Genomic DNA, 67078 nt, shown 5'->3' on the forward strand with positions numbered 1-67078 from the left:
TCTCCACCACCCTTCCTCCACACACCAACTACTTGCCTCCCAGCCCATCCACAGCAGAGGCAGCGGCCATCCTTCCCGAGGCAGCCAAGACCATTGTGGCCACCTCATTCTCAGTGTCTCAGTTCAGCCAGGCGGCTCCCCCAGCGTGAGGCTCTCCGGGGCCTCTGTACCAGAGCTCAGTGGTGCTGGGAGATGGCACTGGGATGGAGGATTAGGATGTGAGGGCACGGTCCTCCTCCTCTGCCTCCTGCTGGGCTGATGTATAGGAGAGGATGGTAAAGCCCCTCTTCAGCAGGGCGGAGTCTGCAGGGAGCAGTTCTGCACTGTACCCTCCTGATGGACTTTCCAGAACGCTCAGCTTCCACTTGTGCACATCGAATTCGTGGCTCGCTTCCTTGAGCCTCATCAAACACACCTCGGCGGGATCCAGCAGCACAATCCAGGTTGGGCCAGGCATCCTCTGGACACACTTTGGCCTCATCTTCCGGAAGTAGATGGCCTGGTTGTAGGTCACCAGGGTGAAGAACTGCAGGCCCAGCAGCCAGGCCTCGGCCTCGGCGTCGGCGAGAACCGTGGGCTGAGCGGTGCTCAGTTTCAGCAGCATGGGTTCTCCGGGGTGGAGGTCCACCGGGAAGACCCCCAGCCAGGACGGCGGGGAGGCTGGCCAGTGCGGGCAGCTGTGCAGCATCCTGAATCTCCAAGGCAGGCTCTGGGTCCAGTCGGCGTCCTCAGGGCCCAGCTCCAGGGGCCTGGCGTCCTGAGGCTCCAGCTCGGTGGGCACGAAGAAGGGCTCGGCGCCGTCCGGGTCTAGGTCCTCGAGGCCGGGCGCCACGAGGCCCGGGCTCCAGGCCATCGGGGCGCCGGGTGCCGGCTCCGGGCCGGCCGCGGGCTCGGCCTCCTCCCACGGAGAGGCGTCCGAGTCGGCGTCCCAGTCGTGGTCGTCCCAGCCCTCCGACTCCAGCAGGTCCTTGAACTCCAGGAAGGCCGCCTTGAAGCAGGCGAAGCACGCGCGCAGCTGGGCTCCGTGCTGCAGCTGGTACAGCCAGGCCCCGTACAGGTGGGCCATGCCCTCCGCGCCCTGCCGCGCCCGCGCCGGGGGGCACATGGCCGGGCTCTGGGCGCTGTGTTCGTGCTGTGTGGCGGGCCTAGGCGCGAGGGCCCCGGCTGCAGGCTGCGCTCCGGGCTTCTTCTTCGGGTGCCGTCCTGCGAGGGGAGGGCAGTCGGGTGACCGGGGTCCCGCCGGGGCTCGAGGCGGAGGGGGCCGGGACGGCGGGCGGGGAGGCGGGAGGCCCGCTGGGGTTGGCGCGGGCCGGGTGGGCAGGCCGGGGCCACTGGCCGTCGGGGGGCGCCGAGGGGCGGCCGCGGCCTCACGGGCCTCACGGGCCCCCGGAGAAGCTCCTGGAACGCGACGGAACCTGAGCGAACTGACGGGAGGGAACTCACGGAACCCGCGGCCCTCAGCGACCGAACCCGACGGCGGGGAAGCGGAAGCGGCAGCGGCGGAAGTGCCTTCGGCTCGGCCCGGCTCGAGGGTTCCTCAGGCTCCTCAGGCTCCTCAGCGAGGCGAGGCGAGGCGCCGCGCGAGGTCGAGGTCGAGGTCTCTGGTCGAGGCTGCGCCTGGCGCCTCAGCGTTCCCGCCGCCCCGTCGTGCTCTGCGCGCATTTGCATACGCCTGCTCCCAGGGTGCACCGGGACATTTGCATACGCCCCTGCCCTAGCCTCGAGCCGGGAGCCGTGACTAGGGCGCATTTGCATAGGGCGCTTCCGTTGCGGACACGTGCACAGAGCCCTTCCCTTCCCGGCCCTTCCCGTGGTGCTCCGGGCCATGTGAATAGCTCGCCTCCCGTGATGCTGTGCGAGCCTAGCCATGGCCCCTTCCCACGGTGCCCCGGGCCCCGCGCCTGCCCGCCCTGCGGCAGCCCACTCGGGGCTCGAGGCCTCTTCTACCAGGGGTCTTCAAATACGGCCCGCGGGCCACGTATTGTGTTTATTCCCATTTTGTTTCTTACTTCTAAATAAGATATGTGCAGTGTGCATAGAAATGGGTTCCTAATTTTTGTTTTTACTGTAATCTGGCCCTGCAACAGTCTGAAGGACAGTGAACTGGCCCCCTGTTGAAAAAGTCTGAGGACCCCTGCTAGGTCGAGGCTCCTTCGACAGCCAGAACTCGGGGTCCCTGGGCCCGTCTGCTCCGGGTGTGGTGGGGGGACCGCGGGGTGGTGTCTGTCTGAAATTGCTGAGATTTCCCAGAACACGGCCAAAGAACGAAGGGAAAGGCCCGAGCGCTAGGATGGTGGGGAGCGCGCTCGCCTTGCACCCCGCTGGCCCGGGTTCCCTGAGCCCCGCCAGGAGTCAGTTCCAGGCACCGTCTGGCATGGCGCCGAGCAGACGGTACCTTTTTGTTGGTTTGTTTTTGTTTTTTTGGGCCACACCCGGCGGTGCTCAGGGGTTCCTCCTGGCTGTCTGCTCAGAAACAGCTCCTGGCAGGCACGGGGGACCCTATGGGACGCCGGGATTCGAACCGACCACCTTTGGTCCTGGATCGGCTGCTTGCGAGGCAAACACCGCTGTGCTATCTCTCAGGGCCCCCAAACGGTACCTTTAGCTTGTGCGCTGCATCTCAGTTTCTTTGAGATGTAAATCATGATTTGTTATGTTTGTAAGCCGCATCTCCGTTTATTTTGTTTGGGGGTACCCCCACTCCCTGCCCGCTGTGCTGTCTCTCTGGTCCCCTGCATCTCAACAGTTTTGGTTTGTTTTGGGCCGTACTGGCGGTGGCCAGAGGTGGCTCCTGACTGCGCTCAGAAATCCTCCTGGCAGGCTAGAGGCGTCGCATGGGTGCTGGGATGGAATCTGGGCCAAAGGCCCTCCTCACCTGCTGTACTATTAACAGCTCTGCCCTGCACCTCGGTCTTTGAGGAGCCAAGGTTCAGTGGAGCTGCAGCCCTAGAGAGCAGAACAAGTCGTGTTCTCCTGGGCACCCGGCGCAACTCCCAACCACAAGCACCTTCTCAGTAGCAGAACCGCTGCACAGCCTGGCCGTGCTGGGCCCACCTCCTCCCTGCCGCCGCCCTGCTGCAGCCTGTGCGGGACATCTGCCTTCAGCCCTCCTCCTCTCGTCCCCGGGTGACTCGCAGTCATGGCGGATGCCTTGCTCCAAGCGCTCCGTGGCACACGGAGCTGAGGAAACAGGCCTGGGAGATGCAGTGACTCCCTATGGCCGGTGCAAGGGCAAGGGTGGCGGTGGAAAAGCACCGAGCGCTTCTTAGGTCACATCATGTTTTTTTTTTCTTTCCTCTACGAACACTTTGGTTCCCTTTGGCTTTTGAAAAGTAAAAGCCCACCTAGACAGCATTTGCTCCATTTAGGTACTTTGTCAGCTACTGGCCCCTATCCCAGCCTGGTGGTAGATTAAAGGGAAGTAAAGGTTGTGGTTTGGCAGGCAGAGCTCCCCCAACACTCATGTTTCCCCCTCCTCAGCTCAGCTCGGTTGGTTTATGTCCTGTGGCGACCCTGCTCCAGATCCGTTTCCTGGGTTGGATTATGGTGTGTGGAGCGGCACAAGTGCTGGAACTTTCCCTAAGTCTTCCTGCGTTTACCTGCTGTCCTAATGCTCGTCCTGCACTTCGGCATCTCTGGGGAGACCCGGTGGCTGTTTCTGTCAGGTGGGATGCAATTTTTGCACCTCTCTCTCTCTCTGCCTCACACCTGGAGTGTTTGGATCCAGGACCAAGAAGCCCACTGCCCCATGTTTTCTCCCCGCCCTTTTATTTTATAGGGGCACCTGCTAACTGGTTCAGAGCTCAGCAGGCCACAGGCACCAGGGATGGAGCCCCAGCTCCCACAGGAAAAGCCCATCCTGGCACTGACCTCGCTCTGTCTGCCCAAGAAAGGCCACTGGGTTACCCATGGAGTGTGGAGTTCGGAGTCCACCCCTGGGGTGGAGGGGCAGGTCCCCCCACAGTGGGTGACCCCCAGCCAAGCAGTGGGTCGGGCGAGCATTAACTTTACCTCAGGGGCTCACACATGACCGGCCCCTCCTCCCTACACGTTGAGGTCGCTGCACAAAGGGGTTTTGGGCTTCGTGCCACACCCAGCGGAGCTCAGGGGTTACTCTAGGCTCTGCAATCAGAAATCGCTCCTGGCAGGCTCAGGGGACCATATGGGATGCAGGAGATCGAACCCAGGCCCATCCCGGGTCAGCAGCTTGCAAGGCAAATGCCCTAAGCTGTGCTTTCACTCTGGTCCTCTCTATTTATTTATTTTATTGGTTTTGGGGCCACACCCAGTGACACTCAGGAGTTACTCCTGGCTTGTGCTCAGAAATCGCTCCTGGGTTGGGGATCCAATCGTGGTCCGTCCTAGGTTAGTGCCTAGCAAGGCAAACATCCTAACACTTGCACCACTGTTCCAGCCTTATCTCTCTGAGCTCTTTTAAAGGGTCAAGCCTTCATTCAGCTCTGAGCTACGTGGGCCACCCACAGATCAGGCTACAGCTCAGTATCACCCCAGCAGCTCAGGGTAGCCCCGAGGCCCCCACCCAGGTGCCACCACTCAGACCTTTACTCACACAGTTATTGAGCTCAAGGCATGGACTTGTGTCAACTCTGTAAGTGGATTCAGGTGTGTGCAGACTCAGGTGTGTCCAGATTCAGGCATATGGACTGAGGTGTGGACAGACTCAGGTGTGTGCTTGAACTGGGTGGATACAGACTCAGGTATGTGCCAACTTCTTCCGTCACTGGGGTCTACTGCACCAGGTTTACTCCTAGACTGGTTATCGATGGATCCTCAAAGAGCTCCCAGAATAAGAAATTAATTCCCATACCCTATCCCGTAGGATGAGGAAGCGATCTTGGTAATAATTATCCGCAGCAAATAATCCACAGACAGGAGGGTCAAAAGGCAAGAAGGTCGGATGCAGAATCGCAACCTCCCAGCAGCTCCAAAACTCCAGAGCCTGCCAGTTAGCTGCCCCAAAAGACCCAGAGCACCTCGCTCGAAAACTATTTATTAGGCTCTCCACAGCGCCTCCACCTGGGAGGTTGTAGGTGGGACAACAGGCAGAGATAAGGATAGTATAGGGAAATATTATAAAAAGCCTCCATACATAACAGGTTCTATGTGCGTCGCATCCAAGCTGTGATGAGTGACACTGGTTGTCAGGATTAATGTGTCCTTTTTGTTGAAGGACTTGGGGTGCTCCAAGCTCCTGAGAGCACACGTTTTTTGTTTTGTTTTTGGGCCACACCCGGTGATGCTAAAGGGTTACTCCTGGCTATGAGCTCAAAAATCGCTCCTGGCTTGCGGGACCATATGGGACGCTGGGGGATCGAACCGTGGTCCGTCCTAGGCTAGCTAGCGTGCTCAAGGCAGACGCCTTACCATTTGTGTCACTACTTTGGCCCCGAGAATGCACACTCTTGTCTCCAGCAAAGATTTACAGCACTGGGCAGGCTGTTTTCCAGGTGAGAGGTGCCAGGGTGTATTCCCCTGCCCCCAGCTCTGCCCTGATTGCAGCCCCTTTGCATGGTATTTGTGCCAACTACCTCTTGAGGACAGTAAAGCTGAGGATCTTTTTTGTTTCTGGGCCACATGCAGTGATGCTTAGGGGTTACTCCTGGCTCTGTGCTCACTGAGCACATTCCTGTGCAGGTTCAGGAGACCCTATGGGATGCTGGTGATAGAATCCTCATCTGCTTCTTGCAGGGCATGCCCTCCCTGCTGTGTTATCGCTCCACCCCAAGGAAGGAATTTCTCTAGGTTGCTGTGCAGAAGGGCTGCCCTGCAAGAGCAGGAGGGACAGGGAGGCACAGGGCAGGTGGAGATATGGGGCCTAGCTGCTCCTCCAGTCCCTGTCCTGTCCTGTCCCATACTGCATGACATAGACACAAGGCACAAAGGTCGCTGGGAGGACAGCAAACACCCGGCTGCTATTTGGATGGGAACAGCTTCCCCTGTTTCCCAGCATGGCTCCCCCAAGCTCTTATACCCCAGGCAGCTCAGCTCTGAGCACTGCAGGAAGCACAGCTGCTCCCTCCAGCACAGAAATGCTGCTGCTGTCTGGGGGCAGGGGGTGAAACGCAGCCCTGGCCTGACAACCATAGACACAGACCTCATGCCCCCCCCCAGTCTCACCCACCCACAAACACAGCGACTCACGTGGGCCACTGGCCTCTGACTGATTTCAAAAGGGCATAGTGTCTCATGTGTGCCGAAAGGTCTTTATTTTCCTGCCCAGGTGTCTGTGGCGGGGTACATGTGGGGGAAGGCCTCTCACCACCACCTCCCTGTCTCTGCCCTGACAAGTGGTGGGTTGCAGTGTATCTGCGCGACACCATGACTTCTGCCCAGAGGCTCAAGGAGTTGGAATTGCAGAAGCCCTCAGGAGGCTTTTCCTCTGGTGCCCAGAATTGACTGGGTGTGGCTCAGGGGTGCAGTGGGTACCTGGAATCGATACTGCCCTCCAAATGCTGTCCCACCCATCAGGTATGCCCCGAGTCCATTCATCTTTGAACCAAGGGCCAGGAAGACGGCCCAAGCAAGAGAGCAGGACTGAGTGCGGCTGGGGTGGCCCCTGTTGAATCAAGATTAGTGTTTGGCGAGCTGTATTCCGTGGATATATGGAATGGCATAGCCCATTCACACCTGTAGCCTCAGTGCCTGGTGAAATGCCCAGGGCATCTCCTGAACAGGGACCCCTCAGCTCTGAGGCATTGGCCGGAAGGTGCCCAGACTCTGGGCCAGCTGCCATGAGGGTGGCCTGTGGGCCTGCTCAGCTCTGGAGGGACCAGAGTGGCTGAGGTCCCTGTTCTTCCAGCTGCCAGACCTGAGGGGATGGGACAGATGCAGGGGCCTGAGGCCTGAGCAGGGGCCGGAGATCTGCCTCGATCCTGAGCCCCAACCCGGACTGCCCAACTGTGCTAGGCGAGCGCCGGGTCAGAGATGCCGTGGTCCGGGTTGCAGGTGAAGGCGATTGTGATGGCGTAGCGGGTGCCCCAGTGCACTTTCTCCACTCTGTGCAAGTTCTCCGAGCCGGAGGTGAAGAAGGAGACTCGGCCTGGGAGGGAGGGAGCACGTGTCACCCACAACAGAGGCGCAGGAGGGTGTCTAACGGTAGGTGCCCCAATTCCACCCCACCCCTGCCCAGGCAGCCCCTACCGGCTCTGGGCTCCACCGTCCTGTTGGCCCCATCCTCCATGAACACGAAGCGGCCCCCGCCAAAGTCGGTCAGGTAGTCAGAGAGGTACAGCAGCGACGTGTAGTCAAAGGAGCCATAGGTCACCTGCGGATGAGGGTCAGACACGGTCCAGTCTCCACCCCTGGGCATGTGGCCATGCCCACAAGATAGAATGCCCCGCCTCCACTGGTGTGGCCACACCCACAAGGGCTGTGGCTCCACCCACAGGGAAGGCAGCCCATGTTGCCCCACCCACGGGGAGACTGGCCCCTGCCCTGTCCACTCGCCTTGTCCACGTGCGCGTGCCAGTACTCGTCGTGCACCGTGCGGGCCCCGGTGCTGTTGATGCGGGAGAAGAAGGTGGGCTTGGTCAGGTGCAGGGCGGATGCGCTGATGCCGAAGGCCTGGGCGATGGCAAGCTGGACCCTGCGCCGCACGTCTCTGCAGGACAACTGGGGTTTACCGGGGTGGGAGGGCGGCGGACGGTGGCCCAGGGGGCTAACACAGCACAACACACGCCACGCCACGGCCCCAGAAGGGCAGAGCTGGCCCTCAGGAAGACAGGGCTCTAGAGCATGGGCCTGGGCAGCCACCCAGCTGTGGCACTGCCGACTGCTGGCCCGTCTGGCTATGTGTGGTGACTGTCCACAGTCCGGCCGGGCTGTTGCGTGCCCTTGGCTTCTCCCCGCCTGGTGGGAACAAGGGGGTGACCCTGGAGGGTCCGTCACTGTCCTGGGGGTCCAACAAGCACTGGGGCAATGTGCTGAGTGTGGCTACCTAGGAGGGCCGAGTGACCTGAGGGCTCCCTGCAATGCCTCAGTCTCTTAACCTGGAGCCCATGGCAGTTCTGGGTGGCCAGCAGTGCTGCTGAGGGAGCCCCAGGCTGAAGCACCCCAGCACCTTGGGCCAGAGCGGGGAGACGAGGCTCTCTGGGCTTCCACCAGACTACAAGCTATTCAGCTCAGCAGCGCCCCCTGCCCACAGACTCGGGCCAGTGCCACCTGCCTTCTTTGTTTTTGGTTTTGGTTTTTGTGTTTTTTGGGGTCACACCCGGCAGCACTCAGGGGTTACTCTTGGCTCTATGCTCAGAAATCGCTCCTGGCAGGCTCGGGGGACCACATGGGATGCTGGGATTCGAACCAATGACCTTCTGTATGAAAGGCAAATGCCTTACCTTCATGCTATCTCTCCGGCCCTGCCACCTGCCTTCTTAGAGCACAGCTGAGCGTGGACAGGGAGAGCAGAATGTGGGTGGGAGGGGCAGTGTAGAGGGAGGACTGTCTGGAGGGAGAGGAGGACTGTAGACAGATGGGGAAGATGGGACGGGAAGGAAGGCGGCATCAAGTGTGGATGGTGTGTGCACTGTGGACTGTGTGTGCAGTGTGTGCGGTGCGTGTGCTGGAGTCAGTGGTCACTTTCCTGGATCTGGGTGTGGCTGCAGCGCAGGGGCTCCCACTCACCGGTAGAGCTGAAAGTCCTCTTCGGAGAAGACATTCTGGATTTGGTCCCCGAAGTACCTGGATGCAGAAGGACTGTCAGGCACATCCACATCCCTCTGTACCAACCTCTTACCTTGTGTTTCCCGAAGGTATCTGGCCTACTCCACTCCCTGCTCGCGTCCCAGTCTGGCCCTGACCCTGTTTTCCTGGGAGGCCCTCAGCAAGAGATCAGCTTCTGCCTTCACTGGAACCCAACACAGCCTGGGGGGGGGGGGTCTCTCACCTGTACAGGTTCACAAAGTGCTTCCCAACTGACAGGGCACCCGAGTGCAGGTCCAGGATGGAGGCCTGTAAGACAGGTGAGGCTCTCACACCCTCCAGGGCCAGGCTGGCCTCGTGCCTGCCCGAGAGTGAGGCCAACCCCAGGGCCAGTGGCAACGTCACCTCACAGCCCTGTCCCCCCCCTACCATGCCAACCGCCAGCCCGCACACTCACCCCGCCGTCGGATCCTCCCAGGGCCAGCCCCTTCTCAGCAATGCTGCAGGAAAAGGCACAGAGTCAGAGCTGGGTCTAGAACCATCTGGAATAATCCTGGCAGGTGTGGCCAGTACAGCTTGGACAGTGAGAAGGATGGGCGGCGATGGTGGCAAGAACTTTGGCCAGAGCGACAGTGCCACCAGGAACTTCCCCACCTTCTCTGCACAGGGTCCCTGCCTGTCAAGGGTGGGCCTAGTCACCACTTGGAGGGTGCCTCTGAGGCCTGGGACCTGGTGGGGTGGTGCTCCCTTGCAGCAAGGACCCCATCCAGATGCCCTGCAAGGGTCTTTAAGGACAGAGCCTGCAGAGGCAAGAAAGTGGGGTACAAGGCACTCTGGACCTCTCGCAGCACTGAGCAGTACTGTCCTCCAAGGCCAGAATGGCCTCCCAGGAGGTCCCATGTCCAGCTGTGACCTGTGTCCAGCCATGCCCTGTGATCAGCTACAGCTCTACACCCTAGAATGGGCCCTTCGGGCTCTGCTCCTTAGCTCCATGGCCACATACCTGCGAATGCGCTGGGCTTCCTCCCTGGTGATGACAGCGTCTGTGACAGCCCGGCCACACGTCCTGGGGGAGCAGCCTGCCGGGATGAGCTACAGTGAGATGAGTCTCTCCCCAGGGACGATGGGATCTGGGGGAAGCCTTGGGGAGGTGCGGCAGGGAGGCAGGCTGGGGGGATGCCAGTGAGGTGGGACTTCAGGTAACACATCATCCTGGGGGGACTCCCAGAACCCTCAGATGGTCCATAGCTCCAGCATCCTGCACGGCCCCCAAAATCCTCCTGACCACATCAGATTCCTTTTAGGTCCTAGAGCCCTGGTTGGCGGACTCAGAGCAAGGGGAAGAAGGGCATGTGGGGCAGAAGGGCAGGTACGGGGGGGGGGGGGGGACGGGGACGACATAGAACTCAGGGGCAGAGCTGGAGGCAGGGTAGGGGCAGGATGAGGCAAGCGTGGGACGTGAGCTCAGTAGGTGCAGGATAACCTGGTTGGCCCAGGTGCTTTGACTCCAAAAGCAGTTGAGTTTTTTATTTTTTTTTATTTTTATATATATATATTTTTTGTTTTTTTTGGGTCACACCCAGCGGTGCTCAGGGGTTACTCCCAGCTGTCTGCTCAGAAATAGCTCCTGGCAGGCACGGGGGACCATATGGGACACTGGGATTCGAACCAACCACCTTTGGTCCTGGATCAGCTGCTTACAAAGCAAACACCGCTGTGCTATCTCTCTGGGCCCCAGATGAGTTTTTTATAAAAAGCCCCCCTGAACACAGTGACCACAGAAAGGCCAATGAGGGGTTTGAACAGCCAGATCCTGGGAGTCAAGTCCTGATCAAGGGGGATTGAGGGAAGGAGGGCAGACTCATGATGCCAACTAAACCCTTCAATGCTGACCAGGTACTGGTCCTCCCTTGGACACTGATGATCCCCAGGTGCTGACCCTCCCTTGAGTACTGACGTCCCAGGTATGTACTTCCCTTAAATATTGATCCCATAGGTACTGGCCCTCTAGGGACTGATTCCCCAGGTGTTGACTACCCTCCAGGTACTAACCTTACATGCACTAACCTTCCAGGTATTGACCCTTCAGTGCTAAACCTCCCAGATATAACCCTTCTCTGCCCCATGGGCCTAATGTGGCACTGACCCTTCCCTTCATGCCCTTCTCAGGAGGATCCCAGGATGAGGCTTGCAGGGAAGTTTCTGGTAATGAGGTGATCACAGAGCTACTCTCGGGGCCCCTCAGCCTTTTCCCATCTCTCTCCTTCAGAGTGAGGCACTGTATGGTGAGTGCACCTTCCGGGAGGGGAAAGGTCCCACACCTTCCCTTCCCTCTTGGCTTCCTTCCCACTAGTTGGGGCAGCAACACATCAGAGCGTCTTCCTTGAACACCTCGTACCTTCGAATCTACGGTGACTGTCATAGTCTTCGGAACAGGGAACTATGAAGAACTTGCCAGACAGGACTTCACTACGACCAGCCAGGACTTCGGTGATGCCCTCTTCACCACCCTGTTGACCCTGGAGCAGGAATCCGGCAAGTCCCACACAGGTCCCCAGCACCACGGCAACACTCAGCCACTTTTTGCGCAGCTGCCTGGGTGTCCAGCCTCCTTTGTTGCTGAGAACAGAGAGCACAGACAGTGGGGTGTTTGCCTTGCATGTGGCTGATCTGGTTTGGATTCCCAGCGTTCTATGTGGTCCCCTGAGCCTGCCAGGAGCGATATCTGAGCACAGAGCCAGAAATAATCCTGAGGGCCGGCGAGGTGGCGCTAGAGGTAAGGTGTCTGCCTTGCAAGCACTAGCCAAGGAAAGATCGCAACCGCGGTTCGATTCCCAGGTGTCCCATATGGTCCCCCCATGCCAGGGGCAATTTCTGAGCGCTTAGCCAGGAGTAACCCCTGAGCATCAAATGGGTGTGACCCGAAAAACAAAAACAAAAACAAAAACAAAGAAATAATCCTGAGTGTTGCTGGTGTGGTCAAAATAAAAAAAAAAAAACAAGGGGCCAGAGTGGTGGCACAAGTGTTAAGCCTTGCCCGAGCTTGCCTAGGATAGATGGCGGTTCCATCCCCAGGTGTCCCATATGGTCCCCCCAAGCCAGGAGTGACTTCTGAGCACATAGCCAGGAGTAACCCCTGAGCGTCACTGGGTGTGACCCAAAAATCAAAACAAACAAACAGAAAACTTAAATCAAAACAAAAATGTACAAGAGTCAGGGGCCAGAGAGATAGCAGTGTTAGGGCGTTTGCCTTGCAAGCAGCAGACCCAGGACCAACTGTGATTCGAATCCCAGCATCCCATATGGTATTCCGTGTCTGCCAGGAGAGATTTCTTTTTTTTTTTTTTTTTTTCAAGAGTTCAGCATTTTATTGAACTTGTTACAAAAAGGCTTAGTCAAAAAGACCAAAACCCATATCATCATCAAAAAATATGGAACGCTTCACGAATTTGCGTGTCATCCTTGCGCAGGGGCCATGCTAATCTTCTCTGTATCGTTCCAATTTTAGTATATGTGCTGCCAAAGCGAGCACCAGGAGAGATTTCTGAGCACAGAGCCAGGAGTAACCCCTGAGCGCTGCCAAGTGTGGTCCAAAAACAAAAACAAAAAATGTACAAGAGTCAGAAACCACACCTTGCCTGTGGCCAGCCTGCGTCTCCTTCCCCACTGGCTCAAAGCATCTCAGCAGATCCACCAGGGTGAATCACAAGTTCACGAACCTGGGAACTAATGGAATCAAACCAGCTAAAATCACAGGCCGAAAGAGGGACAGCACGTGGAAACAGTGACCAGGTAAGTCGCTTTCTGATGAACCTGAGTGATAGATAGCACAGTGGGAGAGCGCAGGCTCTGCTCGAGGCCAAGCCAGGTTTGATTCCCGGAGTGATTCCTGAGTGCGGACCCAGCAGTAACCTTTGCGCATTACCAGGTGTGACGCCCCCAATAAAGACACTTTCTGAGCTGTGTTCAACTGCCCCCGAAACACACACACACACACACACACACACACACACACACACACACACACACACACACACACACACACACTTTGAGCATTACCAGGTGTGACGCCCCCAATAAAGACACTTTCTGAGCTGAGTTCAACTGCCCCCGAAACACACACACACACACACACACACACACACACACACACACACACACACACTTTGAGCATTACCAGGTGTGACGCCCCCAATAAAGACACTAAGTCCACAGCCTTCCTGGAATTGCAATTTAGGGTCTGCTAGGAAATGGGAGACTCGGCTTCCGAGAGCCTTCTCCCTCTCCTATTTTCCAGACACCTCTGCAGACATGCTCCACACACGGAGACCCACGTCCCCTGAGCCCCTAAAGGGTCAGAACAGCCGGAGGGAAAGAGCAGACGCGAAAGGCAAAGGCTGAGCGCTGTGCAAGTGTCTGAGGGTCTGTCTAGGAGTCCCGCCTCCAGTAGCTGAGGCCACGCCCCGGAGACAGGACACGCCCCCGCGAGCCACGCCCGCCAGGCCCACCTGAGAGGCCACGCCCACCAGCGCCGGCAGAGCCAGCGGAGCTCGGCGGCAGACCACGCCCCCTCGGACCACGCCCACGCCCCCCACCCGGAAGGCCCGGCCGAGGTCCCGCCCGCCCGCCCGCCCGCGGACCCCCGTGGCGGCCGCCTGCCTCCCCTACCCGGCCTGGCTCCGGCCGCGCCGCCTGCGCTCGCCGGCCCCGGCCCCGGCCTCGTGCGCCTTGGGCGCGCTCCTGCGCTGCAGCGCCATCGGGCCGCCGGGTCGCGGAGCCGCCGCCGGGCACGAGCGCGAGGAGCCGCCTGCGGCCGGCCGGCGCGGCGCGGGGACGCCGGCGCATCGATGCGCTCGGCGGCCGACCGCGTGGCTGCGGCCGGGCCCGGCCGGGCCAGGCCGGAGCAGCCGAGCGCCGAGCGGTCGGAGTGGGGCGCGGAGCGGAGCGCGTCCCCGGCCTGCGGCGGAGCGGCGGAGCGGCCTCGCGCCTCTGCCCGGGGCTCCGCGATCGCCTGCCCGGCCGCGTCTCGCCGCCCCTCGTCCCCGCCCCCGCCTCCGGGGAAGGAGCCTGCCCGGGCGGCCCGGGCTCTGCCCTGGCGCGGCGCTGAGCGGTAACCGATGGGCCGGCGGGGGGTCGTGCGGGCAGCGGGCCCCGTGCCCCGGCGCGCTCCAGGCCCTCGCGCTCCCGAGCGAGACCGCTTTAGCGAGGCTTCCTCCGCTTGGAGGCGAAGCGCGGGGCCCGGACAGCTTTGAAGCCTGCGTCCGGCACCTCGATCGGCTTCGCTCATTCGCGCTTTCCCCCGGCCACGCTCCAGGCGTACTCCTGGTCCTGTGCTCAGGGATCCTTTCTGGCGGTGCATGGGGACCCATGTGGGGTGCCGGGATCTCCCCCGAGTCAGCGCTATACAAGCAAACCAGCGCCCTACCCTCTGTGTGTAGGTCTGAGGCTCAGCCCAATAATGACTTTCGTGGCACAGCTGGGAGGGTGTTTGCTTTGCGCCCTTCGACCCAGGTTCGGCCCATCCTAGGTTCGATCCCAGCATCCCAGGTGGTCTTTGCGGGAGTGATTTCTGAATGCGGAGTCAGGAGAATCCCTGAGCACTGCCGGGTTTGGCCCCCCAAATTTGTTTTGTTTGGGGCCACACCCAGTTTTGCTTAGGGGTTACTCCTGGCTCTGCGCTCAGAAATTTCTCTTCGAAGGCTTGGGGACCATTTGGGATGTGGGGCATCGAACCCAGTCAGCCGCATGCAAGGCAAATAAAAGCCTTACCGCTGTACTATTGCCCCAGCCCCCTAAAACTGATTTTTAAGTCAAAACACTCGTTTCCATATGCACCTGTGTGGGTGGATTCTCCAAGTTGATCCTAGGGGGCTCCCTACAAGGGGGACTGCTACTATTGACACGTACATGGCTGAGCCCAAAGATTCCCCTTCCTCTCTGGCAAGCTCCGTGTGTCTAAAGAGGCCAAGGACCACTCTCTTCTGCCAGCTTTCTTCTGATTCCCGTCACTGGTCAGCGCCAATAGACCCTTAGATTTTGACAGACGCTTAGTTTTTCACATTATCCTCATCTGCCTTTTTGGGGGGACGGATGCTTGGGAGGATAACAGGCCCTCTTGACCCTCCACTGTCCTCCAGACCTGGCCATTGTTCTCTCATATTTGCACTTTTACTTATTTTTATTTTATTTTTGTTTGTTTGTTTTTGGGTCACACCCGGCAGCATTCGGGTTCCTCATGGCTCTACGCTCAGAAATAGCTCCTGGCAGGCTCAGGGGACCCTATGGGATGCTGGGATTCGAACCACTGTCCTTCTGCTTGCAAGGCAAACGCCCTACCTCCATGCTATCTCTCGGGCCCCATATTTGCACTTTAAGCCCAAGGCATGGCTGAGGTACCTGAAGTGGGCTTTTGGCTGCACCAGGTCAGCACAGGGGCTGGAGTGGAAGGTGGGGGCCTGGCAATGTGGTCCATCGGGGCATCTGTCTCTCTGCAGGTAGCACCTGGACCCGAGGAGTCGCCCTGTGTGTGCTGTTACCCAGGACGGTGGCGGCATGTCTGGCTTCTCGCCCTTTAAGATGCGCTTCGTTCACTTGGACCTCAAGGGAGCCCCACCGAAGGTCTCCTACCTTTCACAGGTGCTTCCCAGTATGCTCAGACCTGCCACGTGGCCCAGAACATGATTTGCAGCCCCCCCCCCAAAGTGGAGGATTCAAGAAAGCAAAAGGGAAGGAGAAAGGACCAAGGTGTCCTGTCATATGTGCAGGGGCTGGACAGTGCCTCTCGCTGTGCCCCCAGGGCTGGGGCTATCAAGAGTCTGTGAGCTGTCCTTAGGTGGTGGCAAGAATTCTGATCAGGTGCTAGGAGAGCCGCAGGGATCCAGCCCAGCCTTAAGCTCTGAGTGACCCTCTGTTCTGGTGTCACTGGGATTTGGAGCTGCGTCTTGGACAGGAGTCAGCCTTGGTCCTGGCCCTCCCAATTTCCCCGCCATGATTCTCCTCCATTGTCCCGGGCACTGTGCCAGGTGGCCCCCTCATGCCAGCACACCTCTGCACCCCCCATCTGTCTGTACGTCAATCAGTGCTCCCTGCTCTCCCCAGGTCTTCCCACTCTTCCAGGCTCTAGGTGCAAACGGACTCCTGATCGAATATGAGGACATGTTCCCCTACGAGGGCCGCCTGCAGCTGCTCCGAGCCAGGCATGCCTACAGGTACCCAATAGCCTCACTGCCTGCCAGTGTTTGTTCTCTCACAGGTGTCCCTGAACATGAGAGACTTAGTTACCAGTGTGCATATCTAGGGGAGTGTGAAATTAGGTTCTGTGGTGGGGACTTTACTGTCTTTGCTTCTCTCCCTTTGCTGTTCTTTCTGATTGTGTGTATGTGTGTGTGTGTGTGTGTGTGTGTGTGTGTGTGCGCGCTCGCGCACCCCACACCTGGCAATGCTCAGGTGTTACCTCTGGCTCTGCTCTCAGAAATCACTCCTGGCAGGCTGCAGGGGACCATATGGGATGCTGGGCATCGAACCCGGGTTGGGCATATGGAAGGCAAAGCCCTACCCACTGTGCTTTAACTCCGACCATTCTTCCTGATTGTTTTGAGAAGGTGCAAGGACACTTGCTGGAGAAAGCGTGTTTGGTGCTGCAGAGGTGCTGCAAGGTGCTGGCTCTGCAACAGCTGACGTGCCTTTGCTCTCCAGCACTACACATGGTCCCTGAGTAGCCCTAGAGGCCAATCCCAAACACAGAGCTAGAAGCCCCTAAGGCCCCTTGGTTTGGCCCCCAAAACAGGCCAAGCACTTGGCAGAGTTTTGTGTAATCTGTGCGAGAGGGCTGGAGTCCAAAGGGTGAACTGAGTATGATCCCTGCCACATCCGTCCCAAGCACCACGGAGTGCCCTGGTGACCCAGCGTCCTGGGGCCACGCTCTGAACTGTCAAAGTGAGGGGACAGCAGAGGGGCTCCGTGAAGGCTCCTCGGAGACTGTTTCCAGTGTCTATGAATCTTCATTGTTGGGAACAGTCTCCAGGCCCCTGAAGGAGGGGCAGGGGCAGGCATGACCTCTGGATGTCTCTGTCCCCAGCCCCGCAGAAATCAGTGAGATTGTGCATCTGGCTACTTGCCACGGGCTGGAAGTCGTCCCTCTGGTGCAGACATTTGGCCACATGGAGGTGAGTGGGGAATCAGGGCAGGGGCTGGACCTGCGGGCGGGCGGGGTTAATCCCGTGGGAGGGGCCAGCCTTGGGCGGGGCCTGGGCCTTGGGTCTGTTCTGCAGCTCAGCTGCTCCTGCTTCAAGGAGTGAGTCTCAAATCACCTGCGTGGGGGTGGAGGGAGAAGCCAGAGACGGATGCGGGTTCCAGGAAGCCCCGCATCCAACAGTGTTGTGGGAGGGAAATACTTGGGGGTCAGGGTCGGCGGGGTGCAGGTACCATCCATCCCGACGTGGTATGGGACCCTTTCTGGTGCTGGTACCTGAACCAGGGTCTGAGTGTGCAAAGCAGCCCCTGACCCGGCCTCTCTGAGCCAGCAGTCAGCCAGAAAAGGAGATGAGCTCCCTGCGTGCAGGCGCTCTCTACCTTACCCTCAACCCTCTTGCTCCTTCTCTACCTCTTTCCCCACTTTCCCCTCTCTAATCTCCACCCCTACTCTCTTTCTCCATCCCCCTTCCATGCTCCCTATTGCCGTTTTCACACCTGTGTGATGCCGTGAATGCACACAGCACTGGTAGGCAGAGCTGTCCACACTGACCTTGTCCCCACCCCAAGGGCTGTCTCTGTTCTCGAACCAAAGAGCCTCCATGCCTAGCTACTGCCCATGTCCAACCACCTGGGCCATTCAGCCGAGCCACGTCTCTCCAAGATCACTAGGAGCTTCTGGCTTCTCCCTGCCCCCAGTGCAGCCCTGCGTGACTCCTCACTCCCTGTCCTGCTCCTTGTCTCCATCTGTGGAACAAGGTAGAGGAGTCAGATGTGGGAGCTAGCCCACGGCCTTAGCAGCACCGTCGTATGCACGAGCTGCTTCTCTGACCCCCCCCCCCCCCGAAAGGTTCCAGACGTGCTCGGTCTCTTCCTGGGACGCTCTTTCTTTCCTTTGGTGAGGAAGGAGCCGGGTCACGCAGGTGTTGCTTAGGGCTTGCTCCCAGCCCAGCCTTCCCCACTGACCCGTCCCAGTGGTCTGTTAGTACCTGCCAGGACTCTCTGTGGGCTTGTTATCCATCCTGCTGGGCAGTATAGACACAACCATGCCCGCCCTGCACAGCCCTTGCCCTCACTCCTTGGCTCTCTGCTCTCTCCGCAGTTCGTGCTGAAACACCAGGCTCTCGCACACCTCCGGGAGGTGGCACCATTCCCCAACACCCTGAACCCCCACGAGCCTGAGTCCCTGGCGCTGGTGGAAGCAATGTTGCAACAGGTCCTGCGGCTGCACCCAAGTGCCCGCTGGTTCCACCTGGGCTGTGACGAGGTGGGTGTCTGCAGATCCCACCCCGTCTTCTACTTTTTTCTGGTGCTTCCCTTCCCTCCACCTCCCCTGGCCAAGGCTTCCCCCACTAAGGCGATTACCCCTAATTACTTTTGTCCCACTAATATGTGATCTCCCGAATCAGTGACATCCACTAATATGTGCATGTTTGATCGGGCTGGCTGAGCCCCCAGCATGGCCTGTGTTGGTGCAGCAGTAAGAAAGAGCAGATGGTGAAGGGTGTATGCTGGGTTCTGCTGTACAGTGTACCCAGGGGGCCATGATACCTGGGCTCACAGTCCCTGGGCACAACAGGGCCCCTCAACGATCTCTGGTGCTTTCCTGAACATCTCCCCTTTTGTTTGTTTTTTGGGTCACACTGGTGGTGGTCAGGCAGGGGTTACTCCCAGCTTTGTGCTCAGTGGTCATTCCTGGTGGTGCTCAGGGGACTCTATGGGATACCGGGGATCAAACTTGGGTCAGCCACATGCAAAGCTTCTGTGCTGTTGCTCCAGTTCTTCATCTCCCCTTTTCTATTAGGTGGGGTGGATTTAAGACACACTAAGGGGTGCCAGGGATCAAACTCAAACCGGCTCATGTGAAGCCAGCATCCTCCCCACTGTCCCGTTTCTTTGGGTCGTGTACATATGTTTTCAGTCACGATGTACCTAAGATCCTGTCATTCTCCAGGTGCTCCAGGGGTCACAGCTCACCTCCACAGCCCCAGAGCCTTTGCTTCCAGGACAGCTTTCCTCGATCTTGCTATATGTGCCTATGTGTCTCTGTTGTGCAGGCTGTGGGAACAGGCGAGCGTCCCTCTGGGCCATCCCGACCCCTGTGACGGCTCATCCAGTGTAGCACAACTGACTGTGCAGCGCACCCCCTGGGCTTTGCCTGCACCCATTAGGTTGCTCCCTTCGTGTCCTCTCTGCAACTTTGCGGTTCTGGACATTTCTGCACAGGCTCTGTGGGGCTTTTCTCAACTGTGCATTGCCCAAGAGGCCCACTTTGGGCTTCCTGGGTGTGACCTCGTGTGGACACAGCCCTTGCTGTGCTGTGCGCTGGGCCCTGGCTAGCTTGCCCACACCCTCTCCCTGGCCTCAGGTCTACTACCTCGGGGAAGGCGAGGCCTCCAGGCAGTGGCTGCAGCAGGAGCACAACAGCAAGACCAAGCTGTGTCTGTCACACCTGAAGGCGGTGGCCGGCCTCGTGTTGGCCCAGCACCCCACCACAACACCTCTCGTGTGGGACGACATGCTGCGCGACATCCCTGACGACCAGCTCACAGGTGTGCTGGGCGTGTCTTCGCGGGAACTGGCCCTGTCCTCATGGGGAACAGGCCAGTCATCGTGGGGACTGAGCTTGTCCTTCTGGGGGCAACTGGGCGTGTCCTCCTGGCGAATGGGATGTGAAACCAGACAAGTCCTTACAGGCTCGAGGGAACTGGGTGTAGGCCTTTCCGGAGGAAGTAGAGCCCAGGGCCTCCCCTCCAGCCTTAACAAGACAGTGAAACTGCGGGAAACTAACTTCAAACCCCCTTGTACCCCATTCCTAATTTCCTCCCGCAAGAAAGCCTTTTTCTTTTTTTTTTTTTTTTTTTTTTTTTTTTTTTTTTGTGGTTTTTGGGTCACACCCAGCAGTGCTCAGGGGTTATTCCTGGCTCCAGGCTCAGAAATTGCTCCTGGCAGGCACGGGGGACCATATGGGACGCCGGGATTCGAACCGATGACCTCCTGCATGAAAGGCAAACGCCTTACCTCCATGCTATCTCTCCGGCCCCAAGAAAGCCTTTTTCTATGGGGCAGTGTGACAGCCAGACACAGCTTCTGTGTGTGTGTGCGCACGCACTAGCAGTCCTGAGCTCAGTTGGTGGGGAATTAACAGAGCTCTGCAGAGGGTGTTTTGCTGCCTTGTATGCTGCTGACGTGGGTTCTGCTGATCTCTGAGTGTAAAGAGAGGAATGGCCCCTGAGCATCGCTGGTGTCACCCAAACACCCCTCCCCAATAAAAATTTCATTCTGTTCCATTCCCAAGCCAAGTCTCATGGGCACAGGTGCACACAGGTGTAGGAAGGCTTCCTGCCACAGGGGCCGCCTCTCTTTGCGCTTCTCACCACAGACTCCGGGTTGTCACAGCTGGTGGAGCCTGTGCTCTGGGACTATAGAGCAGACCTGGACGTCCACACCAAGGGTCAGTGCATCCTTCCACAATGCCCCAGCCCTAGAATCCCAGGAACCTGCCTGGAAGTTTACAGGCTCCCAAGACCTTGTCCTTGTCCCAAAGGGTCTGTCCTGTGTAAGCCCATCCATATCCACACGTAGAGGTCCACTTCCCAGGGGCCCAAGCAGCTCAGGTCGCCTGGTGAAGCCATGCCCTATCTCTGAATCCTGCCTACACCTCAAGGCCTGCATCTTGGGCCCTGCCCACACCAGGTTCCTGTCCTCCAGGGCCAGTGGGGTGATGAGGTCCTGTTGCTCTCCTGCAGCCCTCCTCATGGAAAAGTACCGCAAGTGTGGTTTTGCCCACCTGTGGGCCGCCAGCGCCTTCAAGGGGGCCACTGGGGCCAGCCAGGCCCTGACGCCCATCGAGCACCACCTCCGGAACCATGTGCAATGGCTGCAGGTGGCTGCTCAGGCACAGGCCAGTGCGCTGCAAGGCATTGTGCTGACCGGTTGGCAGAGGTGGGTCCCCATCCAGGCTCACCTGGTGGGTGGGGTGCCACCCCATGGGGAACAGCTTTGGGCTGTGGGTTCGGAGCACAGGCGTCCCAGGAGGCATGGAGTGTAGTGGCTTGGGTAGTGCTGCTGTGGTCCCTGTATAAGCAGCAACAGCTGGTGCTGGGGTGAGGTGCTCTGGCGGCCCGAGCTGAGTCCTCTCTCCGACGTAGGTATGACCACTTCTCCGTGCTGTGTGAGCTCCTGCCCGTCAGCATCCCATCTCTCGCAGTGTGTCTGCAGGCGCTTCTGCACGGTACGGACAAGGGGAGAAGCGCCGACCTCTGCCTGCTCGGGTCTTTGTGCAGCAGGACCCCCCCCCAAGAAAACCCCAAAGTTTATGAGTGCAACCTGGCAAGGCCTGGCCACCCGTGGGCTCCCCCATGTTCATGATGGGACTGTGGCACAGATCACGCATGTTCCCCAGTTCTTGTCCCTGGGATACAGGCCCATGCCTCACCAAGTCACATCCTGAGCCCTGTTCTCCTGGATTCCCCCCCCACCCCGTTTTTGGACTACACCCACTGGCCCTGGGTTTGAGGAACAGCTGTGGTACCAGGAATCGAATGGGGGTCAGCTGCCTGCAAGCACCTCACCCCCTGGTCCTGTTCTGCACCGCATGGGACCGTGGGTTGGCCTAAGTCAGGCTCCTGCTTTTCCCGAGGCTTCCAGGCATCATCTGGTTCTTTTCAGGTGGCTTTGCCGAAGAAGCCAAAGCAAGAGTAGAGAACTTACTTGGGATTCGGAGCCTGGACCTGATGGACTTTACAGGGTAAAGTCCCCCCCTCCCCTTGCCCCTCTTGGTGGCCCTCTCACACTTTGCCTCTCTGCAGGGAGGGGGCCGGCTCCTTCCCTGGCAGTGACATCCTGGCCCTCGTCACCCAAGTCGGCCTGCACCTGTGCAGCTCTGTGGACGCACTGCTAGAGCGAGACCGGTGAGCAGCTCTGGCCCTCTGGCCTTGCATGGAGCTCTTGGGCGAATGCAGTTTCCTTTCGACCCTGCTCCTGTCTGTGTGCTCGGGGCCCTTGGGGCTGGGATGGAGCTGGCCAAGCAGGGCAGGTACCTTCCCCCCCTCCCTGTACTGACCCTGGCCACCACAGCTTGTCCTGCGGGCTTCTTGGTGGGGCTGACCTCGTGTAGATGATTCCTGGCCCAGCAGTTCCCAGAACACCTGTGCTTGCCGCAGGTATGTGACGGGCTGGTTCAGCCCCTACCACCGTAAGCGGAAGCTCATCCACCCTGTCATGATCCGGCACATTCAGCCTCAGGCTCTCAGGTAAGACCCACCCTCCTCAGTACTCATGGCACCCAGCACCCCCATTCCTCGGAGGGTTCGACCAGCTTCAGTCTCACCCACAGCCTGCTGGCCCGGTGGGGTGCATTGGTACAGGCCCTGGAGGTCGCCCTGCAGCGTGTCTTCTACCCGGACACTGTGGAAGAGTGGCTGGAGGAGAACGTACAGCCCAGCCTGCAGCGTGTGCAGGCGCTTCTGCAGGACCTGGGGGAGGCTGCGACCTCTTGCTGAGGGACTGGGACCAGCACTCAGAAACCAGCACTGCAGTTTGTACTTTATTCTAGAGAAAAGCATCCTCTGGAACCATTTCAAACCTAATGTCGCTCAATTGTCTCTGGGGTAGCCGCTGCGAAGCATGGGGTCTAGTGCTTGGACCCTGTAACATTTGGAGGCTGCCAGGACAGGCCTGGTGGAGTCTGGGGGCCACACGGTGCCAGGGAAACATGCCTCGTCACAGTTCAGCTGTGACATCAATGATCAGGTTCCCCAATCAAGAGAGAGAAATAGAGGGGGAAAGAGCCTGAAAACACACCATTCTCTCCCAGGTCACCACGCCTGTCCAAGGGACAGCAGTGCAGCCAGCTGGGACAGTACTTCTGTGGTGGTGGTGGTGACTGGTGGGCGACAGGCAAACCAGGGTCTCTAGCTCAACCAGCAGGTTTTCCTGAAACTAGAAATCTGACTTCTAACAATGTCTCAGTGAGGCCGAAGACCCAATGACTTCCCCTGTGCCTGGCTGGTTGTGCCTGAGGCAGGTGGTCTGTGTGCTCAGACCTGGGGAACAGCCCCAGGTAACCCCCCCCCCCTACCCCACTGGAGACATCTAGCCTGTGGCCATTCAGAGCTGATGCCAGTGAGAGCTCATCCAGCACGTCCTTTCAGGGACTCAGGCGCCTGCACCAGAACCCTGTGGGGGTTTGTTTCCTGTCAGGCCCCACCTGGCTTGGGGCAGGCAGGCAGTTCCCTGGAGCCTACAGCTCCATCCAGTCTGGTAGAAGGGTCCCAGGTGGCTGTCAGGGACGTCAGGGTGGGGTTGGTGGCTCCACGTGTCAGTGCTGGCTCCCAGGTCCTTCCACCTCACTGTCGCTGCTCTGAGACAGCTCTGTGGGGCTCTCCCGGCGGTGCAGCTCCAGGAAGCTGGTGATGAGCCTGGCGATAGCTTCCACGTCACTGGGGCAACAGTACAGGAGGAGGAAGGGTGACCACTTGGTGTCAGGGCAGCTAGCAGCACCCCCACTTCTGCCCCGCTGCCCACCCCAGTTCTACCTGCGGTGGCCCATGACTGCGCTCTGGGTCAGGGGGTGGGAGAAGCCTGTGGCGAAGCGCAGCACAGCCACGTAGCCCTTGCCGAAGTAGCGCACCTTCTCCTCCTCCACGTTCACATCGCGGATGTCATGGAGCAGGACAACCACTGTGGGCACGACCAGGTCAGGACCAGGACACGCGCCAGCCCAGGGCCCACCCAGTGTAGCCTGCCCACATCCTGGGGCTAATGAGGACAGATGACGGGTAGCCTTGTCTCATGCTCCCCTGCGTGGCACTGCCCTTCCGGTGGGGAAATGCTCCCCACCTCTGGTTCTCATGGCCACATGCGGAGCTGGGGGGCATCAGCCCCCTTCCTTCCCCAGCCTCACCGTGGTCGTGGCCGGCCTGGGAAAGGGTGAGCAGCTTCCGATAGAGGCTGAACGTCTTCAGGATGACCTTCCCAGTGCTCTTGTTGAAGATAGCTTCCTGCAAAGAGCCAGAAGGGGCAGCCAGCCCCGTAAGCACTCTGGGCATCGGCATCGGCACCGACCCTGCTTTCCTGTTCCCGGTAGCAGCCCCCCAAGCGCAGCTCTGTGGCGCCAACCTGCTACTCTGGCACCCGGACACTGGGCTCTGCCCCCTGTGCCAGCCAAGAGTAGGTGGCGTAGATGGAAACGCGGGGGTCACCGGCTCACCTCCCAGTCCTCCAGGTTCTGCACCGCCACGAACAGACAGCCTGTGACGTAGAAGAGCTTCCAGCCCAGACTGTCTGCAGAGAGCAAAGGAGCCAGTGAGGGGGGCCCTGGGAGCCCCGGGGCCAGTTCTGCCTAAAGAGCACAAGCAAGTGCGAACACGCGAACACACACGCGCCCACCCACACACACACAGACAAACACACACACGAGATCCCGGGCCAGGGCTGGGGCAAGGCCGGGCGTGCAGGGAGAGAGCCCGGGGGCCGGGGCCTCCGACGAGGCTCTCTCTCTCGGGGCAGGGCGAGGGTCCTCACCGCCGCTGTAGTAGGCAGCCGCCAGGCCGATGGACAGGATTCCTGCGGAGACAGAGCGGGCTGCAGCCACCGAGGCCGGCTCCCCCCCCCCGCCCCCAGGCAGCCGCCCGAGCGCAGCGGACGAGCCGCGGGGCCGACGCGGGGCCGGCGGGCGCTTACCGACCAGCAGCGACCAGGAGCGGACGCCGGGCGCGCGCGTCAGGTGCAGGCAGGAGCTGGAGCGCGTCTCCACCTGCATGTACATCCCGGCGCGGGAACTCGGAGCGCGCCCCGGGACGGGCCGACCGGCCGGCAGACGGCCGCAGCTGCGGGCGTGGCGGGCGCCGACTGCGGGGCTCGGCGCTCGGCTCTCGGCTTCCGGCCTCCGGGACCACCGACGTCCGCGGTGGGCGGAGCGACGCTTCCGGCGGGCTCGACTTCCGGGTTTCGGAGCTCGCCGAGTTCCGAGGTCCGCGGTGGGCTCCACTTCCGGCCTCCGGGACCACGGACTTCCGCAGTGGGCGGGGCGACGCGCCTGGCGAGCTGACTTCCTTCCCGCCGCTGGATTTCCCACTTGGCCCGAACCTGGCGGCCTCGGCAGCCGCTGCCGCGGAGGGAAGGCAGCCCTGAGCTGGCCTCGGCCCAGAGCCGCTCTTTGGGGGTGGGACGTGCTCCCCTGCGTCTTCCCCGAAGCCCGAGCTGCTCTGCGGGAGGCGCGGGGTCCGCTCGCCCGCCGCCCTCGCCGTTGGGATCCCACTGGGCCCCGCACGCGGGACGCCCCACGGCAGCCTGCGCAGGACCCGGGGCCGCCGCGAGCCGGGCAGACGGCCCAGCCGGGACTGCGCCGGGTGGTCGCTGGCTCCGGGATCCCCCGACGGGCGGGATGAGCCTGGGGCTCCCACATGGGCAAGTGCCCCAATGTCCCCCCAACCTAGGAACCAAGCCTGAGGCTGGAGCAATAGCACAGCAGGGTGTTACGGTGTTTGCCTTGCACAAGACCAACTTGAGTTTGATCTCCAGCCTCCCAGGACTGATTTCTGAGCGCAGAGCCAGGAATAACCCGAGCACCTCTGAGCGTGGCTCAAAAACCCAAACACCTGAATTCCAGGTTCAGAGCAATAGCACAGCTGACGGGAGCTTGCTTTGCATGCAGCCAACTCTGGATTGCTCCTCGGTGCCATTGGATCCCCTGAGCTCCGCCTGGATGATCCTTTGTTGGGTTACACCTTATCTTGCCTAAAACGAAGTTTATCCCTTTCTCTGTATCTGCTTGTTTACAACTTGGTTTCACCCAAAACGAAGACTGCCTTACTTGTAAGCCTGGGTGGGTTTACTGCCCCATCCAGGGGCGATCTCTACACTCAATCAATCTGGCAGGCAGCGAGTGCCATGCTAGGTAGAAGACTGCCAGACTACACGTGTTCCCCCCTCAGCCTGCTCCGGATGATTTCTGTGCGACCCTGATTCCGATTCAGTTCACCTGGGCTTGGAGGTAAGGCGCGTGAGGTGATTGTACAGTGCCTGAGTGCAGAGCCCGGAGTAAGCCCTGAGCATTGCTGGGTGTGGCCCGAAACCAAGATAAACGAGGTTCACAATCAGCCTACATAGGTCCGGCTCCGACACTACGCACCAGAGGCCTTTTTGTTTTGTTTTGCTGAGCGTTTTTGGGTCACGCCCGGCTCTAGGCTCAGAAATCGCTCCTGGCAGGCTCGGGGGACCCTATGGGTTGCCGGGATTCGAGCCACGTCCTTCTGCAGGCGAGGCCAACGGCCTGCCTCCATGCTACTTCTCCGGAACCACTAGAGTTACAGCTTCTGGTGAGCCTCCAACTACTTTAAAAGCATTTTAATCTTACTAAGGTTTAAAAGCGCACAGACCGATCACAATGGCGGTTCATAGGAAAGGTCCGTTTTGTTCACATCTAACAGGACACCTGGCAGGGTGGCGCCGCACGCGGTGTCGGTTCTGCGTGACCCGCTGGGCACGTGCTCTTTAAACTGGCGCCATCAAAGCAGCTGACGCTGAGCCCGGTGCACAGAACTGGAAGCTCTGCGGGACGCGCGCCTGCGGCCTCGCGCTCCCGGCCCACGTGGTCGAGCTCCACGCGCCTGCGCGCTGCGGCCTCGCGCTCCCGGCCCACGTGGTCGACTTCCACGCGCCTGCGCGCTGCAGCCTCGCCGGCGACGTGACGCGCCCGGGAGCGGCCATGGCGGCGAGCCGGGGGCCGGGCCTCCGCCCCTTCCCGGCCGGGCGGCGCCTTCCCCCGCAGCGGTCGGACCGCTCCGATCGCCCCGGGACCCCGACCGCACCCGGCGCCCGCGCAAAGGCCCGCCCGCGCCCCGCGCCCCGCTCCTCCCGTCTCGCGGACCGCGACCCTCCGGAGAGTCCGCCCGCCTCCGCGGCGTCGAGCCCGGCGGTCGCTCCGCCCCCGAGCGCTCCGATGGGCTCCGGCGTCGGGCCCGCCCCGCCCCGCCGCCTCATTGGCTGGCGCGAGCGTCGTGGGCGGGGCCGCCGCGCCCTCCCGCGGCTCCGATTGGCTGCGGCGCGCGGCTCCCCGGCCCCGGCCGCGGGCGCAGGCGACAAAGGGCGGCGGGCGAGCGGGCGGGCGGCCGGCGCGGCGACCGAGGCTCCCGCTGCTGTGCTCGGCCCGCCGGGCCCCTCGCCGCCCGCTCCAGATGAAGTGCGAGCACTGCACGCGGAAGGTGGGGCCCGGCCCGGCCCGTCTGGTCCTGCCCGGGGCGGGCGAGCGGGCGGGCTTCGGGGTCCCGGCCTCGGGACGCCCGGGGCCGGGCTGGGTCTGGACCCAGGCAGGCTCCCAGCCCTTTGCACCCGCGGCCTCCGTGCGGGACTCGCCTCCCGGGCTGGCCAGCGGTGTGTCAGCAAGGGCCAAGGGGTGGGAAGTGCCCCTGAGGGGCCGGGGCCGGGGCCAGAGCCCGGAGCAGCTTCGGTGGCCGCCGACACCAGCCCTGCAAGCGCCAGCCTGGCCTGGACGGTGCTCGGGACTTTCCTCTCGATCTGAATTAGAGCGGCGGCGCTTCCAGGCACCTGGCAGGGCCAGCAGAGCGTCAGCTGAAGCCCGGGGCCCGGACCAGACTCCGAGTTTATGGGAAGGACACTTTTGCCAAACTCACCCGAGTGTCAGTGACCCCGCACTGACACTCCGGTGAGTTTTGCAAAAATGTCCCGCGGGGTCAGCAGGGCGGCCCCTGTGTGCCGCTCTTGCTCTGTGGCCCAGTGACTGTCGTCCATTGGGTCGTTGGGGCTCCTGCACCATTTTCAGGGGAGAAATCTTTTTGAGTCCTTTTCTGTGTGTGTGCCTTTCTCCTCTAGGAATGTAGTAAGAAAACAAAGACCGATGACCCAGAGGATGCGTCCAAGGATCTCCCCAGCCCGGCCCAGGAGAATGGAGAGGCAAGTAGACGCTTGGGGTCTGTGTCAGCTTGGGGGTGTGGGGCTCCTCAGCACCAGGAACCAACCAACCAGCTGCAGAGACTCTGTTCCCAGAGCTGTGCTAGTTTAGTAAACTCCGTGTCTTTCGCCCTGTCCTGTGAGTCTTGTGTATAGGTGGGTGTCGAGAGGAAACACGCCCCCCCCCCCCCCGTCTCTTGGTCTCTAAGCTTATTTCTTGGCGTGTTTTTGGCCTCCTCACAGCTGAGTTACCTGGCAGTGCCCGTGCCCGTGGCTGTGGTATGCCGAGTCTCTGCCCTGAGCTGGCTGGAATTTGGCCTATATGTTACATCACCATCTCGCTGGGCACAGGCCTTGCAGGGAGATCCTGGGAGCCTGAGCTGATCCCGCAGTGGGTGCAGGCACCCAGCTTCTTGGCAGCTCCATGCCCCCCTTGCCAAAGAGCTGGCCAGAGGAAGTGGCACATGACCTCCTCTCCTGCTTGGGGCCTGTCCCTTGACCACACATCCACCCCCAGGAGTTCCTTATCCTACTGTGCAGAGTGAGGTGCCCTCCCCCAGGTGTGGTTGGGCTGATAAGGCAGGGGCTTGGCCTGCACCCCACCAGCCTAGTGGGTGGATGCCCCATAGTGGTAAGGAGGGAGGAGGCACTGGGGCTGTCATTGGGCCAGAGCAGGGTTGTGGGCCTAGAGAGGCCCTGAGGGTGTGGGTCAGAGGTCAGGTCTCTGCAGTACTCCGGGACAGTGGGGTGGTAGGAGGACAAGCGCCTGTCTGGAGCTCAGTGGGGCCTGGGAGGCAACTCGCAGAGGATCCTGGGGTGACTGGCTGAGGAACAGGAGCATCCCCAGGGTGGCTCAGCGGTACCCATTTGGGGCCTGCTATATGCCAGGCCCTGTGGATCATGTGTGTGGGCCCACTAGGGTCTTGGCAGTGTACATTGCCCTGGCATATCTCTGGGCACCATACCATTACATGAGGGTGGGTTTGAGAGCCAGGTGCTGTTCCTGTTTGGGGATGCAGGGAAGGAAGGAAGGACCTGGCTTTGGGAACTGTGGTACCGGGATGGTGCAGTGGGCTGGGAGAGACGGTGTCACCCGTAATACAACATGGGAACCTCGGCAGTGTGGCGCCCTGGGGCCTGGGAGTGCTGGGCCTTGGGAAAGACTATGACTGGCTGCTGCTCTGGGAGGGTCTGTCTACAGGAGTGCACTGGAGAGGCCGAAACTAGAGCATAGCCAGGAGGGCATTTGCCTTGCACACAACCAACCTGAGTTTGATCCCTGGCACCCCGTAGGGTCTCCCAAACATTGCCAGGAATAATTCCTGAGCACTGCCAGGTGGGACCCCCAAAACAGAAGAAAAAGAAACATGATAACTGGTGTGAAGGGGTGAGCCCCAAGTTCAGGGGAGTGGGGGATCCGCTGCCGGCATCCAGAGATCCAGAGCTCCTGGGTGACTGCGGGACAGCAGCAGGAGGGGCAGGGCTGACAGCAACCGGCCCCTCATCTGTGGGCTCTGCTGCCACCAGGCTGAGCTGCCTCGGGTCCCTGTGGTACTCTCACTGGCTGGCCTGTGTGTGGCCCGGGCTTCAGTGTCACTTTTGTTCCATTGCTGAGCTCACGTTACAAGCCTCCAAGGCCATATCAGGTCCTTGTCTCCTGCAGAAGGGAGAGTTCCACAAGCTGGCCGATGCCAAGATACTCCTGAGTGACTGCCTGGCATGTGACAGCTGCGTGACGGCCGAAGAGGGCGCCCGAGTCTCCCAGCAGAACACCCAGAACTTCTTCCACGTTCTTAACCTTAATAAGGTAGGTGCTGTGCCCCCTCACCCCCTGGGGTGTGGGGTTCCCAACCTTAGAGACATTTGCTGCCCCTCCCCTCGGAGCAGACTTCCCACATCCTGCTCCCCTCCTGCCTGCACCCTCAGTGGGCTTCGTGGTGGGGCTGGCATGGTAGAGGCCGGCGGTGCCCGGAGGGCACTGTGGAGACTCTCCCGCCCAGCACCACAGCCCTAGTGGCCCAACCCTGGGCAACCTGAGCAGTGGGCCTTCACAGCAGGGAGGTAGATGGTGAGGGAGCATGTCGCTCACACTGAAGCTCTCAGAACTCCAAGGCCACATGCCTACATGCCCCTCACTTATCCGTTAGTTTGGGGACCATCCCGTGCTCTGGGGCTTGGGACCTGTCTGTGGCTCTGCTCCCACTCACGCCCCCTCGCTGGGCCTGGCATGCTGTGCCCCAAAGCACTGACCTGCGCACAAAGTGCACATGCTGGCACCCAGCCCCCTGCCAGACCCGCCACTCCCTCCTTCGTCCTGGAGAAGATGGGCCGGGATGTGGCCTGCAGAACCTCTGCTCTGCCTGTCACCGTAAAGAGTTTGACCGCATTGTGGCTGTCCTTGTGTGTTCAACGTCTGAGGTTGACATGTTGAGGTGTTTTCATGGTCTGAGGTCTGAGGTGTGAGATGTGCTGCTCACCATGTGAGATCTGAGTGTGTCCCCATCAGAGGTGATGGCTCCCCCCCTCCCAGTCCCTGTGCCTCTGACGATGTCTCCAGCCCTTTGCACCCTTCTCTGGTGACGGTGCTCCCAACGTGTCTTTGAGGCTTTGGTGAGGTGCATGACTGTCCGTTTCAAAGGACAGTGCTCAGAGCCTGGCAGTCGTGTTGGGCAGCGTCTGTCCGTGCCACAGAGCCACCCCACGGCCTAGACCTGGGCCCGCCCTGTCCACACTGGCCCTGTGCTCCGGCTGGTGCCTTTTGGGTGAGAGAAAGGCCTGGGCCCTCATAGGAGGGCAGGGTTGGCCCCGGCCGCCCAAGTCACATGTCTGCTCCTGTCCCGTCATGATGGATCAGTGTGGCTCGCTTGGCTGTCTAGGCTTTGGCCCAGGCCCGCTCCGTGTTGGGCCCTTGTAGTCTTGTGCTGCTCGATGAGCAGTGTTCCGGGCACATGTGGAAGGAACTAAGGCGGCAGCGGGAGCTGGAACCTGTGCCTGTGCATGGTGCTCAAAACGGCCCAGCAGGGGGCGCTGTCCTCCTCAGTGGCGAACGTGGTGCTGCAGCTGTGGACTTAAGGCTTGTTCTTACTTTGGCTTGTTTGTATTGATAAATATGTGTTTTTTTGTTTGTTTGTTTTGGGGGGTCACACCCGGCATTGCTCAGGGATTGCTCCTGGCTCTGTGCTAAGAAAGCACCCCGGCAGGCTATGAGGACCATATGGGATGCCGGGATTTGAACCACCATACATCTGCATGCAAGGCAAATGCCCTACCGCTGTGCTCTCTGGCCCCTGTCTGTCTGTTTTTGCTGTTCCTTATTTTGGGGTGCTTTTTGGCCAACTTTGTATTTTTGCTTTAAAATGACCTGTGGGAGGCCAGAGTGATAGCACAGTGAGGAGGGCATTTGCCTTGCACAAAGTCAACCCAGATTCGATCCCTGGCATCCCGTATGGTCTCCCACACTTGATAGTGATTTCTGAGCAGAGCCAGGAGTAAATAGTGAGTGTTGCTGGGTGTGGCCCCCTCAAAGACACAAACAAAAATAAAAATAGAGGGGGGTGAGGCCAGAGTGACAGTTTAGTGGTAACGCACTTGGCTTTCATATGGCCAACCAGGGTTCAATTACGGCATCCCATATTGTCCCTTGAGCCTATTCCAAGAGTGGTTCCTGAGTGCAGAGCCAGGAATAACCCCTGAGCGCCATCTGGTGTGGCCCACAAACAAACAAACAAACAAATAAAGGCTCACTCACTCCTGAAGGGCTCGGGTACCGTATGGGAAGCTGGAGATTGAATCTAGGGCTACTATGCAGGGCACGCTCCCTTCCCACTGTGCCGTCACTCTGGCAGGTCCACTTTGCCTCCGTGCTTTAATAGAGACATTCCTGCTCTTTCTGTAGCTGCACAGAACCACAGAGTGGATCAAGATATTTGACAAGGTCCAAACAGGAGAGAAAATGCAGTAAATTGAACAGCTTAATATAAAATATCTTTTTTTTTATCTTTTTTTTTTTTTTTTTTTTTTTGGGCCACACCCGGTAACGCTCAGGGGTTACTCCTGGCTATGTGCTCAGAAGTTGCTCCTGGCTTGGGGGACCATATGGGACACCGGGGGATCGAACCGCGGTCCGTCCAAGGCTAGCGCAGGCAAGGCAGGCACCTTACCTCTAGTGCCACCGCCCGGCCCCTAATATAAAATATCTTAAGTAAAACAATTGAATTGGGGAGCTAGCAAGGGGAGGCGAGAGGTAATCTCAGACTCGTGCTCCAGAGAGAACATGGGTTTCTCCAGAGGGGAAGTGGCCCTGTAGTATGAAAGTGCACATCTCTTTTTTTTTTTTTTGTTTCGGGCCACACCCAATGACTCTCTGGGGTTACTCCTGGTTATGCACTCAGAAATCACTCCTGGCTTGGGGGACCGTATGGGACGCTGGAGAATCAAACCGTGGTCCATCCTAGGTTAGCCACGTGCAAGGCAAACGGGCCCCAAAGTGAGGGAAATGTCTTTCTCCCCAAATTTTATTTTTGGTTTTTGGGTCATACCCGGTGATGCTCTGGGGTTACTCCTGGCTATGAGCTCAGAAATTGCTCCTGTCTTGGAGGACCATATAGGACGCCAGGGATTTGAACCACGGTCCGTCCTAGGTCAGCCACGTGCAAGGCAAATGCCCTACCACTGCGCCACCACTCCGGCCCTGAAAGTCCACATCTCAAGAAGGGGGATGCAGTGGCATGTGCCCCTAATTGAAAGTGATTAAGTGGGGGCAGAAAAATGACTGCAAGGACATGCTTCAAACGAAGGAGTTCTGGGTATGACCCAAAAACAAAACGAAATAGCCCATTTTCCAGGGCTGGGGGCCAAGTGATGGCAGTACTAGACACTTCGCCTGCCCGGAGTCTGGGCTCCATCCCCAATACCCCTACTGGTCTCCAAGCACCACAGGGTTTTGCCCCCAAACAAACGACACACACAGACGCATGCACAGAAACATACACACAGTACATAGGGTTCTTCCAGTTTCCGTGTTGCTGTATTTCTCTCCTGGTGGGTTTCTCAGTGCCAGGGTGCCAGGCTCCCCGAGCTCCATGTCATCGTCTTTCCTGTCCGAGCATGCTGCCCTTCTGCCCTCAAAGACTGAGTGCCCACATCTGTCCTGTTCTTGCAGAAATGCGACACCTCAAAGCACAAGGTGCTGGCGGCGTCCGTGTGTCCCCAGTCCCTGCCTTACTTTGCTGCTAAATTCAGCCTCAGCGTGACCGATGCTTCTCGGAGACTCTGCGGCTTCCTCAAAAGTCTAGGTGAGGCACCTTTGGTATTTTTGGGAGGTGTTGGTTTTTCTTCTTTGTTGTTGGACCTTACCATACCCCAGTAGTACTCTGGGCTTACTCCTGGCTCTGTGCTCATGGATCACTCCTGGCGGTGCTCAGGAGCCTATACGGGGTACCAGGGATGAGCTGCATGCCCTGAAACGCCACTGTCACTGGCCCCAAAGGGAGGCACTGTTGGGTGTTTTGACTTGGTAACGTGAGTCTCTGGAGCTTAGTTGTCAAAGAAATGAGCAAGACAACATCTGCGAGATCTTGTGGCTGGCAGCATCACTCACCTGCTGTGTACACAGGGCACAAGGAAAGCTATCTATTTCCTGGGGCAAGAAGGGCAGAAGAAATGGTGTGTCGGACAGGCAGGGACACATTGTCAGCAGTGCCAGCCGGGCAAGTGTGGCAGGGAGACCGCTGGGGCCTGTCTGCCAGCTCATTACTTCACAGCAGCTTTGGGAAGGCGTCGAGATCTCCCATTAGAATAAAGAGATGAACCAGATTAATAATACAGTGGCTAGAGAGCTTGCCTTGTATGCAGCCAACCCAGGTTCAATCCCTGGCATCCATATGCTCCCCTGAGCACTGTCAGGAGTGATTCCTGAGTACAGAGCCAGGAGAAACCCCTCAGCGCTGCCGGGTGTGGCCCAAAGTTCCAAAAGTAAGAAAAAAGAATAAGGAGATGGGGCCGGAGAGATAGCATGGAGGTAAGGTGTTTGCCTTGCATGCAGAAGGTCATTGGTTCTAATCCTGGCATCCCAATTGGTCCCCTGAGCCTGCCAGGAGCAATTTCCGAGCATAGAGCCAGGAATAACCCTGAGTGCTGCTGGGTGTGACCCCAACCCCCCCCCCCAAAAAAAAAGGATAAGGAGGGGCTGTAGAGGTGGCGCTAGAGGTGAGGTGTCTGCCTTGCAAGCACTAGCCAAGGAAGAACCGTGGTTCGATCCCCTGGTGTCCCATATAGTCCCCCCAAGCCAGGGGCGATTTCTGTGCTTAGCCAGGAGTAACCCCTGAGCATCAAACGGGTGTGGCCCAAAAAACCAAAAAAAAAAAAAATAAATAAATAATAAGGAGATGTTAAAACCATACCCATCCTTACTACTGGCTTTTGACCCCATCCTTCCTGCCGGGCACCCTTTTATTTGATTTTGTTAGATGGGCTCCTGGCCACATCTGTGGGGCTCAGGGATCACTCCTGGCATGCTCAGGGGAGCATATAGATTTGGTATGTCCCCTGCAAGCCAGTCTCCCTGCCCACTGTACTCCCTGGCCTCGTCATGCTCCGAATAAAGGAGGTTAAATGCTCGGTGTGGCCCCCACAGGATGTCACATAAAGATCCCAGGACCACACTTGGGACTTGGTGTCACGGTGGCTTGGAAGAGGTGCTGTTGGAGTCACAACTTCTGTCTCATGGACACAGTCAGGGGGGGGTGGGGTGCTGGCCCAAGACTGGCCACCAGAATGTGTCATACAGGCCAGGACGTGCTCTGAGAGCTGAACACCCACTGACTGCAGGAAACACAGGTTCGGTTCCCTGTGACATACAGTCTCCAACTCCCAGAACCCCTGGGTGCAAGAACATGAGCAAAAGGGACGTTTTGGTGGACACGGCGAGGGAGCACGGGTGTGTAGGGGTGTGTGTGTGTGTGCGCGTGTCTCAAAGGGCTCTCGAGTGTTATGTATGGAGCTGAGCACCCCATCCCTGAACATAGGGGTGCACTATGTGTTCGATACAACGATCGCTGCGGATTTCAGCATCCTGGAGAGTCAGAAGGAATTTGTGCGCCGGTTCCGCCAGCACAGCGAGACAGAGGCAGCGCTACCCATGCTGACCTCTGCCTGCCCCGGTGAGTCCCGGCCAGCACCGTATGAACCCTGGGGTGGGTGGGCACCCTGGATGCTGAGAATTCTTCTCTGCACTGTGTGTTGGTGCTCCAAGGGATTCTGAGTGAATGGGGTATAAGGGAATGTGGGGGCCGGAGCGATAGCACAAGGAGGAGGGCATTTGCCTTGCATGTGGTCAACCCGAGTTTGATCCCTGGCATCCCATGTGGTCCTCTGAGCACTGCCAGGAATGAGTGATTTCTGAACACAGAGCCAGGAGTAACACCTGAGTGCTGCCAAGTGTGACCCATAAACCCAGAAAAAGAAGAGAAAAATACATGTAGGGCCCAAGCAATAGTACCATGGAAAGGGCATTTGCCCTGCATGTGGCTAATTGGGGCTTGAGCCCTCAGCATCCCATGTGGTCCCCCGAGTCCTGTCAGGAGTGATCCCTAAGTGCAGAGTCAGAGTAAGTTCTGAGCACCATCGAGAATGATCCCAAAAATCAAAATCAAGAAAAAGAAGAGGGGCCATAGCAGTGGCACAGTGGTAGGGCATTCGCCTTACACACGCTAATCTAGGACAGACCTCTCGATTCGATCCCCTGGCATCCCATATGGTCCCCCAAGCCAGGAGTGATCCCTGAACGTCACCGGGTATGCCCTCACCCCCCCAAAAAAAAAAGAAAAAAGAAGGGTATATTGGGGCCAGAGGTGGTTTAGGAGTTAAGATGCTAGCTTTTCATATGGCCAGTTTCGTCTCTGGCACTGCCTTTGCCCCTGAGCCTACCAGGAGTGTTTCATGAGGCTGACCTTGCTCTGACCCTGGTCTGTCCCTGGCACTGTAGATGAGCCCATGAGCCCTGCAAGGTGCTAAAACCCCAAGATGCAATGACCCGCTGAGTGATGGTGGGTGATGTCACAGCTCATCTCTAGGCCCACCTTGTCTGCTAGACCCGATGGCTGCAGATGGCCGTGCCCAGGGACTCTTCTGGCCTATATCAGTTTCCGTGGACAGTCTAGTCTGGTGCCTGATGGCCACGCAGTCTCCTGGGCTCTAGAAACAAGAAGTTCTGGATTAGGACTAGGGAAGGCCCAGGAAATCTTATCGGGCAGGCTGGCTGGGCCACACAGGGGGGCCAGCTCCCAGGCGTGTCGCAGCTTCTGGGTTCTGCCCCAGTCACTCCTCTTGCGTTTCACCCATCAGTGCTCATCCTGAGCTTTGATGACACGGAATGTTGTGTTGGGACAACTCTTAGAGGTCGCAGGATTTAAGGGCCATAGCAAAACACAGTGAGGAGGCATTTGCCTTGCACACGGATGACCTGGGTTCGATCTCCAGCATCCCATAGGGTCCCCCGAGTCCACCAGGAGTGATTCCTAAGCACAGAGCACTGCCGGGTGTGGCTCCAAAACAAACAAAATAAAGAAGTTGGGGGATTCTTCTTGCCCCATGGGCTGGGAATGGTTGGGTTAAGGTTGATGCCCCATGGTGCTGGGGGCTGTTGCTGCCATTTAGGGGCTGAGCCCCTTGTGAAGGCAGATGGGGGACAATACAAGGGAGAGTGTCCCAAAGGATCCCCAGACCATGCCGTCCCTCCCAGGAACTCAGTGGGGTGGGCCCCTGGATTGCTGCCTCTTGATGGCTCCCACCATTATCTGCCCTGGGGCCAGCGGTACTTCCTGAAGACTCTATGTGGGACCGTTGGGGAGATTGTACAGGCGCTGATGGGTCTCTCCACAGGCTGGGTCCGATACGCTGAGCGAGTGCTGGGGGACCCCATCATCCCCCACCTCTGCACCGCCAAGTCCCCCCAGCAGATCATGGGCTCTCTGGTGAAAGATTTCTTTGCCAGGCGCCAGGTAAACTCCTCTCTGAACCTTGACCCAGGGTGACTGTGCCCTCTTGTGGCCCTAGGGTGGCCCCTCTGTAGCACTCTGCCCTCTGTTGGCCAGGCCTGGCCTCAAGGCAGATGTGCTCACAGGGAGTGGGATCCCAGGTGCTGGTGCCCTGGGTGGGGGGTGGCGGTGGGCCCCCAGGAACAATCCAGTGAGTGAAGGAGCGGCAGCACCAGCCATGTCCACCAGCTCAGTTTGTGGCTCCTCCTGCAGAACCTACCCCCGGACAAGCTCTTCCACGTGGTCGTGGCGCCATGCTATGATCGGAAATTTGAGGCCCTTGGGGAAGACTTCCAGGACGTAGACTGTGTGCTGACCTCAGGTGAGGGCCCCCATGACCTAGACCCAGACTTTGGGAACCCCAAGTTTCCCCCGGTGCATGCACAGCCCTGTCTGGACCCATGTCTGCTCTGGGTAGGAGTGGCCTGGCTGTGCATGTCCATATCTGGGTCCGGCCTGGGGCACTGCCAGAACGAAAGCTTTCAGTCCAGGTGCTTGTACAGTGCTCAGGTGCTTGTTTGCACACAGCCAAGCTGGGCTCAGTCCTCATCACCTCACAGGGTTCCCCAAGCCTGCCGGGGTGATCCCTGAGCACCACCAGTTGTGGCCCGGAAAGCCAAAGCACAGAACACTGCGGTGGGTGAACTCGAGAACGAGCACCCTTAGGTGCTCAGGAAACCCTTGGTCCAATCAGGGGGACCCCAAGACAGGCTCAGGGACAGGGCCGGGCCTCTGGGTTGGGCTGCACAGGTACCTGAAGCGAGTCGGGACTGCACCTATCTGTGCCCTCTGGGAAGTGGCCTCCTGAGTTTTCTTGGTTCCCTGACCTCCACGGGAAGAGACTGGCATGAGCCCCCTGGTTGGTGGGCCTGCATCATCATAGTTCCATTGTCCTGCGGGAGATGGGGGTGGGCAGCAATGGCTGCACCTTGGGCCCTCTCCGAGTCCCTTCGTGGCTGTCCTGACCTCATGCCTGTGATCTCCGTAGGAGAAATCCTTCAGATGATGGAGCAGAGGGACCTGGCGGTGAAGGACACGGCTATGGACACGCTGTGAGTGGTGGGGTCCTGCCTGCTGTGGGCGCTTTCTGGCCCCGAGTTCAGGGCTGGCACCTGCTACAGGCTCCCTGGAGGGAGGGCAGGAGGATGAGTCCCGGGTGACCCAACCAGGCAGACTGGCGGCCAACCTGTGGGAGGCAGGCTCCCCCTGCATCCTTTCCCTGGACACCCCGGCTGATTTCCTGCCTTCTCCTGCCTCTCAAGGTTTGGAGACCTGGAAGAGGACCTGTGGCGGCACGACGGGGCCCGTTCAGACGGTTACCTTGCGCACATCTTCAGACATGCGGCCAAGGAGCTGTTCCAGGAGGACGTGGGCGAGGTCACCTATCGCACCCTGAGGTCAGTGGGCGCTGGGAGGGCGGCGGGGCTGGGGCCTGGCTGGGAGCCTCTAGAAGGTGATAAATTTATAGGGCGCTCTTCACAGGAACAGAGACCTGCAGGAAGTCACCCTGGAGAGGGACGGCCGCGTCCTCCTGCGCTTCGCGGCTGCCTACGGCTTCCGAAACATCCAGAACGTGGTCTTGAAGCTGAAGCGGGGCAAAGCCCCTTACCACCTGGTGGAGGTCTTGGCCTGTCCTGGGGGTAGGTGCACATCGGGCCCAGAGGGAAGGAACCCCAGTTAGGCCAGTGGCGGGAGCACCCCAACCCCTGAGTTATGGCTTCAGAGCCTGTGCACCAAGGGAGGGGTCCAGGAGATGGGAGCATGACTGGGGAGTCTCAGGACCAGATTCCAGGAGAGGAGCCCATGTGCTCTGGTTGTGACTCACAGTGGCTGGGCCCGTCGCCCATGTCTTCCAGGCTGCCTGAATGGCCGCGGCCAGGCCCACCCGGAGGACAGAACCCTGCTGGGCCAGATGGAGGCCCTATACGCTGCCGTCCCCGTGCGGAGCCCCGAGAGCAGCGCCCACGTGCAGGAGCTGTACCGGGAATGGCTGGATGGCGCCGACTCCCCACGAGCTCAAGAGGCTTTGCACACAGCACATCAGGGCCCTGGGCAGCCTGTCAGTGGCCGGGACATCAAGTGGTGAGGGAGGTGAGTCTGGGGGCCTCAGGGAGTCGAGTCATCCAGGTGTGTCAGTAAACATCTCCTTTTGGGAGGACAGCAACTCAGGCCTGAGGTCCAAGAGGAACCACTGAGTGTCCTGGCACCCCAATTCTTTTATTTTTTATTTTTTTGTATTGGAATATACCTGGCAGTGCTCGGGGATTACTCCTGGCTCTGCACTCAGAAATCACTCCTGGCAGGCAGAACCATATGGGATGTCTAGAATCAAACCCAGGTCAGCAGCACACAAGGAAAATGCCCTACCCGCTGTGCTATTGCTCTGGACCTTGGTATCCCAATTCTACTCACTTTGGTTTGGGGGCCACACTACAGTGCTCAGGGTTACTCCTGGCTCTGCACTCAAGAAGCACTCTTGGCAGAGTTGGGACCATATAGGATGCCAGGGATTGAACCTGGATCAGCCGCATGGAAAGCAAGTGCCCTTCCTGCTGTGCTCTCGCCTTGGCCCCTCTTGGGCACTTTAAGTTACTCCTGGGAATGTGCCGGATGTGATTCCACTTCCTGTTAAAACCAAGAGGCCCCGTTGGAGCTGGGTCCACAGCATTTCTTCAGTCTGCTCAGCACTAGCAAAGGCACCATGGAAGGGTGCTTGCTTTGCATAACCAACTTGTGTCATCCTAGCACCAAGTCCCCCCCTAGTACTGCTGGGTGTGGCCCCCAAATGAAAACAAGTCAACAGTCAAAAGCTAAGTCCTGGGACGGGGCCCTACAGCTCCCCAAATTCCCACTGTGTTGTTTCAGCAGAAGAGACAGCTGGCAAGGTTGGCAGCACAACCAGAGGGATGAGGATGTCTGCGCCCTTCTCGGACAGGTCACCTAGACCTTATCGTCCACGTCGGTCACAAGCACTCTGCTTTGTGAATTGCTGGGAGGGGAACAATTCCCAGGGACGCCTGCAGACGAGTGCACACAGCCCTGAGAAATGGGACTCCACAGCACTGGGTATCTGTGACAGAGGCAACTCTGCTGCTGGCAGTGCTGTGCGCCTCGCTGGGGTCCCATGGGACTGCACTGGGCTCCTAGCAGGATGTGTGGTTGGTGGTAAATTATCTATTTTTTGCTTTTAATCTGTGTACAATTACATTGTACCTGCTGTTATAACTGTGAATAAACATCAAAGCGTGTGAATGAGCAGCCTTGTGTGCTGTGCAGTCCCTGTGTGTGTCCAGGGTCAGTGTGTGCGGGACAGTCCCTGTGCCTAGGGAAGGGTGTCTAGGGGTCATGTGTCCCAGGCCCCAGAGAACCTCCAGGTCCGGAAAGGGGCCTCTGGGTAGGGTGGCAATGTACACAAAACCCTCTGCATTGGGGTTGGGTCTGGCCACACCTTATGGTGGGTTCTTGGAGCCGTGGAATCAGCAGCCATTGTGGGTCTAGCACGTGCAGTGTTTGCTGAGAGGAGAGGGGGCAATTTCTTGCTGAGGAATGACAGAAGTGCCAGCTCAGGACACAGGATGCTGACGAAAGCTTTCCCGTGCTCTGGCCAGCCCAGCATGGCCACATCTTTCTCTGTAACTGTGACAGGCAGCATGGCTGGGTCTCCGCAAGGTCTCCAATAGGAAGGAAGCATGGTTTGCCTATGTCTGTGGTTTATCTTTCATAGCTGGGAATCTAACCCAGGATGCCTAGGGGCTGGAACTATGCATGCATCCAACCCAAGTTTCATCTCCCACACCCCTTACTAAGGTTCTCTTCCCAGCTCCACCAGTCTCTACCAGGAATTAGCTCTGAGCACCACTGGGTGTGTCCCCAAAACAAAAACTCAGCTTTGGGCAATGCAAGTCTATTCTAACCATCCTTCCCTCAAACTTACAAAGAAACATTGGAATCTGGCCTTTCCTGTTTAGAGAAAGTCAGCTAAACTGGACTGGGGCTATAGCTCAGAGAGGCATTTGCCTTGCACAGGGCCAACCTTGGGTTCAATCCCCAGTATCCATAATGTGATCCCACTGCCAGGAGCTAACCCCTGGGAACCTGCAGGTATGGCCCCAAACATAAAGTTAACTACACTATGAGTATTAGGGGAAGCTGGAAGAATCCAGATAGCAGCCCAAAGTGGATAAAAGAGAAAGTTTTTTTCCAGAGGGCCTAGAGTTCAGGTGACCCTGACTGCTCCGGCCTGAACAAAGAGGCCACTGTGTTTAATTCTTCAAACCAGGAAGCAAGTGTAGTTATACAAGTGAATTAGCCACTAAGGCTGAAGTGGTTTTGAAGAACAGGGCATTTTGCATTGCTTTGCTTTGCTTCCATTTCTGCACTCTGGGATTTGGGGCCTTTGTCCCTAGAATTCTTCATCACATTCCTGCACTCCCCCTTTATGCCCATACATCTGCCTGTTCCCTCAGATCCCCAGATTTCCATCAATCTGCCTCATGTCTTTTTTTTTTTGGCGGGGGCGGGGGGGGTCACCCAGCGGCGCTTAGCGGTTACTCCTGGCTCTGTGCTCAGAAGCCACTCCTAGCAAGCAAAGGGGACCATATGGAATGCCGGGGTCCTTCCCGTGTCGGCCCGTGCAAGGCGAACGCCCTACTGCTGTGCCAACACTCCGGCCCCTCAGGTCTTCTTTTCTAAAATGAATTTGTGAAGGGAGTAAGGTGGAGGTGCTGGGCCACAGTCGAATCAAAGGTGGAGGGTGGGGCTGGACACTGAGGCCTGAAACACTCGTGTCACCAGCATTGTAAATCGCGACGCTGAAATAAAAACAAGGGAAAAGGCAGGCCTGGGGGTGCGGTGGCCCAGACCTTATCGCACACGGAAGATGCCGGTCAAAAATCAAAAACAAAAGAACTGAAAAGCAACTTGGGGGCCTGGGTGAAAGTGCCGCCTTGCCTGTGGCCGACCAGGCTTCGATCCCCAGCGCCCCACACGCTCCTCGAGCAGAGCAGAGCCAGGAGTAGCCCCAGATTTGCTCTTGTGCCACAAAAACAGCTAGAAATGATCGGCTGCCTGGAGCTGAGCGCCGTTCGATGCCGCCCGCGGGCTACGCCGGCCCCGCAGTGGCGCCACGCGGGGACCCCGACAAGGCCCCGGTGCGACCCGGCCCGGCGCCTCCTGACACGGCGACTTCCGGCCTGCGGGCGGGTGACGTCACTTCCGGACACGCCAGCTTGCCGGGACTGCGCCCGCGCGGACAGTTGCTCCGCTCCAGGCCGAGGCCGAGCCCGAGCCCGGCCGCCCGGCGCGTCCCCTGGCGGGGGAGGCCCCGATGCGCCGTGCGCGTGCGCGTGCGTATACGTATCCACGTGCGCGCGCGCGCCCTCTGATCCCCCGCCTTCCTGCGCTTCCGCTCCGCGCATGCGCACTTCTCCCCGGGGCTTGGCTGGGCACCCGGGCCGCCGTGGCGCGCCCGCGCCCCCCGCGCCCCCCACGCCCCGCGCCCCGCGCCCGGCCTTTGTGTCGGTGGGTCAGGGGGCGCCCGCCACGGCTCCGTCGTCCGCGCTCTCGCCCGCTCTGGCCTGCTCGTCGGGGCGGCCACCGCCCCTGCCCGTCGTGGCTCTGAGGGTCGCCGGGGCCCAGAAGCCGAAAAGGAGAAAGAAGCGCTCGGGGCCGGTGGGATGCCGGGGAGCGAGTCCAGAGCCTGGGGCCGCGTGCGAGCAGACGCCCTGCCTCTGCTCTCTCTCCAGCCCCGGAGTTGTTCTTTTGCAAATCGGCTTATTTATTTATTTATTTTTGGTTTTGGGGCCACACCCGGCGGCGCTCAGGGGTGACTCCTGGCTGTCTGCTCAGAAATAGCTCCTGGCAGGCAGGCACGGGGGACCCTATGGGACACCGGGATTCGAACCAACCACCTTTGGTTGCTCCTGGATCGGCTGCTTGCAAGGCAAACGCCGCTGTGCTATCTCTCCGGGCCGGTTTATTTTTTTTTTTTTTTTTTGGGTTTTTGGGTCACACCCGGCAGTGCTCAGGGGTTATTCCTGGCTCCAGGCTCAGAAATTGCTCCTGGCAGGCTCGGGGGACCATATGGGACGCCGGGATTCGAACCGATGACCTCCTGCATGAAAGGCAAACGCCCTACCTCCATGCTATCTCTCCGGCCCTATTTTTTTTTTTTAAGTGAAGCAAAAAACATTTTGGGGGCCCACAACGGGTGGTGCTGTATAAGATGACACCCGGCTATTAACCCAAAACCAAAGCGTCCCCCATCTTCCTCTTCCCATAAATCTCTCTTCTGATATGTAAAAGCCCACCTGGATGGAGGAATGCCTTCGTATCGGGTTAACAGCTGGGTGTCATCTTACAATATTGAATGAGAACTTAGCTTCTAGTTCTGCACTCAGGAGTTACTCCTGGTGATGCTCAGAGGACCAATGGAATGCCAGAGATCAAACCCACGCAGGCTGCATGTAAGGCAAACACACAACTTGCTTGCTTCTCATGTGAAATGTATTTAAAGAAACTTACTGAGAGAAATATGAGTGGGGGGCAGAGCGACAGCACAGCGGTAGTTTGCCTTGGACGCGGACAGACCTTGGTTTGATCCCGGCGTCCTATATGGTCCCCCATATAGGAGTGATTTCTGAGCGCATAGCCAGGAGTATCCCCTGAGCATCATTGGGTGTGGCCCAAAAATCAAAAAAAAAAAAAAAATAGAAAAGACAGAAACATGAGGGGGGCAATGGCCTCACAGATTCACAACTAATCTCAGAGGAGGTGTCAACCAAGCCATTAAAATTCATGGGTGCACCTGTCTCCCAGCTGAAAATGCTGAGGTTCCCTCAGGATAGGGACAGGCCAAGTCCCTGCCCTGCAGAAGCCCTGACAGTCACACCCCACAGCCACCATCATGCCAATTTTTTTTTTTTCATCATGCCAATTGACCAACCTCACTGCTTCATGACTCGTCTGCAAATCAGTTGGTTGTTTTGTTTGTTTTTGGGTCACACTCAGTGGCACTCAGGGATTACTCCTGGCTCTGTGCTCAGAAATCATGCCTGGCAGGCGCAGGGGACCATATGGGATGCTGGGAATCGCAGCGGGCCTGTTACTGGTTGGCCACGTGCAAGGCAAATGTCCTATTGCTGTGCTATCACTCAGGCCCCAGCAAATCAGTTTTGACAGAAATTCCAGGTGTGCTGATTTTCAGGCTGGAAACTGGGGTCTTCTCACATCCCACAGCTGCCCTTGTGTAAGCTCCTCAGGTTGTTCCACCGATCCTGGGGTTCCTGGAGTGTGACACCTCCAAGTTCCACAATCCTGACAGTCCAGTCAGAGTGCAGCAAGTTAGATGAGAAAGTAGCACAGGAACAACTTAGCTCAATAAACAAACTACTCAGAAGGCTCAAGTAGCAAAAACAACTCAGTCAACTCTGACAATGACTTAATGGCCCCATTGAGAGCTATAACAATTTCCACAAATTTGCTGAATTATTTTTCAGTAATTCCATTGTAATAAACAATGCAGAATAATTTATTTTGGGGCCTGAGAGATAGCACAGATGTAGGGCATTTGCCTTGCATGCAGCCAACTCCAGATGGACTCGGGTTCGATCCCTGGTATCCCATATGGTCCCCTTGAGACTGCCAGGAACAATTTCTGAGCACAGAGCCAGGAGTTACCCACTAAGCGCCACTGGGTGGGGCCCAAAGATAACCAAAAATAAAAAGAATAATTTATTTTGTTATTTTTATTTTTTGTTTTTTTGGGCCACACCCGGTGACGCTCAGGAGTTACTCCTGGCTATGCACTCAGAAGTCGCTCCTGGCTTGGGGGACCATATGGGACGCTGGGGAATTGAACCGTGGTCCGTCCTAGGGTAGCGTGTGCAAGGCAAATGCCCTACCACTTGTGCCACCACTCCGGCCCCTGGTGTTGGAACATTTAATGCCCAAGACAACTGTACTATAAACAACTTTGTAAACTACAGTGTTTAAATAAAGTGTAAAAGGCTGGAGAGATAGCATGGAGGTAAGGCATTTGCCTTGCATGCAGAAGGTAGGTGATTCGAATCCCATTATTCCATATAGTTCCCCAAGCCTGCCAGGAGCGATTTCTGAGCGTAGAGCCAGGAGTAACCCCTGAGTGCTGCCGGGTGTGACCCAAAAACCAAAAAATATATATGTTTAAAATAAAAAATATATATCTAAACTTATATATATATACATATATATATATATATATTTATATAAAGAGGGGCTGGAGTGTTACTACAGCAGGTAAAGCACTTGCCTTGCCTACGGTCCCCAACATCCCATGTGGTCCTCTGAATGCACCAGGAGTAATTCCTGAGCACAGAGCCAGGCGTAACCCTGGAGCATCACCAAGAGTGGCCCAAAAACAATGTGAGGGGAGAGAAAGTAAGGGAAATACATGAAGGGAGAGCCTAGGCTCCTTCAGAGGAAAAGACCTCTCGTTACCAGCTTTGCTAGCGAGCAGTCTATTAAACAGATCCTTTCCTTTCATAAGCACCTGGGCTTATTTCTGGACCTCCCTGTACTGTTCCGTTGCTTGTTGCCTTTTTTGTTTGCTTTTGTTTGGAGGCCACACTCAGAGCTTATTCCTGGTTTGTGCTAAAGAATCATTCTCCTGGCCAGCTTGGGGGACTTTATGGCATGCCAGGGATTAGATCTAACCTGGGTTGGCCTTGTGCAATGTAAATGCCTTCTCTGCTGTGCTATGGCTTGGCCCCGCATCCAGTGTCCTGCACTGACCAAATCTCTGCAGCTTTGTGGTATATTTGAAACTAGCTTGTGTGGTGGTGGTCCTGCTTTGCCCTCCTTCCAACATGGAATGTTTACAGACTGACATAAGTTTTAGGATTGTTTGTTCTACTTTTGTTTTTGTTTTTTTGGTTTTTGGGGCCACACCCGTTTGATGCTCAGGGGTTACTCCTGGCTAAGCGCTCAAAAATTGCCCCTGACTTGGGGGGACTATATGGGACGCCAGGGGATCGAATTGTGGTCCTTCCTTGGCTAGTGCTTGCAAGGCAGACACCTTACCTCTAACGCTACCTCATTGGCCCCTTTTTAGTTTTTTTTTTTTTGTTCTACTTTTGTAAAAAAAAAAAATCTATAATTGAAGGGAACTAGCGACCCAGTACAAGGATTAAGGCCCTTGCCTTGTGCCCACCCACCCTAGTTCCATCCTGAGTACCACCGGGGTCTCTCTGGAGCACAGAGTCAGAAAGTGTCTGAGCACCACTAGGTATAGCACCAAAATCCAGTGCCATTGGAATTGGGGAGAAGTTCATTGGGCTGGAAGGCATGCTTTGTGGGTTCAATCCCTGGCATCGTATAGTCACCTTGGCTTTGTCCTAAGTGACCCTGAGCACCACCAGTTGTGACCCCAAAACAAATCCTTTGGGGCTGGAGCAACAGTACAGCGGGTAGATGCTGCCTTACATGCAGCCTATCAGGGATCTATCCTCGGCATCCCATAGAGTCCCTTGAACCTGCCAGGAGTAAGACCAGAGCCTGAGTACCGCTGGGTGTGGTCCCCAAACAAAGCAAAACAAACAACAAAAGTCCAACAAGAAAAAAAAGATGGGGCTGGAGAGATAACATGGAGGTAGGGCGTTTGCCTTACATACAGAAGTGGTTCGAATCCCGGCATCCCATATGGTCTCCCAAGCCTGTCAGGAGCATTTCTGAGTGTAGAGCCAGAAGTAACCACTGAGCACTGAGCAGAAACCAAAAAAAGGAAAAATGGGGGCCAGCGAGGTAGCGCTAGAGGTAAAGTGTCTGCCTTGCAAGAGCTAGCCAAGGAAGGACCACGGTTCGATCCCCCAGCGTCCCACATGGCCCCACCCCCAAGCCAGGGGCAATTTCTGAGCATCAAATGGGTGTGGCCCAAAAAACCAAAAAAAAAAAAAAAGGAAAAAGAAAAAATGATTTTGGGGCCGGAGAGATAGCATGGAGGTAAGGCGTTTACCTTTCATGCAGAAGGTCATCGGTTCGAATCCCGGTGTCCCATATGGTCCCCCGTGCCTGCCAGGAGCAATTTCTGAGCATGGAGCCAGGAAAAACCCCTGAGCACTGCCGAGTGTGACCCAAAAACCACAAAAAAAAAAAAAAAGAAAAAAAATGTTTTAGGGGCTGGAGAGATAGCATGGAGGTAAAGCGTTTGCCTTTCATGCAGGAGGTCATCGGTTCGAATCCCGGCACCCCATATGGTCCCCCGTGCCTGCCAGGAGCAATTTCTGAGCCTGGAGCCAGGAATAACCCCTGAGCACTGCCTGGTGTGACCCAAAAACCAAAAAAAAAAAAAAAAAAGTTTTAATTTGACCTCTATCAAGAGTGACCCTCAAGCACCTCCAGGTGTCACCAAAACCAAAACATGCCATAGGGATCGTGCGTGCGTGTGACCTGTATTGTGTAGATCCCTTGGGGTACCATGGACGTGGACTTGTCGATTCCGTGAGCTCAATTCCGTGAGAGCTTGTCTTGTCACTTCTTGGGCTTTGCTAGTTCAACCAGGTGCTGCAGTTTCCATTTCATCATCTTGCACAGGGCGAGATGTCCCTCTGTCGGAGCTGGACTGCTTCTAGTCTCCAGGCAATTCTCAGGGGACTCAGGCTTACAGGAGTCAAACCCACACCACCGGTTTTTCCACTTGCATACCTGGTGGGGACGCTGGGGGGCTCTGGTGCTCTCAGATGACCTGGGGGCCATTCCTGGCGCTCCTTGGCTAAGAGGGTAGAATGCTTGGCTCAGGCCTGAGGCAAGGTGTGGCTGAGGCCTGGGGTGCTGGGTTGAAGGCTCAGAGCTGGTGCTGCGTGAAGCCCCAAGTCGGGGCCCCTCTGCCACCTGACCCCAAGTGTGCCGCTGCCACGCCTGATGTCGGGTCCCTGCCAATGCTGGGAACCTAATGCAGCTCCCGGCCCTGCACTGCTGGGTGTCACCCGTTAAGAGCTTGTGCTCTGCCCCATGCTCCTCTGAACATGTATCCTGCCTGCTTGTTTGTCGCTTTGCTAGCTCCACTCTGAAGAAGCCTGTGCTCTCTCTTGAACACGCCACTTGTCCTCTCTTCCTATCCTCTCACATCTTTCAGGACAAGTTTTGCTCAATAAAAATGACTTTGCTTGGGGCCAGACTCATGCGCTAGCTTAGGACGAACCACCCCGAGTTCCCATATGGTCCCCAAGCCAGGAGCGATTCCTGACCACTGAGCTAGGAGTAACTCCTGAACATCACCGGGTGTGGCCCCTCCCCCCAACAAAACAAACAAACAAAAAGACTTTGTTTCACTTAAAAAATAAAAACAAGGGGACGGAGAGATAGCATAGTAGTAGGGCGTTTGCCCTGCGCACAGCAGACCCAGGAAGGGAAAGTTTGAATCCTGGCATTCCATATGTCCCCTGAGCCTGCCAGGAGTGATTTCTGAGCACAGAGTCAGTAGTAACCCCTGAGCGCCGCTGGGTGTGACCCCCCACCCCCGCAAAAAAAACAAAACAAAACAAAACAAAAACACAAGGAAACAAAGATGGAGCCATAGCACAATGGGAGGGCATTTGCCTTGCATGCAGCTGACCCAGGTTTGATCTCTGACTCCCATACAGTCCTCTGAACCTGCCAGGAGTAATTTCTTTTTCTTTTTTTTCTTTTTTTGGGGGAGGGGGCTGGGTCACACTCAGCTGCACTCAGGGATTACTCCTGGCTTTGTGCTCAGGAATCACACCTGGCAAGCCCGGGGGACCATATAGATGCCGGGAATCTAACGGGGTCTATCCCAGGTTGACAGCATGCCCTACCGTTGTGATATTTCTCTGGCCCCTCTTTCAGAGACATTTCTAGAGGCCTCTCTCCTTCATCGTGTGTTTCCGTTCATTCTTTGGAAGTGGGATCAGGTCAGATTCTGGCTGGATAAATGACTATTCCAGGAGGAGGCTGTCACCGAGGTCAGCGCTGCCTTAACCCACCGTGGTTTCCCACCTGCAGCCTTACGTCCCTCTTGCTCTGGCCCGGCAGGCTTGGGATGCTCTGGTTCTCAACCTGCTTCCACCTCTGTGGTCATTTCTGTGGTTCAAGTTTCCTTAGCTGTCCCGGAGATTATCTTAAAAAGTGTTCTTGGACCACAGAGATAACACAGCAGGAAGAGTGTTTGCCTGGCACGCGGGTGACGAAGGTTCGATCCTCAGCATCCCATATTTTCCCCTGAGCACCGCCAGGAATATTTCCCGAGTGCAAAGCCAGGAGTAACCCCTGAGCACCTCTGAGTGTGGATCAAAAACAAACAAACAAAAAATCATTTCTGGTCTGGAGCCTCAGCACAGCAGGTAGGACACTTGTCTTGCACAAGCCAGATTCAATCCTTGACATCCCATATGGTGTCTGAGTACCATGAGTCCTTCCTGAGTACAGAACCAGGAGTAATCTCTGAGCACTACTCGTGTAGTCCAAAAACAAACAAAACCCTCCCAGAACCAGAAATTGTAATATTTTCACACAAACAACGGTGTCATCAAACTAAGACCGTAGTTTCGAGAACACCAATTCTGTGAGTTCTTACTTTTCTATTTTGGAGCATTATTCTGGAAATGTTGCTTTCAATAACCACAGTGCTTTTATTTAGAATACCCGGACCTTTCTTTTATTCATAAGTTTGCCTTTTATTAGCACGCAGGGGGCCTGGACTCGATCATAGGCATCCCATATGACCCCCTGCCACTCAAGAGTGACGCCTGAGGGCAGAGCCAGGAGTAAGCCCGAGCAACGACAGAAACAAACAGGACGAAGTTGAAGGCTGCGAGTGAAGTGAGCTTTTCTGAGCAGTATCCTGACCCGGCACTCAGTGCGAGGGGATTCCAAGTGAGACTCACGGAATGGGACAGAAGTCACAGCGTGAGACGGCCCTGACACATCCCGGACAGGTAGCACCTAAGGTGCAGATGGAGCGCGCGAGCCCTGGGTCCTGGGGAGCCCTCCCAGTGGGACAAGGCCCAGGAGGGAGATGGTGGAGGGCCGTGTCGTTCGGCCACTGAGCACCTGTGAAGGACATGTGTATGTGTGTTTGGGAGCTGCCGGGGCGCAGGATGAAGGATGGGAGCGTTTCTGAGGCCCCGGGGACATCGCCAGGCCACCAGCCCTCAGAGCCGCGGCTCCGTTTTTGCTCAAGGACCCGTGGGCAGCCCTGGCCTGGCTCTGGATCACGCCCTGGTGGCCAGGAGGCCAGCTCCGAGCGAGTGCCGGAGGCCCGGTGAAGCCCAGGAGCGTCTGTTCACCGAGTGGCTGTTGCCCACAGGGCGCCACCAGGGACTGTCATCCGTGCCTGGAGGTCCAGCTCTGTGGGCCTCGCGGTTCTTCCCGTTTGGGGCCCGAATGCAGTGGTGCGGTGCTCAGAGTCGCTCAAACCCGGCCTGGGTCGGAGGGGCTCGGCTGGCTATTCGGTGTTCGGACGGTTGGCGTCCGTATCCAGTTTGGGGCAGAACCTCCCGAACTCTGTCTGTCTGTCTGTCTGTCTGCCTGCCTGCCTGCCTGCCTGCCTGCCTGCCTGTCTGTCTGCCTGCCTGCCTGCCTGTCTGCCTGCCTGCCTGCCTGCCTGCCTGCCTGCCTGTCTGCCTGCCTGCCTGCCTGCCTGTCTGCCTGCCTGCCTGCCTGTCTGCCTGCCTGCCTGCCTGCCTGCCTGCCTGCCTGCCTGCCTGCCTGCCTGCCTGCCTGCCTGCTTGGGCCGCAGCCGGCGACGCTCAGGGATCAGGGACCCCCAGGAGGAGATGAAACGGGGCGAACCGCGTGCGCGGCCCCGGCGGGTCCCGCGTTGTGGCGCTGGGCCGCAGGGCGAGGGCGAGGGCGAGGGCGGCCACGCGTCGGCCTCGGGAGCCGGGGTCCCGCGTGGGCCCGGGCGAGGGAGGCCGCGAGGTCCGGGCCGATCGCGCCCGGCTTCGGGGCGCCGCCGCCCGCCCGTCCGCCCGCCGGGGCCCGCCCGTCCGCCCGCCCGCCCGCCTGCCGGCCTGCGTCGGGTCGCGGCGCGCTGCGCGTCCGGCGCGCGTCGCCATTGGGCGGCCTCGGTAGCCCCACGCCTCGCCGCCTCGCCATTGGCCCCGCCGGCCGCCCGTCGCCCGCCCGCGCCCGCCGCCGCCCGCCCCGCCCGGCCTCGCCGCCGCTCGCCGCTCGCCGCTCGCCGCTCGTCGCTCGCCGGCCGCCGGCCTCGCGCGGCCCTCTGCTCGTGGCGGCGGCGGCGGCGGCGGCCCGGCCCGGCCCGGCCCGGCCCTCGGCCCCCATGGCGGCGGGCGCGGCGCTCCCGGGCGCGGTGGCGGTGGCGGTGGCGGGCGCGGGCGCGGGCGCGGGCGGCGGCCCGGCGGGCGGCTGGGCCGTGGCGCGCCTGGAGGGCCGCGAGTTCGAGTACCTGATGAAGAAGCGCTCGGTGACGGTCGGCCGCAACTCGTCGCAGGGCTCGGTGGACGTGAGCATGGGCCACTCGAGCTTCATCTCGCGCCGCCACCTGGAGATCTTCACGCCGCCCGCCGCGCCCGGCGACTTCTACCTGCGCTGCCTCGGCAAGAACGGCGTCTTCGTGGACGGCGTGTTCCAGAGGCGCGGCGCGCCGCCGCTGCAGCTGCCGCGCGTGTGAGTGGGCGGGCGGCCGGACCCGGAGCCCCGAGCCCCGGGCGATCCGATCCCTGGCCCCGAGCCCCGAGCCCGACCTCGCACCCCGACGCGGAGCCCGTGCCCCGCGCCGATCCCTGGCCCCGGGCCCCGGCCCCCGACCGACCTCGCACCCCGGCGCAGGCCCCGGGCCCTGGGATGAGGCGAGGCGCGACCCTCTCTCGGTCGGACCCAGATGTAGATCCCAGGCCCCGCCGCTGACCCTCCACCCCGGGGGCGCCCCAGGCCTGACGGACCCAAGCTTGAGCCCAGGCCGACCCAGATCCCTGGCCCCAGCGAGACTCCGGATCCTACGCCTGACCCTGGCCTCACCCCACGGCACCCCGCACTCGGGGGGCCCCCTGTCCTGGTTCAGTCTGGTCCCCATCCGGATCCGGCCGCGCCTGGCCCCGAGCCCATCCCCTGCCCTCATCTGGACTCTAATCCGCGACGGGCACCTGCCCCGAGTCCAGTGCAGCCCTGACCCCGGTCTGGTCCCTGATCGCCACCCCAGCGGACTCTCCGTTCTGCCCACATCTGGGCCCTGACCCAGCCCCTACCTGACTGGAGTCCCAGGCCTCCTTGGGGCCTCTCCAGACTTGCAAGGGTCCCTCCCCTACGGTCCCCGCACGGACCCTGGCCTGGTTCTGGAACCCATGAGCAGACCCCAGCACCGCGTTCCACTGGACCAGTTGGACCAGCATCTGCCCTAGAGCGGATCCACTCGATCCGCCGTGCCTTCCTTTGCCCCCTGCTCCCGGCTCACCCAGCAGTCACCCGGGGAGCAGGTCGCGCCAGGGGCACAGGCAGCGCTCTCTCTCCCCTCGGGCCTGCGTGTGGGGTATTTCGGGCAGCTCCATGACCCAGTGTCCAATTGGTTGGGAGAACTGGGACAGCGCCGGGACCTGCACTGCCCTCCCTGGTGCTGGCTGGCAGCTGCCATCTGTGATGCCGGAGTGAGCGAGTGCGGTGCCCCAGGAGCCTGTGTTGAGGTTGCAGGACCCCGTTCTCCTGCGGCGCTCTAGGGAGCCCATGAAGGGAGGGTTCTGGGAAGTGGAGCCTTGTGGTGTTGGGGCAGCTGGGCTTGTCCTGCACAGAAGCATGTGCTCTGGTCCGTCTTCAACCTGCTCTACTGCACTAGGTTCTCCGGAGGGCCTGCAGGGAGCGCCGGGTTGACACCTTCCTTGCTTGTGGCAAGCTTCGGTCTGAGGGGCCCCTGGGCACCTCTGGCGGTCCATCCCTGCGCACTCCTGGGTGTGGCCCCAAAACCAAATCAGAAAAGGTTGGCTTTTAGTTGAATGGAGCGCAGAAGTCCCTGTGATAAAGGGACAGTGGCGCATTACGGAGCCTGCTCTGCTCGCGCTCTGCCGTTTCCTGGCTTGGAAGGAACCTGGCCTCTCGTCTAGGAGATGCTGGTGACTCCTCAGGGCTCCCTCTGGCTCCTGGCGAAAAGGGCCTTTGTCCGCCCGGATGGCTGCCTCCGCGGTGGAGGTGCCCAGACCAGACCCCTTGCTCTTCCCGACTCGCGCCGTTCCTTGAGCAGCCTTCAACAGTGGCTGCCTTTTTTTGGCGCTTTTTTGAGCTGTATCCACTGCTGCTCAGGGGCCGCTAATCTTGCCTCTGTGCTCAGGAATCACTCCTGGGGGGCTCGCGGGACCCTGTGGGATGTCCGGGATGGAATCTGGGTCGGTGGCGTGCGAGGCAAACATCGCCGGGCTGTGCTCTGCAGAGCTCAGGTCCAGCGGTGGCATGTTAGAGTTTTCAGCACCCGTTATTTCCCGCCCAGACTCGTGTATGGCTGCTGTAGCCTGCCTGGCAGCAGTGTAGGCATCCGTGAGTCCGGCTAGTAGGTATTTTTCCTGAAGATCTTTTTTTTTTTTTTTGGTTTTTGGGTCACACCCAGCAGCAGTCAGGGGTTACTCCTGGCTTCATGCTCAGAAATCGCTCCTGGCCGGCTCGGGGGACCATATGGGACGCCGGGATTCGAACCGATGACCTTCTGCATGAAAGGCAAATGCCTTACCCTCCATGCTATCTCTCCGGCCCTTTCCTGAAGATCTTATGGTCTTTTTCTTTTTCTTGATTTTTAAAAATTACCCTTCACCAAAACCATTTGTGTTGACACGCTAAATAAATAACAAGGGAATGAGTTCACCTTGTGGTAATTGAGCAGAATTCAGACTGTTGGTTTTATTTCTGGGCCACACCCACTGTATGGCCACTGGATTTTTGTGATCCACTATGCTCTGCTCCTGTGGAGTAAAGGAGCCCCTGTCTGGAGAGGGACCTGTGCTTACTGGGGCCTTCTTTTTTTCTTTTGGGTTTTGGGTTTTGGGCCACACCCAGCGGCGCTCAGGGGTTCCTCCTGGCTGTCTGCTCAAAAATAGCTCCTGGCAGGCACGGGGGACCCTATGGGACACCGGGATTTGGATCCGCTGCTTGCAAGGCAAACGCCGCTGTGCTATCTGCTCTCTCTCCGGGCCCTACTGGGGCCTTCTTGGTGGTTTGTTTTTTTTTTTTTTTTTTTTTTTTTATCACAGACTCTGGTGTTTTGGTTTAATTTTTGGGCCACACCCAGAAACGGTGCCCAGGGCTACCTCCTGGCTCTGGACTCAGTGCATCACTCTTGCAGCTGTAGGGGCCATAGATGGTGACCCGGATGGAGCTCCTGCGCCACTCTTGTCCCAGGACTCCCATGCTTTGACCCTGGGAAGTATGGGGATGGTGGATGCTATAGTTTCTCCTTTTTTGTGGTGTCTTTTTCTGATTTGGAGTATCAGGTGGTCACGTGCAGGTCATTGGGGTCAACTGGACACAGTTGACAGTAGTAGACTGAAAAGCCTTCTTTTAAATCAGTTTATGTTACGAAGTGTGTGTGTGAGAGAGGGCCGGGGGAGAGAGAGCCATGTTCCTGGCTCTGTTCTTAGGGATCACTTCTGGTTGTCCTGGGGAGTTTCGAATCCACCTCTGTAACTGACCTCATGCAAGCCAGCGCCTACCCTCTTGTACTCTGTCTGGCCCCCTAGAAATTGTGAGTGAGATCGAGGCAGAGAGAGCTCAGCATACTGGAGCCCTGGGTTGGATCCCAGCTCCATATTGTCCCCTGAGCACAAAGTAGGGGTAGCCCCTGAGAGCCGCTAGGTGTAGTCCAACCTCCCTAAATAAAACCACCCCACATTTGGGGCTGCCCCTCTGGGGAGACAGCTCTCAGGGCTGGGTGGCTGCTTGCTCCACCTGGTTTTTGGTCCCTAGTACCAGAGTTTCCGTAATTTGGCACCTCACAGCAGGCCCCGTAAACACTGGAAGTCACTCCCCCTAATACATGGTTTTCTTTTTCTCTTTTTTTTGGATTTTGGGCCATACCACCTAACGCTCAGGGATTACTCCTAGCTATGCGCTCAGAAATCGCCCCTGGCTTGGGGGACCATATGGGATGCTGGGGGATTGAACCCCGGTCCATCCTGAGTCAGCTGCGTACAAGGCAAATGCCCTACTGCTGTGCCGTCGCTCCGGCCCCAATACATGGTTTTCTTAAATCACTGGGGTGGGTCGGGGCCATAGTGCCATGGCACTTGCCTTGCATGTGGCCAACTTGTGTTTGATCCCTGGCTTCCCATGTGGTCCCCTGAGCACTGCCAGGGGTGATTCCTGAGTACAGAGCCAGAAGTAGACCTTGAGCATCACCAGGGCTGGAGAAGATACTACAGCATGCAGTTCATTCTTCCCTTCTCCCTCCCTCCCTCCCTCCCTCCCTCCCTCCCTCCCTCCCTCCCTCCCTCCTCCCTCCCTCCCTCCCTCCCTCCCTCCCTCCCTCCCTCCCTCCCTCCCTCCTTCCCTCCTTCCCTCCCTCTCTCCCTCTCTCTCTCCCTCCTTTCCTCTATCCATTCTTATTTCCTCCTCTTTCCTTCTCGGATAACCTTAGTTCAGCAGCCACAGACTGATCTTATTTTGGGGGGGGGTCACACCCCTTAGTGCTCAGTGGTTACTCCTGGCTCTATGCTCAGAAATCGCCCCTGAGGGGCCCGGAGAGATAGCACAGCAGCGTTTGCCTTGTAAGCAGCCGATCCAGGACCAAAGGTGGTTGGTTTGAATCCCGGTGTCCCATATGGTCCCCCGTGCCTGCCAGGAGCTATTTCTGAGCAGACAGCCAGGAGGAACCCCTGAGCACCACTGGGTGTGGCCCAAAAACAAAAAAACAAAAACAAAGGAAAACAAAACAAAAAAACAAAAACAAAGAAAAACAAAACAAAAAAAATTGCCCCTGGCAGGCACAGGGGACCATATGGGATTCGATCCTCTGTCCTTCTGCATGAAAGGCAAACGCCTTACCTCCTTGCTATCTCTCCAGCCCCACAGGTTGATTTTTGTTTTGTCCATCAGTCTCATACTATGCTCCTGTGTAAAATCATTTTTTGCTGGTTTTTCTCCCAAGTTGTGACTATTTGGAATGTTTTTTTTGTTTTGTTTTGTTTTCGGGTCACACCTGGCAGCGCTCAGGCTCAGGGGTTACTCCTGGCTCTGCGCTCAAAAATCGCTCCTGGCAGGCTCGGGGGACCATATGGGAAGCCAGGATTCCAACCACCGATCTTTTGCATGCAAGGCAAACAAACACCTTACCTCCATGCTATTTCTTCGGTCCCTATTTGGAATGGTTTGGGTGAAAGTGAAGAGTGGATGCTGGTGGCTTTTATAAGGTGGTGGAGGAGCCCACGCTCAATGTGGTTACAGGTGTGTGGTTTATTTTGGGCCACACAGCGGTGCTCAGGGCTTACTCTGGGCTCTGATCCTAGGGATCACTCCTTGCAGGCTTAAAGGACCACATGGAATTAAAAGTGTGTGACTTTATAGAGAAGGAACAGATTTCCATCAATCCTTTCTTTTGTTTTGGTTTTTTGTTTTTCTTTGCTTTTTGGGTCACACACAGTGGTGTTCAGAGGTTACTCCTGGTTCTGTGCTCAGAAATTATTCTTGCAAGGTCTGGGAACTATAGGGGATATGAGGGATCAAACCTGAGTTGTCCGTATGCAAAGCAAACACCCTCCCAACTGTATCATCACTTTGGCCCCTCATCAATTCTTTTTACTTTTATTTATTTATTTATTTAAAAAATATTTTGTTGTTTTTGGGCTACACCCAGCAGCGCTCAGTGGTTACTTCTGGCTCTGCACTCAGAAATTGCTCCTGGCCGGCTTGGGGAACCATATGGGATGCTGGGAATCGAATCCAGGTCTGTCTTGGGTCAGCCATATGCAAGGCAAATGCCCTACTACCGCTGTGCTCTCTTTGGCCCTCATCAGTCCTTTTTATTTGTTTTTTTTTTTCCTTTGGTTTTCTGGGTCATACTCGGCGGTGCTCAGAAATCACTCCTGGCTTGGGGGACTATATGGGATACCTGGGATCGGGGATTGAACTCGCATCCATCCTGGGTTAGCTGCTTGCAAGGCAAATGCCCTACTGCTTTGCTTCCCGCCTGTCTCCTAATTGTAACCTTGACACTGACTATCTGGAAAGTCACCTGTGTTTCGAGCACAGGTTGGCACACAGGCGGTGGCTTGTCTGTTCTGGCCCCTCCGGTCGCATCCATGCTGCTGGGCTGCAGGTGAGGCTGTATCTGTCCTTCCCACTGCAGTGTCCTGGGTGGAAGAGCCTGAGAGGACTGAGCTCGGCTGTAGGGGCGACCTGGGCCTTGACAGGTTTCCCTCGATGCCCTGGGGGGCCTGCACAAGGGACTGTGGGCTCCAGTCCCCTCAGGCCGCGGCGCACACCTGGGAATGGGCAGACCCTAGCAGGGTGCTGGTCTTGGAGGTGAAGTGGAGTTCTTGGTCTCCTGATGGGGCTTTTGTTGTCCCTGGATCTGGGCTGTGGGTGGAAGTAGAGCAGGTTCCCTTGTGAAAATGCAGCAGCTCCCACTCTGCCGGGCCAGTTTCCCTTGGAAATGGAGAATGTTGTTGAGATCAAAGGAGTCATCTTTTTCGGTAGTTTGTTTGTTTTGTTTATTTGTGTTTGGTCCATACCTGCTAGTGTTCAGGGCTTACTACACATTATACAGTGTTTATTCCTGGTTGGAATCACTCCTGGCGGGCTTAGGTGTACCGGGGATCGAACCCAGGTCAGCTGTGTGCAAAGCAAATGCTGCCTTTCCTTCTGTGCCATCTCTGGGCCTGAAGGACAGATTGTTTGGTTTGGTTTGGTTTGGTTTCGGGGACACACTCAATGGTGCTCAGGGGTTACTCCTGACTCTGCAGTCAGGAATTCTACTGGGCAGTGCTTGCATTGTCTGGGATGGCTGGGATCGAACTCTGGTTGCCCGTGTGCAAGGTAAATTCCCTACCTACTGTCTCACCATCCCGGCTCTTGGTGGCTCTTTTCCTCTGGATTCTCCTCTTCGTTGCTGCTGTTGGAATGAGAGGGTCAGTCACATGCCCCAACTGTGCTCCTCGCTCCTCGGGACTCACCCTGGCACCCTGAGCACCTTGAGCACCTCTGTTTGCTCACACATGCTCCCTGCCTATGATGCTCACATTGTTTCAGGACCAGTGTTGCCAGGGTGTTCGCTCGCCTCCGGCGTGCCACGCCTCCCTCTGTCCTTGGGTTCTCTCAGCTCTGGAACATCTCTTTGGGGGGAGTATGTTTGGGGTTGCGCCCCTTTAGTGGCTGGCAGTCCTTGGCATCAGCGGGCATCACAGATGACAGAGTCGCCAGCACTGTGCTGGGCGCGTGTGTAACACCAGGGATTTGAACTTGGACACAGGCGTGCAAGGGCACTGCTCTGATCACTCTGTTCTTCAGGGCCTTGGGGATCTTCTTACACAGGTAAGGCTCAGGTTTCGGGTGTCAGTCTGGAGCACTTTAACACTGCCTTAAAAAATGACTGTAAGGGGGCCGGCGTGGTGGCACCAGAGGTAAGGCATTTTGCCTTGCAAACGCTGGCCTAGAATGGACCGCTCCCCGGACGGTCCCCTCAAGCCAGGAGCTATTTCTGAGTGCGAGGCCCAAAAAGCAAAGGAAAGAAAAAAGAAAAGAAAAGAAAAAGACTGTAGGGCCCAAGCAATAGAACAGTGGGCAGGTTGTTTGCTTTGCACGTGGCTGGCCTGGGTTCGATATGCGGCATCCCATAGGGTCCCCTGAGCACTGCCAGGACTAAGCCCTGCGCAGCACAGAGCCAGGACTAAGCCCTGAGCATCCCTGTGGGAGGCCCAATAACCAACCCTCTTCCCCTCAAATAAAACTATAGCAACTCACCTCTCACTTGTCCCATTTTCAAATTTTGGGTCTCACAGCCACTCTTGGAAAGTACAGGGTGTGGGGAAATGAACCCAGACCTCCGCCTGCGTGACCCGTGGGGTGCCCTGCCCTGGAGCCCTGTTGCCAGGCCTGCAGACTGTCCCTGACACTGGATTTTACCCGAGCAGCAGTGGCTCTCTGGGACTCTCCTCTCTGACTTCGGGAGTGCCTGGGCTCAGACGTCCTGTGTGCACCGTTGCCCCACAACACAGCCAAGCCAGATAGTCACAGCCACGAGGTGACATGGCCCCGCTACTCCGTCGTCTGGTGACAGGTGGCTCTCTGGTAGTGCTCAGGGCCCACTCCTGGTGGGCCACACTGAATGTGGTGTTGGGAATTGAACCTGGGTCGACCGTGCATAAGGCAAAACCTTGCCAGTTCTTGCTTCCGCCCACTGGTGGTGAGCTTTAGGAACTACGCCTGGAACTTGAATCCTTCCTAAGGATTTTCTTCTGCAGTGACGGGCTTGATCTACCAGTCCTGAGAGGAGGGGGCTGTGTGAACCCTCCTGTGCACCCACAGAGCAGGGTCCCCACCATCTTCCTGGGGGGGGGGGGGGGCAGAAATTTGGGCTCAGGACTTGAGGGAGCGGTCTACAGTATCCCTGGGAAGACGTGAGGAGCGTGTGTCTCTCAGCTGTAGTGAGCTAGGTAGACCCGAGACACAGTAAGAACCAGCAACATGGTGGTTCTGTTGCCATTTCCAGTGTTGGGTGGTACCAAGTGAGCAGTGTTCCCTGAGGGAAGTCAGGGAAGGAAATGTGGCTTTGACGGGAGTGGGGGTAGGGTGGGGGTGCTTTACGCCTCACCTGGCTGTGCTCAGGGTCACTCCTTCTAGGTCCTTGAGATGGGACTCAGGGCAGCAGCGTGCAGGCCAGCTGCCTTCATCTGCACTGTCTGTTCCTGCTCCCCTTAAGAGAAAACCTGAAGGGGCTGGAGAGATAGCACAGCGCTAAGGCGTTTGCCTTGCCTTGCACGCTGTTGACTTGGGATGGGCCCAGGTTCGATTCTTGGCATCTCATATGGTCTCCAGCCTGCCAGGAGTAACCCCGAGCGCCGCCAGGTGTGACCCAAAAACAAAAACAAAAAAAAAGAAGAGTAAATCTGACACTGTTGTTTCAAGGCTGGGCCTCACCTTCAGTACCAGTCTGTTAACTTTCTTCCTGTGACTGCATTTTTTTTTTTTTTTTTTTTTTTTTTTTTTTGTGGTTTTTGGGTCACACCCGGCAGTGCTCAGGGGTTATTCCTGGCTCCAGGCTCAGAAATTGCTCCTGGCAGGCACGGGAGGACCATATATGGGACGCCGGGATTCGAACCGATGACCTCCTGCATGAGAGGCAAACGCCTTACCTCCATGCTATCTCTCCGCATTTTTTTTTTTTATATCTGCACCTTCTGATTTTGTTGTTGAAACTGGACATTTGACTGTACTGTCACAACTCTGGGAATCAGGGTAGTGGCTCCCACCCCGCCTGTTTTTCCTTTTAGGCGCTGTAGCTTGTGAAACTGTATTGGAATGTATATCATGCATATAACTTCACCTTTTTTCAGCACCCATTTCTTGTCCAGAGTGATATATTCCTAGGGATGGTATTGCTGAATTATACAAAAATTCAATTCCTGAATTTTTTTTGGGGGGGGGGCCACACCCGGTGACAGTCAGGGGTTACTCCTGGCAATGTGCTTAGAAATCACTCCTGTCTTGGGGGACCATATGGGACGCCAGGGGATTGAACCGCTGTCTGTCCTAGGTTAGCGCGTGCAAGGCAAATGCCCTATCACTTGTGCCACTGCTCCAGCCCCCTCAATTCCTGATTTTTTTTTGAGGAATGTCTTTTTTTTTTGGGGGGGGGTCACACGCGGCATCACTCAGGGGTTACTCCTGGCTCTATGCTCAGAAATTGCTCCTGGCAGGCTCGGGGGACCATATGGGGCGCCGAGATTCGAACCGATAACCTTCTGCATGAAAGGCAAACGCCTTACCCTCTATGCTATCTCTCCGGCCCCAAATGTCTATTATTTTTGCAGAAGGCTGGACCAGTTGATGTTCCCCTCAACAGGGAATGACATCCCTGCCAGCACTGGTTGTTCTTGTTTTTTGCTATATGTAGTATGAGATGTAGTATGAGATGATTGTTTGTTTGTTTGTTTGTTTTTGGACATGCCCGGGGATACTCAGGACTTACTCCTGGCTCTGCTCAGAAATCACTCCTGGCAGGGTCGGGGACCATATGGGAAACCAGGGGTCAGTCACAAGTTCCCTACCCTCTGTATTATCTTTTCAGCCCTCTTCTCCCTGTTTTTTTTTTTTTTTTTTTTTTTTTTGGTTTTTGGTTTTTGGGCTACACCCGGCGTTGCTCAGGGGTTACTCCTGGCTGTCTGCTTAGAAATAGCTCCTGGCAGGCATGGGGGACCGACCGTATGGGACACCGGGATTCGAACCAACCACCTCTGGTCCTGGATCGGCTGCTTGCAAGGCAAACACCTCTGTGCTATCTGCTATCTGGCCCTCTTCTCCCTGTTTTTGATGAGGTTTCTCTAGTATTTTTGTTTGTTTGTTTGCTTGCTTGCTTGTTTGTTTGGACCACACCTAGAGGTACTCAAGAATTACTCCTGGCGTTGCTCAGGCATCACATGGGATATTGGAGCTCACTTGATTTTATTAGCCAAAATGCCGAGAACCAAGAACCAATGAGATGTTGGAGATCAAAGTCAAACGCCCTCCCCACTCCCCACTGTGTTTGCTCTCTCGTCATTTCTTTTTTTTTTTTTTTTTTTTTTTTTGGTTTTTGCAAGGCAGACACCTTACCTCTAGCGCCACCTTCCCAGCCCTCATCATTTCTGATGATTCCCTGAGAAACGCTTCTTCGCCATCCACTGTTGATTGGCGTGTTTGGTGATTTTTGGCCATGGGCTCTGTGGGTGTTGATTGGAGCCTTCAGAGCCTGAGTTCTAGGTGAGTGAACCTCAGAGGAGGCCGCAGGAGGGACTTGCTGCCCAGCACTGACCCTGTACCCCTGAGAATCTTTCTTTTCTTTCCTGGCTTATTACCTTGTTGGAGAAACCCTGTGGGCTATTAGAAGATTGTTTGGGGGCGAGGGGCTAGAGAGATCTTGTGCCTTGAGGTGCTTGTCTTTTGTGGCCCATCAGGTCTGATCACCCACCACCTGCTGGGTTTTTGTGCAGGGGGAAATAGTCATTGAGCACCACTGACCCCTAAACACAAAACATGGAAGAAGTGTTACTTGGGCTTTACTCCTGGCTCTGTGCTCAGGGATCACTCCTGGAGGTGCTCAGGGGACCACATGGGGTGCCAGGAACCAGACTCGGGAAAAGTCTTCACAATGTTAAATTTATAGTCTGCTTTAATATATGTGGAGGGTGGCAAATATTTTTTATTTGCTCTTCTTAACTACTTTCAGTTCAAAGTAATAAATGGGTGTGGTTGGCACTGTAGTCAAGAATCACTGGGAAGGGACCCGGAGAAATAGCACAGCGGCATAGCGGCGTTTGCCTTGCAAGCAGCCGATCCAGGACCAAAGGTGGTTGGTTGGTTCGAATCCCGGTGTCCCATTGGGTTCCCCGTGCCTGCCAGGAGCTATTTCTGAGCAGACAGCCAGGAGTGACCCCTGAGCATCGCCGGGTGTGGCCCAAAAACCAAAAAAAAAGAATGTTTCTGGGGAAATTAGTAGGAAGTGACACTAACTTTTCTGTTGTGGCTGAATGTAAGAGATCTGCCCAGAGCCTGGCCCACGTTTCCCATCAGAGTGCTCAGGATTTTAGAGAAGTACGGAGGGATATTATTTCACCCTGAGATTGTGATCTGACACAGAATTTCTGTCAAAAACACATGAATATTCCAACGGGGGTAATTAAAGGCTGTAATTGGTTTCTCGATTCAGACCAGATTTAGCTGCCAGATGATTCCAGGTCAGGCTTTTGGGAACTGTTCGCTTTTCAGAATTTGTGAACCAAGGCTGTGCAGAGGTACTCCAAAGGCAAGCGTTGCTCCCGAGTGAACCTCGCTCCTCTCTGTCAGTCCTCCCTGCGCCTCCACAGGATACTTACTCATCTGCCCTGTTGGTTCCCCTAGAAATGTCCTCCCTCCCCAAAGCTCAAAGCCTAGTGGGCTTTTATTTTTATTTTTTGTTTTGGTTTTTGGGTCACACTCAGCAGTGCTCAGGGGTTACTCTGGGTGGACTTTTAGATCTTTAATTTATTGGGGGGGGGCAGACATAGCTGTGTTCAGGGATTAATCCTGGCTCTGCAGGCCTGGGGGACCAAATGGGGTGCTGGGGTTTAACCTGGGTTGCTGCATGTAAGGCAAGCAGTGCCTGTCCGCTATACTATCACCTTTTTTTTTTTTTTTTTTTTTTTTGGTTTTCTGGGCCACACTGTTTGATGCTCAGGGGTTACTCCTGGCTAAGCGCTCAGAAACTGCCCCTGGCTTGGGAGGACCATATGGGACGCTGGGGGATGAAACCGAGGAGGTCCTTCCTTGGCTGGCGCTTGCAAGGCAGACACCTTACCTCTAACTCTAGCGCCACCTCTCGGGCCCCACTATCACCTGGTGCAAAAACAGGCCTTGAGGACAGAGAGATAGCACAGCTATCTTGCACCCAGGACCGAGGGTGATTCAAATCCCAGCGTCCCATATGGTCCCCTGAGCACCTCCGGGTGTGACCCAAAAGCCAAAAATAAGTAAATAAAAGAAAATAAAAGCGACAGCCCTGTGGGAGAATTGAGAAAGGGTGGTTGGCTGAGGGTGTTGACTCCCGTGAGAAGTTCAGTTCTCTCTGAGAGGTACAGTGGGGATGCGGAGATGTTGTGTGCCTTCTGTGAGGCCAACCCCAGTTCCATCCCCAGCATCCTATATGCCCCCCCCCCCCAGCTATTCCTGAGTGCAGAGCCAGGAGTAATCCCTGAGCTCCACTGGGTGTGGCCCTAAGCATAACCCCCCCAGAAAAAATAAATATACTCTAAATATGAGGTGACTGCTGCTGGCTAACTGCAAGTTCCTTTTTGAATTTGCCAATCGCTGAGTTTTCGATCTGTTGCTTTTGGCTGTTGTCCCTTCCTGTGGGTTTCTAGTATGTCTCACACATGAGATGATTTTGTTTTGGGGCTGTACTTGGCGCCTGGTTTGGCACTCAGGAATTACTCCTGGCGATGTTTGGAGGACCATGTGGGATGCCAGGAATCGAACCTGGGTCTACTGTGTGCCAGGCAAGCACCTTTTCTTCCTGCTTATTCTCTTCAGCTTCCTTTATATTGCGGCAAATTACATGATTTTATCTTTTCTTATATGGTGTGTGTGTGTGCCATAATTTTTTTTTTGCGTGTGTCACACCCAGTAGTGCTCAGTGGTTACTCCTGGCTCTGTGCCCAGAAACCATTCCTAGCTGTGCTCGAGGGACCATTTGGGATGCTGAAAATTGAGCCCTTGTTGGCTGCGTACAAGGCAAATGCCCTCTCCGCTGTACTGTTGCTCCAGTCCCTGTTATTGCTCTTCGACATCAGTGAAAGGAATCAGGAGGTCCAGGGGCTCCTGCGCGCTCCAGCCCCTGAGGTGTCTCCTGCTTGGTTCTCTGTTGCTGGGTAGGGTGCGCAGAGTAGTTTCACCTCCAGACAAGCTGTTCACGGCAAGCACATGACTGTCTGTGGGGTCCAACCTCGTGCAGTAGAAACCTGCAGGAGAGCCTCAGATGACACATCTGGCTCCTCAGTGCGTAGCCAGCACCCTCGTGCCCAGCCAGGCCTCAGCCTCCTACGTGGGCCCTTGGGTGACCCCTGAGCACTGTCCCGGTGAGGTGGGCGCTCCTCTCCTGGCTTCAGCCCCACTGTGTCTCCTCGTCACTCCCTGTGGTTCCCCCTGCCACACGTGCATCCTTTCCTTGTGTCTGGCTCCTCCAGGGTCTCTTGAATGAGAGGAGTAGGGGGGTGGGGTGGAGCAGCTGCCGGTACTGGGGTAGGAGCCAGCCCAAAGTTCTGCTCCTGAGCCCGAGGCAGAGCCTCACTCGGCGCCATCGGCTGCTGGGGTTCGGGACTGGGATCTGGGGGAGCACAAGCAAACAGGAATCGTTACTGGTGTGAGCAGTGGCACTTTGTCCTGGGCACTCGCAGCTGGGCCTTGCTTCCCTGAAAGGCTGACTGGGAGCAGGGCCTGCAGGGAGGTGCCCGGCTGCTACCCAACTGCTGTTGTGGACGGACATGGCTCTCAGGGAGAATAGTGCTCAGGGCTTGATGGGGGGCTGGAGAGATAGCCAGCGGTAAGGCGTTTGCCTTACACGCAGCATTCCATATGGTCCCCGAGCCTGCCAGGGATGATTTTTTTTTTTTTTTTTTTTTTTGGTTTTTGGGCCACACCCGTTTGACTCTCAGGGGTTACTCCTGGCTATGTGCTCAGAAATCGCCCCTGGCTTGGGGGGACCATATGGGACGCCGGGGGATCGAACCTCGGTCGGTCCGTTCCTTGGCGCGCTTGTAAGGCAGACACCTTACCTCTAGCGCCACCTTCCCGGCCCCGCCAGGGATGATTTTTGAGTGCAGAGCCTGGAAGTAACCCTGTGCGCCACCACGTATGGTCCCCAAACCAAAAATGAAGGAAGGGAGGGAGGGAGGAAGGAAGGAAGGAAGGAAGGAAGGAAGGAAGGAAGGAAGGAAGGAAGGAAGGAAGGAAGGAAGGAAGGAAGGAAGGAAGGAAGGAATGCTTGGTGGACACGTGCAATACAATCCCTTGTCACACTAGGGCCCATCATGTTGGATAGTGCCTTCCCGTGCAAACTAGACTGGATTCTTTTTTTGTTTTTGTATTTTTTGTGTGGTTTTTGGGTCACACCCGGCAGTGCTCAGGGGTTACTCCTGGCTCCATGCTCAGAAATTGCTCCTGGCAGGCACGGGGACCATATGGGACACCGGGATTCGAACCGATGACCTTCTGCATGAAAGGTAAACGCCTTACCTCCATGCTATCTCTCTGGCCCCCAGACTGGGTTCTCTGCCTTTGCTGGGACAACTGCTCTCGGCTCTGGTCTCCTCAGCACAGGACACCAAACCTGGCTGAGGGCAGAGAACCTGCCGGGAGGACAGCCTCGCCTGTGAAAGCTGGGTTTTGTCCCTGGGGCCTCAAAGCTCCTGCCTACTACATTTCTCAGTTATGGGGGAGATGAGTCAGGCCCAACAGTGCTCGGGCTTACTCCTGGTTCTGGCCCACACCCAGGGTGCAGGGGTCACACTGGGGTGAGTGCCCTATCCTAGGGACCACGTTCAGTGAACCACATTGACAGGACCATGAGGTGCTGGCACTGAGCTCCGGACCTCTGTCTGAGCCGGGTCCCCAGAGCTCTAAGGAACTCCCTTGACACCTGCCAACCAGGCTGCTGGAACTCAGCAGAGGTGCCGCAGTCAGACCTCAGGTCACAATGGCCACCCGCCCTGGCACCGTGTTGACTTGGGTGCTGTCAAGACTAGTCCCCAGACCCGGACGCCTCCGTAGTTGGGATAAGGGCCTGTGTGAGCTGAGTCTGTTGACTCAAAGAAAAAGCTAGGAGCCAGAGCAATAGCACAGCAGAGAGGGCGTTTGCCTTGCACATGGCTGAACTGGATTCCATTCCCAGTATCTCACAGGGTCTCCCAAGCACCACCAGGTATGACCCCCAAACCAAAAAAGGAAAGAAATCAACCCAAGTGAACATAAACTGATAGCCATGCTGTTTTTTTTTGTTTGTTTGTTTGTTTTTCCTCAGTACATTAGAAGATTTAAAAAAGGCCCGGAGAGATAGCACAGCGGCGTTTGCCTTGCAAGCAGCCACCGATCCAGCACCAAAGGTGGTTGGTTCGAATCCCGGTGTCCCATAGGGTCCCCCGTGCCTGCCAGGAGCTATTTCTGAGCAGACAGCCAGGAGTGACCCCTGAGCACTGCTGGGTGTGGTCCAAAAACCAAAAAATAAAATAAAATAAAATAAAATAAAACAAAATAAAAAAATACTTGACAACCTTTTGTTGGTTTGGTTTAGCTTTTCAGCCACACCCAGACGCACTCAGGATCACTCCTGACTCTGCTTAGGGATCACTCCGGGTAGGCTCAGGGGAACCTATGGGTCGAGCCTGGGTGGACCATGCGGGGCGAAATACCCTCCCTGGCCCCTAACGTGATCGTCTTTATCATGTGATAAAATGTTTGTTTTGAGACACACCTGTGTCATTCATTGCTCAGGACTTATTCTTAGCTCTGCACTGTGGGGTTTCTCTTGGCCAGGCACAGGGTGCTGGGGTGTGTAGAGGTAGAATCTGGGTTGGTTGCATGAAAGGCAAGCACCTTACCAGCTTTCCTGTCTCTGCAGCCCCTGGCGTCCTTTAAAG

The 67078-nt window shown here is 57.2% G+C and overlaps 5 protein-coding genes and 1 non-coding gene across 9 annotated transcripts in view; 3 read left to right on the forward strand and 3 right to left on the reverse strand.

Moving 5' to 3' along the window:
• Nucleotides 1-6627: 6627 nt before the first annotated feature.
• On the reverse strand, nt 6628-13415 carry OGFOD3 (2-oxoglutarate and iron dependent oxygenase domain containing 3). The gene is made up of 9 exons (XM_049776714.1): nt 13327-13415; nt 11057-11277; nt 9662-9737; nt 9116-9158; nt 8903-8967; nt 8641-8697; nt 7468-7621; nt 7162-7285; nt 6628-7060 (listed from the first exon to the last, which is right to left on the reverse strand). Exons 1-9 carry the CDS (start codon nt 13413-13415, stop codon nt 6924-6926), a joined length of 966 nt encoding a protein of 321 aa, XP_049632671.1. The 3' UTR covers nt 6628-6923.
• LOC125995836 (U6 spliceosomal RNA) lies at nt 12084-12190 on the reverse strand. Its single transcript, XR_007491174.1, has one exon. It is a non-coding gene; the product is annotated as a U6 spliceosomal RNA (small nuclear RNA).
• Nucleotides 13416-15157: 1742 nt separating the features above from the next.
• Nucleotides 15158-22434, forward strand: HEXD (hexosaminidase D). 2 transcript variants are annotated; one of them, XM_049776409.1, is made up of 12 exons: nt 15158-15294; nt 15757-15866; nt 16736-16823; nt 17951-18115; nt 19217-19400; nt 20231-20302; nt 20598-20793; nt 21000-21082; nt 21520-21598; nt 21660-21761; nt 22014-22103; nt 22187-22434. In XM_049776409.1, the coding sequence occupies exons 1-12, from the start codon at nt 15211-15213 to the stop codon at nt 22350-22352; spliced, it is 1419 nt and encodes a 472-aa protein (XP_049632366.1). In that variant the 5' UTR covers nt 15158-15210; the 3' UTR covers nt 22353-22434. The 2 variants fall into 2 exon arrangements, with proteins under 2 accessions (XP_049632366.1, XP_049632355.1); XM_049776398.1 differs by lacking the exon at nt 15158-15294 and having other exon boundaries at nt 15353-15866.
• A 728-nt stretch (nt 22435-23162) lies between these two features.
• Nucleotides 23163-24619, reverse strand: LOC126013761 (cytochrome b-245 chaperone 1). Its single transcript, XM_049776970.1, has 6 exons — nt 24535-24619; nt 24376-24417; nt 24062-24135; nt 23756-23852; nt 23388-23532; nt 23163-23291 (listed from the first exon to the last, which is right to left on the reverse strand). Exons 1-6 carry the CDS (start codon nt 24617-24619, stop codon nt 23171-23173), a joined length of 564 nt encoding a protein of 187 aa, XP_049632927.1. The 3' UTR covers nt 23163-23170.
• A 2317-nt stretch (nt 24620-26936) lies between these two features.
• Nucleotides 26937-39870, forward strand: NARF (nuclear prelamin A recognition factor). 2 transcript variants are annotated; one of them, XM_049776456.1, is made up of 12 exons: nt 26937-27056; nt 27685-27765; nt 29426-29569; nt 32924-33056; nt 34788-34922; nt 36643-36761; nt 37011-37119; nt 37786-37849; nt 38060-38194; nt 38280-38437; nt 38654-38888; nt 39663-39870. In XM_049776456.1, the coding sequence occupies exons 1-11, from the start codon at nt 27030-27032 to the stop codon at nt 38881-38883; spliced, it is 1335 nt and encodes a 444-aa protein (XP_049632413.1). In that variant the 5' UTR covers nt 26937-27029; the 3' UTR covers nt 38884-38888; nt 39663-39870. The 2 variants fall into 2 exon arrangements, with proteins under 2 accessions (XP_049632413.1, XP_049632404.1); XM_049776447.1 differs by having other exon boundaries at nt 39666-39870.
• Nucleotides 39871-51069: 11199 nt separating this feature from the next.
• FOXK2 (forkhead box K2) overlaps nt 51070-67078 on the forward strand; it is a 28255-nt gene continuing 12246 nt past the window's right edge. Inside the window, exon 1 of one of the 2 annotated variants that reach the window (XM_049776183.1) lies at nt 51070-51416. In XM_049776183.1, coding sequence (XP_049632140.1) covers nt 51070-51416 — 347 coding nt within the window. The remainder of the gene's footprint in view (nt 51417-67078) is intronic. The other variant, XM_049776191.1, reaches the window with a different exon arrangement.

This window comes from Suncus etruscus, chromosome 1 (assembly GCF_024139225.1).
Source record: "Suncus etruscus isolate mSunEtr1 chromosome 1, mSunEtr1.pri.cur, whole genome shotgun sequence".
Lineage (NCBI taxonomy): Eukaryota > Metazoa > Chordata > Mammalia > Eulipotyphla > Soricidae > Suncus > Suncus etruscus.

Coding starts and splice junctions, on each gene's coding strand:
- OGFOD3 (XM_049776714.1), bottom strand. CDS start 13,415: ATGGCGCTGCAGCGCAGGAGCGCGCCCAAGGCGCACGAGGCCGGGGCC. Junction 9,159..9,661: donor GAAGCCCAGCGCATTCGCAG/GTATGTGGCCAT, acceptor CTTTTCCTGCAG/CATTGCTGAGAAGGGGCTGG. Junction 8,968..9,115: donor TGGGAGGATCCGACGGCGGG/GTGAGTGTGCGG, acceptor CCTGTCTTACAG/GCCTCCATCCTGGACCTGCA.
- HEXD (XM_049776398.1), top strand. CDS start 15,646: ATGATTCTCCTCCATTGTCCCGGGCACTGTGCCAGGTGGCCCCCTCAT. Junction 20,794..20,999: donor GTGCTGACCGGTTGGCAGAG/GTGGGTCCCCAT, acceptor TCTCCGACGTAG/GTATGACCACTTCTCCGTGC. Junction 21,599..21,659: donor GACCTGATGGACTTTACAGG/GTAAAGTCCCCC, acceptor GCCTCTCTGCAG/GGAGGGGGCCGGCTCCTTCC.
- LOC126013761 (XM_049776970.1), bottom strand. CDS start 24,619: ATGTACATGCAGGTGGAGACGCGCTCCAGCTCCTGCCTGCACCTGACG. Junction 23,533..23,755: donor CCAGGCCGGCCACGACCACG/GTGAGGCTGGGG, acceptor TCGTGCCCACAG/TGGTTGTCCTGCTCCATGAC. Junction 23,292..23,387: donor GCAGTCATGGGCCACCGCAG/GTAGAACTGGGG, acceptor CTGTTGCCCCAG/TGACGTGGAAGCTATCGCCA.
- NARF (XM_049776456.1), top strand. CDS start 27,030: ATGAAGTGCGAGCACTGCACGCGGAAG. Junction 37,120..37,785: donor AGACTGTGTGCTGACCTCAG/GTGAGGGCCCCC, acceptor TGATCTCCGTAG/GAGAAATCCTTCAGATGATG. Junction 37,850..38,059: donor GACACGGCTATGGACACGCT/GTGAGTGGTGGG, acceptor CTGCCTCTCAAG/GTTTGGAGACCTGGAAGAGG.